This window comes from Tinamus guttatus, unplaced genomic scaffold, assembly GCF_059628265.1.
Source record: "Tinamus guttatus ecotype Peru unplaced genomic scaffold, ASM5962826v1 Tinamus_guttatus_pri_ptg000210l, whole genome shotgun sequence".
Classification (NCBI taxonomy): Eukaryota; Metazoa; Chordata; class Aves; order Tinamiformes; family Tinamidae; genus Tinamus; species Tinamus guttatus.
In genome coordinates this window covers 1,744,074-1,816,162 of record NW_028288744.1, presented here as the reverse complement: position 1 = coordinate 1,816,162, position 72,089 = coordinate 1,744,074, and positions in this window count along the sequence as shown.

Sequence of the window (72,089 nt, the reverse complement as noted above, 5' to 3'; positions counted from 1 at the left end):
TGATAATCAATGGCTGTTTATATTTGTTTTGTTGTAAAGAATTCTCTATTCAGAAGGTTAATTCATATAAATTTTTCCTGATAATAGGCTACTACAGAGTTAGGTGCAGTCAGTACTGACTAAAATAACCTAAATATTTCCAAGTTGAACTTTATTTTTGCATAGTTGCATATTAAAACAGTTTCCTACATGCTTTACTCCTTAGCTACTTATTAAGAAAAGAATTAAAGTCTCAATTGTCATTTTCTTTTTAATTTTCTGAAAGTTTTATGGTCTCTTATGTTGTTAAAATTCTCTCCCTGGCCTAGAGTGATGCATATTGATACTCTCCATGTCTTTTTCAAGTTTCATCAGTGTTGGTCTGTGTCCTAGGCAAACACAAATAATACTCTTTCTCCTGTGTTTATGAAACTCTTATAGAAATATAAAAGCTATGTCATCATTAGGAAGTCTTTTCTCAGACTTTCTTTTAGTCTCACGTTAAATATTACTTTTAACAAATTTTTCTTGTAATGGCTATTTACATAAATGGATTAAATTTTCATATTTTAGTCAGCTAGATTCACCTATTCACCTATTTTGCAATATAACTGTAAATGAGTTCCAAGAATCTTTGTTGAAAGAATGTTTGTTGTAGTAAGAGTTTCACAGAGATCTGTCTCATATCCACATCTGGAGTTGTAAAGTAGCCAGTATAATGCCTGAAATCTTGGCTGAAAGCTAAATCAATTCATATATGAAAAAAAGAAAAAAAAAAAAGTTGTTGCTTTACAAACAAAATAAGGAGTGCATCTGCTTCCTAACCATAACAAATTACCCTGGGTAGGGAAGGCACCTCTAGGAAACCAACAAGCATGCCATGCATACTAATGCTCACTGCTGGTGGTGCTTGCAACAGTCTTGCTTGCAATATTCTATTATTCAAATTCTTGGTTAATACAACTCTGTTAATAGAGCTACCCATATAGTGAAATTCATCTTATTTATTAAATGACCCAAAATAAAGCTTATACCACATATTATAAACCACAAAAATTTCTCTTCCAGAAATGTAGACTCTTCTTCCCTATGTCCTCCTACATTGTGAACTTTACTGACATTTCAGAAAAAAATAGTTTGTCCACATAATAAAATCTCCTTAATTAGTAACTTCCTTTTTTTTTTCAGTTTCCTTCTCTGGTGGTTGAACAAATCAAAGGAGACTGGAATGTCACACATACTGTGTGTGAGTCATGGACATTGAATAACAATTATCAAATGATGCTCTAAGGGGTTTTTTCTTTCAGGAAAGTCATAAATTTAGGTATTATATTAAAGGGGAGAAAAAGAGAAAGACTGTAAAAGAAAAACACATTCAAATTCCATTTAAGTCCTGAAATGGGGCATTTTATATAACAATCAGGCTAGATTTATACTGTCCAAAGCTTCTCTTGCTATTTCCCAAAAGTTTCCTTTTATATTGCAAACATTTTTTTCCTCTTGAAAAGGAGTAACATGTCTAAGACGTGTCTATCTAAACTGTGCAGTACTAACTGTTGATCATGTCAATTTGAAACTATTGAATATTGTAGAGGGATGGCTAGAGAGCTGCGTACATGGCTGCCCAGCAGGCCTGCTCAATTCCAGCCTTCAGGTTTCAGTGAAAGAACAAAGGGAGTGCTAACTAGGAGATAAGAAAGTAGACCAAGGTCAGAGGGAATAAAAGAGCTGTTGAACTAAAAGGATGAGCTAAACAAGTAAGGGGGGCTGTAAGGGTCTGAGTTAGATCATTGTCTACCAATTAGGAGCCTGTGTAATTACATCACTAATTGTTAAGAATCATATAAATGTACTGCATGAAAAGCTAATAAACGAAGTCAGTTCCAGCTTCTATGAAGTTGCTGTCTGGCATTCCTGACCCGCTCCAAGCTGCTACAAGTGGCGCCCGAACAGGGACAAGATTCCGAACAGGGACCAGATTCCGAACAGGGACAAGATTCCGAACAGGGACAAGATTCCGAACAGGGACCAGTACAGGGACCTGGCACAACGGTGCGGGATTCCGGAGGACGACGTACGGGTGCAGACGAGTGATCCAACCAAGACGGGGACCGGAGCGGGTAAGCCGGCCGTGATTGCGCACACGGAGAAGACGGCGTTGGGGGGCAAGAAGCTGGGGCCCGTGACGGAAAGACGTCGTCAGGGAAGGGCTAGAAGCAGAGACCCCGGTGTACGTACAAAATGGAGCGAGAAGCTGCTGTACAATTGCTGCGGGACTTATTAGCAAAGAGGGAGGCAGCAGTGAGCATGAAGAAGCTGTATGAGCTGTATAAATGGGCTAGAGACAAGGGACACTTGCAAAGACCCAAGCTGAAGCGAGGGGGTTCTGAGCCCCACCATCGCCCAAAGGACATCACAGGGCCACCGCCGGATCGTGAGCCTCCCGAAGCTGCGAGCAGTGTACCTGTAAAAGCCTTTGCGAGCACTTCAGGAACGGGACCGCCACGCCACCGAAAACCGCTGGTGTCTGGAGATCCATTGCCAACCCCCCCCGCCCGCGTCCTCATCTGTGCCTGTGGCGCCTGCACTGTCTGTGCCCCCACTCCCGGACCACCCCAACGTGCCTAAGAACGGCCCGGCTGGGTCCAGGACTTGTTAGATCACCTTGAAAAAAGGAGAAGGAGGGCCGGGGAAGAGAAGGCGAATGAGATCAAGGAGACTTATGTTGCTGAGGGCTTGACAACAGCCAGGAGGGAGGTGCAGGGGGATTTGATCTGTCTTTTAAAGTGGGGGTTGGAGAATTGTAATGCTTTAAGTGAGGACAGAAACTGTTATTAGGGCTATTGTTTCTGTTTGCTATGTTCATCTTTATTATGTGTTGTATCCTTTGTATATTGATGTTGACACGAGGTATGGTTGAAAGGTGGAAATTTGTACGATCCGTAGAGTCATAAAACTATTGTACAAAACAGAACCCAAGACCTTGAGAAAGAAGATGTTTGCCTGCCCAGGCTGAGAGATAAGGAGCACGGAGGCGGCTGCTCAGCCAGGCTCACAGCCGACCTCTTCCGAAAGCAGTTGAAGGGGGCTGCGCGACCAGGCTTGTAGCCAACTTAACTGCAAACATCCTCTGAACTAGTTTGAAGGTCAAACACCCGAGAGGGAGGAGATGAGAAAGGCAAGACCCTCAGACTGACGGTTGCGACCACTTACTGGTATGCGCACCTGCACGACCAGGAGGGAAGGTTATGTGACTGAAGGTGGAGTTTGTCCACCTGCCCCGGTCTGCCTGCTGGCACGTACTGGCCCTACGTGACAGGATGCACCGGGCTTAAGCAGATAAAGCAGAGCGTAAAAGGGGGGGGCGGTGAGACTCCTAACACTGAGACCCACGTTGTCTCTGCGGGGACGCCTGCCGAGTTGGGAGTCTGTCAGCAACCCTCTAATCTGCTAACTCAAGAGAATACTCAGTCTCAGTATCCTGCCGACGAGTGTTACCTCAAGAGTAATTATCTATGCTTGGTTTCTGAAATCGGATGGGTGACAGAGAAAGTGGGAGAGGCCTTAGCTGGAAGCAACCTCACATACATCAGATGTAGCAGGCAAACAGCTGGTACCCTAGCGGTGGGAAGTGTGAGCCTGCAGAACATCATGAGAGGAAGAAGTGTCCTGTACTACTAAGCAGGCCTTGCTGGTACAAAAGAAAAAGGGGGAATTGTAGAGGGATGGCTAGAGAGCCGCGTACATGGCTGCCCAGCAGGCCTGCTCAATTCCAGCCTTCAGGTTTCAGTGAAAGAACAAAGGGAGTGCTAACTAGGAGATAAGAAAGTAGACCAAGGTCAGAGGGAATAAAAGAGCTGTTGAACTAAAAGGATGAGCTAAACAAGTAAGGGGGGCTGTAAGGGTCTGAGTTAGATCATTGTCTACCAATTAGGAGCCTGTGTAATTACATCACTAATTGTTAAGAATCATATAAATGTACTGCATGAAAAGCTAATAAACGAAGTCAGTTCCAGCTTCTATGAAGTTGCTGTCTGGCATTCCTGACCCGCTCCAAGCTGCAACAGAATATCATTGCATTTTACCAATAGCAATAGGCATGGATACTTTCAGATGTTATTTAAACAGTTATATAGATTGTACCTGTAAAAACCTCCTTATTTTTGAATTCTTATGCTCTGTGATTAATAGGTTATACTTCTGATCAAATATATATCATATACTCCTGAATAAACATTAAGACATCTTTTTTTTTTTTTTTTTCCTCATAAACTTTCATGCAGTTTGGTCATCTTCTGCATGATATGCATGAGTTTTGCATTGTGTCTTTTGGTACACAACAAGATCTCAAATAGTTTATAATACAGACTTTGAATCCCTACTAAATCCTTGTCTTACATTTTTAATAGTATCTGCTATGCTTCTGGAAATGAATTTCACAAAGTTATTAAAAAACAACAACTGATAGACTAGTTTTGGATCATTTGTTTTTATTGAAGCACACTTCACTCAGCAGACAAGTATATTGCTAACTCTCATTTTTTTTGGACATGTTCCCTTTCAGGAAATCTCATGCAGCTGTTACAAATATCTGAGCATTATCTGTTTCTCTCCCACTGAATATATTGGTGGTAGGAAAAAATCTTTACCCCTGACCTCTTGTTAGGGATGACATGGGTAAAAAGACATTTTCCAGATATGCTCAGGACTCCTTAGCAGTGAAGGCAGAAATGAAATTTGCCTCTCCATGATGACAAACTGGAAAGAGGTCACTCTACCACAAGCAGAAAATGGAGAAAAGGAAAGGATGGTGATGGGAACGATGCCTCATAGAGCCAGTCTTATGGTTTCTGCTTGCTGTGGAACAGATTAGAAATATCCCATGAGCAGTAACCATCAACCCATATGTCTCAGTATCATCCTTGACTGGAAAGGTAACACCAGTTCTGCCTTAGTGCTTTGAAACAGGCAAAAGAAGCAAAACTATGGCTACTTTGTAGATTTTTGCAACACGAGCTATACATTTCTCTAGACTTGCAAAGATTGCTAAGCAGGTCCTGGCCAGTGCTGGGGCCCCTGTCAAATGGCACTGCCAAGGTGCTGCTGGGGAATTGTGGAGGTGCTAGCTGGGAGCGAGCCAGGCCTCCAGATGCAGCCTAGCTGCCACATCACGGAGCTCTGCAGGGTTTTTTCCTTCTGGAGGAGCAAAGTAACATGCTTAAAGCAGAGAGCTGCAGCAGCTGGGCTGTATGCTTTATCCAGGTGTATGGACATAGCCCATGGTTTGCCACATTAGATTATAACTGGAGGCATGCTCACACTATGTTTAATACTCCACGTATGAAGAGAAACTAAAACAGTTTAAAAACAAAATACTTTAGATTTGTCTCTGAAACGTTGTCTAACTTCCCACAGAGGTTCAGAGCATATAAGTCAGTAACTTTAATGAACTGTAATAGACATAATGACATCCTGTAAAATTAAGATGTGTGGGAGTTCATGTCCTTTTCACACAGAGTGAAAAAAAAAAAAAAAAAAAAAGTCAATTTTTAATCAAATCCTAGCCAAAGAACTTTGAATTGCCACCAATATCATGCAGACACTATTTTATGCCAGCCTGGTGGCTTTTTATCAGGAGAAGGGACAGTCTGGGTACATATGAAGGTTAAAATCTATACTTTTGTCTTCATGATCCAGAAAGTATTTCCAGACATACCTTTCTTCGCCTTTCACTCAGCGTCCTTTGTGTTCTGCTGACAGGCATAGGTGACTCCAAATTCTCCTATTTCAGAAAGATACCTATCTGACTGGATTTGGTATGTTTCGCTTGCAAATTACTGAACACTTCAGAATTATAAAATAGACAGATATTAGCTGTGTTCAAAATTATTGAATTATTCCTCAGAGATGTTTTAAAAAAGAAAAAAAATGGAAGAAATCCTCAATAATTTGCATTTATTCCATTCATATTTTTGCTCTTAAAACTTGAGGGATGATGAAGCCATTGCTAAGGGTATCTACAGTTGATAATATCTGCTGAATAAGGGCATCTGCTTTTAATAATCATAAGTCATACAATAAATTACAAGAACTATCAGCTGAGTACCTGTGCACAATATTCAGCATATGCTATTGGCTTCATTGCTTAGTTCAGTATAAAGTAATTGAAATGAAAATATTTATGCATCAAAGTGTCCAAAGATATCTGGTTACAAATATGTCCTTTTTGGTAAGAGTGTGTTTAATTAAAGTTTTAGAAGTTATTGTAAGTATCTTATATTTTCTTATAACCACATTTGCAGTTCTCATTTAGGCCAGTACTTATAGTATGCAGTATACGATTTTTACAAATAGCCATAATAACGTTTTTTAATAGGTTTAATTTTACTAGATTCAATTACTGTAAGCTCACAAGAGTTTTAAATGATTTTTATTAACCTATCTTAGGCCAATAACATAGAAATCAAAAGCTACAAATAGGAATATACTTCAGCTTTATATGTCACTGCTTGCTATTTCTGTAGGTTTCACTCCTTATTAACCTTTAAATTCTAGGTGAGAATAACATCAAATATCATACAAACAATTTCTCTATCTGTTCATTACTAAACAATTTGGATTTTTTTTTTCAACTTGACCTTTGTAGTTTAACCCCAAATTTCTCTGAAAGTTTACTACAAAATAAACATTGATGATCAAAAAAAATCAACTCCCTTTTTTTTTCTGCATATGTTTTATATCAATGTAGTATGGAATATAGGACTGAACTTTAGCCCAGAGAGTCATATCTGATTTCATTTTCAGTTCATTTCAAAAGAGCAAAAATGCAATTACAAACTGAACCTGTTAAAAGGAGAATAGTACCTCAACATTAAACCATTAAAAGTATGGGATGGATGACATCTCTCAGAGCAGTCAAACTTCAGATCTAGGTATTATCTGCAAAATATTTCCAATGTCTTGTTTTCCTTTTAACTTGAACCATATTATCTCGGCCAGCAACATGCTGGAATGTCCCTTCAGGCTATAGCTACAGGGAGTCAAAACTGGTTTCAGCACAAGCATTCCAAAGGTATAGTGAGAAAGTTGTTTAAATTGTCTACTTCCATTGTGAAAGGTAGAGCATTAACCTTAGAATCATCTCTGTAGCATGAACTATCCCTCCTTTTCTGGAAGACCTAGGCTGCTCTGTCCCCCGATATTCCAGATCATGAGTTCGTGAGACATTTATTTGTACGAATTGCTTTTTTTTAAAAAAGGGCCCCGAGGACCAGCCCTGCTTAATGGACTATGAGTGAGGAGCCTCACTGGGATGAGGAGCCCCTACCCACACCCCTGCCTGGTCCCAGTGACCCTCTTTTGGCTCAAGCTCGGTAGCTCTCTGTCTGTTTAGCTCCTGAACTGGCTCACCACAGGCCAAGGTGTCATTGCTTAGAAAATTAGTGACAGGGACCTCTCCAGCAGTTGTTATGTGTGCATTGTGAAAAAACAACCAGCCAAACAACCGTCCCCCTGCCCAAGAGCCTAAACCCATAACTGTATATATTTCTTTAATAGCTTGTTTTTCCTTCACTATATGCCACAGCATGTCATAGTTGACTCCATGACACCTAGTGCAGTTATAACAGTATAAGTATACCACAGATTGCACTTACACTTACAGACACACAATATGGCAATACTGGCAAACACACTTCGTTCTCTCTTTTGACTTTGTACAAAGTTATTTCTAAAAGCTTTAGAAAGCAGAGGTTCCCTGCTGGAGACTATAGAGCACAAGTGACCAGGTTGATGCCCTCTCTACATTTTCCACTGTCCACTCTTGACTGCAAGTTGTTTGATCAGGGCAGTTGCAGGCTCGCTTCAATTCTCATGTGCTGGCTTCAGTGATGACACAGCCTGGCTAAGCATGCACACATCTCTCAGAGCACTGGCAAACATTTAGATTCAGGAGCTTGCATGCTCAAAAACGAATAGGAGATGAGTATCGTGGGATTATCCAATTACTTTTACATCATTACCTAACTGTTGCCAGATATGTGGAAAATCACTAAAGACTGCCTTTTCAGTGAAAATATTTTTCTTCCTCTGATTTTTTTTTTTAACCCTGTGATTCCTTTGGAAAAAAAAAAAAAAAAAAGTTAATGTGACAAAACTGGACATTTCCAAGGATTTTTTCTGCTTGTACTCACATTTCCTCAGATTACTGTGACCCGGTTGTGCAATGACAAGGTGCACCACAAATCTGCAAGAGAAGTGAGAGAAAATAGAACATACGGAAATGGCATGGGAACTAGCTGAGAATGTGTTCACTCATACAACTGAACTTTACATTTGGCTTCTCTTTCATTTGCTCTGAACCACAATATTCAGCTCAAAGTTTCTTTGGCACCAAGACAGTGTTTTTAGCTCCTTGTTTGTACAATGCTTAGCACAGTGGGGTGTTGGTTTGTGACACAGGCTCTTAGGCAGCCCAATGCACAATAAAAAATAATGAAGATATAGATAATTTAGCATTGCATCTAATACAGTGTGTAGACAGAAAGGAATGTTCTTTGCATTTAATTATGGATATTAGGAGGAAATAATCTTTGCTTCTCTAAAATAAAACCTATTGTGCTCAAGATTATTAGCAGAAGAGCTTTAGAAGGAGCCAAGATCTAAGGACAAACAAAAACTATTCCCCATCTAGCAGCCCTGTGCTACTGTGCAGGACTATAAAAGTAGTGTTCTCCATTTTCTTTCATGCTCTGTGGTGTTAACATAGAGAACAGCAGGCAGAGTCAGAGTTGCCTCTAATACGGGTCACTAGCCCAAGTAACTAATCCAAGTCTACTGGAATTTTCAGGATGTTCTCACTCGAAGCACGAAAAAGTGTTGATCGCTCGAAATGTAGTATTTCTTCATTATACATAGAAGAGGCACATTCCACAAAAATTCAGAAGTTTATAGAAATTCTGTTACATCTAGTGTACATGAGCTTGTGATGAAAAAGCAGTAGCTGCAGAATAGCTATGAGGGGTGGTGATGCAGACCGTAGAAGTGCATCACCTAATGAGAGCTTCAGCACACAGTTATAATCATCCCTAATGGCTTGGGTCTGCTGTGGGGGTGGAAGGCTGCATAATTAGTTGCAAGGCACTTTACTGTAGGGACATAGTGTGAGAGCCAAGGATTAACATCACTACAGAGGCATTTGGCTCTGTTTTTTTTATTGACTGTTTGGAAGTATTGCTTCTAACAACTAGTTCATCAGAGAAAAGAGCTTTTCTGATTAAGCAATTGCTGCAACAGGATTTAAACAATTTTCAGAGCTAATGTATTTTCATCTCACAGAAAGGAAAACAAAAAGAGTCAAACTAATCTGCACTCTTATCCTTTCCATAACCTCTTAAATGTGCAATGGCATAGACTGTAGTTCAGAATTTGCTGCTAACAAAGCCTTCCACAAGGATGGAGGTAAGTGTTTCCACAAAAACGTATTTTTGACGTCACTGTTGCAGGTAATATTTATTTATATCTTATGCTCTCCCTGCAATTTCAGTATCACAGTAGAGTACATGGTGTTCTACAAATATTTCCTCATCTGATGAATTACTAGTAGCTTCACATTAATCAACTTTGTCTAAGCTGATATTTTTTTCTATTATTCAGTCCTTTAACATAGGATAATTTAGCATATGCTTTTTCATGACCTTGGCTGATATGTCACTTCCACTTCCCTTCTTTATGCAATTTGTTGTTGTTGTTGTTGTTAGAATATAATGCTACAGCCTAAAGTTCTGCAAATTACGTATTAATATCATCAACATTCTACAGTGTCTGGATTAACTAAAACCTGGAAGACTAGATAATAAGGACACCTCCCTTTAATTTAAGAGAGCATTTTGTATAATGTGTGTCCCTGCATGTGATCTGAGAGCCCTTAGGTGTGGGGTGAAGCAAGCAGAAATAAAAAGCCCTACTCTTTGCAGACACTGCAATAGGCTTTTGACGCCTTAAAGGCATAAGGTCAGAACCTAAGGGTGTGGAGTGCTTCTTAAGTGTTCCTTTATAATTTGAAAAGGCATTTCAAGGCTTCAGTATCTTTTGGAAGGCAGTAGCACCTTTCAAGATTGCTCATGTTCATTGAGTTGTTTTAAACTGAAATAGCCTATCCCAAAATTATAGCTCTTTGCACTTACTCTTCATGGTCCAATACAACCAGTCTTTGCTTGTGCATGTCTTGCACAATTCCAATGTGTTCCTTCAGAATGATTATATATCTGACAAGGCAGTTCACAAAAATTTTAGGGTACTAAAAACAGGACCAAAAGAGAAGTCCTGCTCTTCTATCTTCACTTGATGACTGCTCCTTCTTTGTCCTTTTCCTTATGCCTAGACAAGCATTGATTGAGATTACATGAGGTACAGTTCTAAATGAAACTACATAGAGGAAAAATGTTATTTCTAATCAGTATCTTGCACTGCTGAAAGACAGAATGAATAAGGGTATGAGGGAGGGAACAGAGAAATGCTCCATTTAGAGGCAGGGATGGCTTAAAGTGTTTGTGGAACTATGATTTCAGATCAAAGGTCAGATTTGTACAGTGGGCTAGACAGAACAGTTAGCAGAAAAAATTTTACATTCTCATGAGCATACAGTAGATAACAGAACTATTTTTCCCTCATATCTATCTCTAACATCTAAGATTGTATTTTTTTATTTTAAAATACATTAGCATATTAATCATTTTCGATGGGAAACTGTGAACATCTTTTATGCCTGAGCAAATAAATAGCATTGGTTTATAGCTGTATAAATTAAACTATGAATGTCTCTGTAATTATGCATTTCATCTGCTAAATACTTCTGTGGTTTGAATTTGGAAAAGGATTCTTAGAAGAGTAAGAAGTCTCTCCCACGTGAGCAGATTAACACACAGAAATATCCCTTTGCAGATCTCACACAGAAACAAGGTCTTAGATGTAGATAAAATAAAAAGGCTGATTTAGTTTTCTCAAAGCATTTGAAAAGTCATGCTGTTAGGAAACATATTCTGGCTTCAGCTCACCACTAGATTCAGTGTTAAAATTGCATAAAACAAGAGACTTTTTGGTAGAACCAGGTGAGAGAGAGGATTTCACAAACTCCTTAAGTTCTCCTGATTTAGTCCTTTTAGTTCTTTTAGTCAGTGTGGAATTAGAGTTCCACAAATTTTGCATCAGGAAATACACAATAAGAAGCAGACTTAGTACTATTGTGGAAGTAGTACAGTGACTTAAAGGTTTGAAAAAACAGAGAAACACCCTTCTCCCCCTCTTTAATGTGCCTGTGTCCCTCAAAGGGCAGAAACTCTAGTGACTTTAAAACACTGCTGCCAATATTCTCAATTCATGTCACTGTCCTTTCCTTCACCTCTGGTTAAGCAGGGAATACTGAGACAGCAACATGACAGCAGATATTATGTTATCTCCAAATAATCAGTGCCACTGGTTTATTTCTCTTCTGCATCCTATTCCTCCCTGCTCAGAATATTTTTATTGACATTTTCCTAACATCTTATTGGGATTCAATATACCAGATTTTTGAGAAAGCTAAACAGCCGGTTTTATATATGTATATATATGTAAAGTATAAACATATATGTATATATAAAGTATACTTGAAATTCAGTATCTGAATTGTTCCCTTCATATAGCTGTGTACTTTGAGCACTAGTCCTGTAGTATATATATTGACATGTATGTTATTTAGTGTGATATCATTCTGAAAAATGCCATAATTCACCACAGTAGCCTACAGAGTTTGTCTTTTCTATGGTAACATTGGCCTATATAGGGCTGGGTATTTTCCTTTGGGAGGTAGCGTTGCTTTTTGCTGTGGATGGGTGAATTGCCTTTTGTTTATTTATTTTCTCTGTTTCCTAAGTAATAGCTGTAGAGATCCATAAAGAAGATATTTTCAAAAGGCACTAGCTGTGACTCCAGATCAAACCCAGGCATTATTTACATCAAAGCTGAAAGATGAATCTGTACTTTACAATGTTTTGGGTGTGTGGATCACAAAACTGAAGTTACTGTGAATGAAAAGGAAACCATCTCTCATATCATTGCAATTCTAGAGATCTGGTCTTCCATTGTACTAGTTGTATGGATAAATCCTCTTGTACTGGGGCTGAATATTCGCTTTTCACATTTATGTGATGATCAGTAGACCATTTACAGGTTCCTTTTATTTGAATAAATAGCCTATCGTTTATCTTATCCTGTGTAAGACTTGCATTTCCTGGGACAATTTTCATTTAAGTGTTTATTTTGCACTTCTCTTTTTGACTTTCCACAAACCAGTCTGGAGATATAATTTCTTCCTTTAGACATACTTTTCCCTTTTGTATAGATTCCATTCTTCTGCATGACTGAATTTATCCTGTTTATATAAAACTTAATCCTGGCAGGTTAACTCCTTGAGTGCTTACAGCTGTAGGCACCCAAAACCTGCAAGCATGTTATCATTTTCCATACATTTTTATTGGACATGTGAAAAAAAGGCAATAAAGGTATTTTTATTCTGGACAGGTACAGCTCACATTCACGGAGCAGTAAAACAGATGACCCTCCTTGTCAATTTTAGAAACAAAATGACTGTTTGACAGTGTCTTTTCTTGTGAGATGCAGCACTATCTCTCTTCCTTTCATACTTGTGCAGTGCATCTAAATCACTCAGACACACATAGCTTTTTCAGCTCTTGTTTTTATAAGTAGCTAGGCAGTAGTATATTTATACCATACACTTCTGAAATAAGAGAAATCACTGCCTTTTACATCCAACTCTTATTTTAATATTTAAAAAATAATTTAAAAAAGCATTAGACTTAGTATTGTTTCCATAACCTGAAGTAAACTGTTTTGTTTTGTTTTGCTTTGTTTTCTTGCAAAACCACTAGTAAGCCTTCCTCTCTCATTGAATTAACTTGCTGTTATGTGCAGCCTTTTTGAAAAGCTGTTGTTATCCTTATTTTCCTTGAGTGAATTCATCAATGTGGTAGGAACACAGACCAGGCTCCCCACAAGCTAGAAGCCCCTTACCCTTATTTGACCTGCAAATTAAAATGTGAATAGGTACAGAAACAGTGGAAATGGTCTGAAAAGAGACTGGACGGATCAGTGAATGGCCAGTGGATACTGCGGACATGCAGAAGCATGGGATTGATTTTCCTCCATGTTTTCTATTGTTATTTTACAAAATCACTCTTTCCTTACCTCACTCCCATTTATCTCTGTGCAACAATTCATTCATTGGACTTTATTAACATTTCTATCTTTTCATACCAATCAAATCTTGTGTCCTTTCCACTGTATTTTAGCTTTTTAGAGTCTCGCTCACTTGGTAGTTACATAGTTGTTTTTTGTCCTTTTCCTGAGGATTTTTGGCCTGATCACTAGGTGTCTGGGGAGGATCAGGACCTAAATCTTCCCTTCAGTCTACTACATCTCCCTCTTCTGCTTTCTCACATTTGTGGGATGAAATAAGGCATGAAGTGCTTCACTAAAAAAGCTCTTCTATTCTCCCGAGTACTTGTATTCCATTCCCTGGTTCTCTCATCTGGCATACAAATTTCTTAGCTCTTGCACATTTAGCACTTCTACATTTGTTCCCAGATGTCCAGATGTTATTAATTAGATCTGAAAAATATGATGCAAACTCTTTCTCTTAAAATTAGCTGGAATTGAAATATGAATCCCTGCTTGACCTTACTGAGGCAGAGTGTCAGTAGTCCTGGAGGACTTGCTTATAAGTCACTATTCTGAGGCACCTTCTACTAATTTCTAGATTTGTGCTAATCTTCTTAATTAAAGTTGGCTGATACACAAAATTTTAAGAAGTCCAGAAAATGTCATCTTTTCATGAAGGCATGATAACATCTTGGTTGAAAAATTCAGTTAAACAAGCCCTTTTGATTTGAGAATGCTACCTCAAGACTTTATGAAGGTTTAATTTGTTCACTTTGGGACTAGTTACCATATGTTTTTTGCTTTTTTGGGTTTTTTTTTTTTTGGTTAGGCAGAAGTCTGAGAAAAAGGAGGTAAATGCATAATTGCTCTATTCCCTGTGTCAAAAAGAAGTATTGATATTCCAGTGCTAGATAGGGAGCTGAATCACAGGGACTGAAAAGTGTCATGTACTTCTTGTACAGTCTGTGATGAGGCAAAATTTCATGAAGGTCTCCAAAGTTAAAAATTAGTTATCTCTGATCTGTTTTTCTTTCCTCCACACCTTTTCCTTCACCAAAAAAGATGGTGTTGTGTTTGTTACCTACTAAACTAGGCACAGCTTAAAGCTCTTTGTAAATAAACGTTGCATCAGAGAGGCTTTGAAAGTTCTGCTCATGGAAGTAAAAATTCCCTGTTTCATCTAAAGTGCTCTCTAGGAGATGCATTATGTCATAAACAGGAGGAAACATTTTTATTCTACTGTTAATAGACACAGAGATATAAAACGGGATTTGTGAGATAATTACTTTCAATATGAGTGTCCTTGGGGTCACTCAGCTCTTATAAGCAGAGTACTCATTGTCGTGTTTATCATAAAGAACAGCGCTCTTTTCAGCACTGCTATCAAAAGAGTTAGTCCTTCTTTTTTCTGCTTTCAAGGATAATCTATTGGGGATAATCTGTTACAGACTAACATGCAGGTGTGCAAGAGTATAAACTGTTCTGTTTGCAGATGGACTTTTAGTAATTTAATAAAAAAAATGCATGGGACAATGTAGAGAAAGTTAGGTTCCTTTTCATAACACAAGGGGTTTTGTCAATAAAATTTCAGTATGATATACAGGAATCATTTCTGGTACAAATGAAAATACATGTATGGAAGATGTAGATGAGATTTTCACTAGTGGACTTATCCATCCAAACACTGAGGAATAACTTTCTTTTTCTTAATGTTGGTTTGGTGGGGAAGCTAATTTGGTGACTCACATCTTTCTGGTGTACAAACTGGTCATTCTCTAACCTTGCTTACAACTACAAACTCAGAAATTGCTGACAGAAATTTGTGCAGTTTATTGGTTGCATATCAGTTTGGGTGCAGTTTTGCAAACCTTAACAGTTATGTCAGTTATCACTTTGTGTTGTATCTTATTTTTTCATAACTCAGAACAGCTCAGCAGTAGACTCATTTTGCCACCTTTTATTATCTTCACTCTCTGTGAGCTCAAAAGCTGAAAATGAATGCTCAAATGCTCATAATTAGCAGGAAAAAAAAAAAGTTAAAGTGGCATTAATACTCTGTTACTTATTTAGCACTGGGACACATTTCTTGTAAGCAACACCTTTTGTGTGTCACCTCTGTTATTTCAGGCAGTGATGCTAGAGCAAGCAACTCTGCTGGTGCATAGTCATTTGGGAGGTTTTTCACAGTCTAGGCTAATATATTAGTATTGCAGCATGGGCACTTTCATCTGAGGAATTGATTCATTTTATGATCATTTGATTAGCTTAACAATACATGGGTAGGCTCAGAAATATGTTAATCTAGCCAATGATCAAAAGAAACTCCCTTAAAACACAGAAAAGAGGTGAAAATAGATTCTTCTTTTATCCTATGATACCTTACTTTTTTGCTATTTTACTATTTAACCAGTTACAAGTCAGCTCTTCTCTTGAACATAATATTGGTGTCCTGATGACTGTTATTTGTCCTTGGTATTTACATTCCATTACTTCACATTTTTCATATTTTTTGCTCTCAGTTTTAGAACTTTGCCCTTCTCTCTTCTTAATATTCTTCAATTGTCTTTTTTCCCTAATTTCTTTCTTAAATACATTTCAGCAGAGGTGCCAGGTGATCCTTAGACTGGCTGAAGCTTTGGACATAATGAGTTGTTTACACTGCTTTCAACAATCACAGAAGCCATCTGTGAATGGTACAGGGCAATTTGTGACCTGGTACTGTAGGTGTTATAAAGGTATGATGGATGACGCAGAAGGACAACTGTAATTGTGTCATTCTGGTGTACACAGCAGGATAGAAGAGCAGAATAGAGACTTGAGTCTTGGGTAAGAGATTTTAGATGGTATGTAAGAAAGATAAACAAGGGTTCAGTTATGTGTTCATAAGGCAGCATAGGTTATTTTTTTTGAAATAATGTAACTTCAGGAAAAAAAGGTCTCTTATGATGAAAAAGTGCTAAGCTGTATTATCTAAAAGTAGGAGGAAATGTTACTCTTAATTGTTATGGCCAAACAGAAAAATTGGAATGAGTTTATTTTTTAATGAAACAAGAAGATATCTTAGATTGCTTTTCTACAGGAAAATTAGTCTACACTGATATAACTTCTCTTACTCAAATTCATTTTTTCATCAGCCATCTTTTTAACATATCAGTTTTTAATGTGCCTCTCTCCAGCTCTATCTCTGCTTCCTGCATTGCCTTTAGATCTATATAGTAGGTATATTTTCTCCTGGATGGCCTCCTCAAACTTGGCTGGTTTCCAGTCCTGTCTTTGACAAGTCCTGTCTTGCCCTACCTGGGCTGTTGGACCTCGTTCATTGTTTTGTCCCACTGAGAACTGGCAATGGACCTCATTGATGCTGCTGGCTGTGGTCAGACCCTGTGGGGCTGCACCTAGTGCATGAACTGGGGTCACCCTCAGCTCCTGATCTTTTTTTTTTTTTTTTTTTGACAGACTTTAATGTTAATCGATCTCCTTTATTTTTATTTTTAAAATCTTTTTTCTGTAAACATAATTAGTGTTTCTCCTATTATTGTAGGAATATACTGGCTGATCAAAAGCAGAACATGGTACTAGTAGTTTAAACATGATGAAGCTGATTCCTCTCAAGAATTCTGCTTCAGCCAGTATGTACAGTCTCTTTTCTTTTTTTTTCCCCATAAGTCTTCAGTGATTATATTTTAAAGAAAGTATGAATAAAAATAAATTTTAATTATTTCATAGTTTCATATTCTTTTTTTTCTGCACTGAGAGTACATGGATCTTGATCTTAACATAGAAGAGAGGTAGGCTCCTTACTGTTGTCAGCTGTGCCAGAAGTGAATGAGTGTAAAGTAAGTGCAAAATGACACTTCTGATTTGGTAGCATTTTAGTCTTTGCATATATTTTTGTACTGGTAGAGGAAAACATAAAGGAAAAGCAAGGATGTATTGAGCCTAGTGTATCTAAACAACTGTAGCTGAAGCTTAGAGAAAACTTCATCTGTGGTTCTTAGAAGTCTTTTTTAAAAAGTTTAAATCCCTATTCCCCGATCTTTTATGCACTGCACTTGAAAGACAGATTGATTTGTATTATGAAGACTGTTTGAAAGCAATACTGCAATTTCTTCCTTTCCTTATCTGAAATAGGAGAATTCTTAGTTTCTTTCCCCATGCACAATATAAAGAACATAGCAGAACAAGAAGTGAATCCATTTTACCCATTTTACGCAATCTGTTCCTATTTCACTTTACATTGAAAGTTATGAAAGAGTTAGGGAATAGACCTATTTTTGAGAAGTAAACTCTAACTAGGTCAACAATGAAGAGTGACTTTGTCCTCTGAAGCAGCCCCTCTCACCCCAGTCACCTTGCTGTAATCTCAAAGGACTTGTTATCTTTTCCCAAGCTAGCAGATGGCAACGGCGGAATTCGCAGGGGGATTTCAAATCCATTTTGTTACATATATTTGCCGATGGTTCTATAACATACTGTGGGGATATTTATTGTAACATTTTATTTACAGATCTTGTAGTAATAATAATGTTAAACCTTTTACCTTTTTTGTTTTTTCTTATATTTAAATTTTGAAATTTCCCTTTGACCTATAGGCAGTGCTTGCTGTCTGAAAAGCTACATTCCCTGATGACTACCCTAACAATTATGGGCTTGTTCACATGTCTAGTGCAGTTGCTGTATTGTCTCTTTGGAGGATATTTAGGTTTTACATTGTTGTTTAGGCCAACTAATATAAAATATTTAAACATGAATATTGTGTAAGATCACTAGAAATTGCATAGAAACATTTGAAAACAAATATATAGAGATAATACAAGTATATATAGACAAAACAATATAGAAATTATAATATAAACACAAATGTATTGAACCCCATGTTTGTTTTGGTTTTTCTTCCTACCATAAAAATATAATCAGAATTAGTGTGTATTTATGGAATATTCTTCATTATCTTAAAGATCTTTGGAATGTGATTAAGATGTTAATTTTAATTCATGCCTTTCCTCTGTCTCAGTTAGGCTGAGTAAGTTAGAGAATTGGTCCTTATGGCTTTTCTGCTAACTGAAGTTACCTAGAAGTTACATTATTAATAATGCAGTAATGGAGTATATGGCGGGGAGACAGGGGGGAGGAGGGAATTAGCTCTTTGCTGTTGCAAGTTTTCTTGCATTTGGCATGATACTTGTCAATCAAATTATGAAAATTTTGTGCCTCCTGGACTGTGTTTTCAGTTACAAAAGGATGATATAAAAAGCTGTGTATTAGATTCTTAATAGACACTATGTTTACTCTGTAGGACTAACATATATTTTTACCTTCAGTGTAAGCAATTACCAGTCATTCCACATTGCTTTTTACTCTGGGTGAATAATGGTCAGGATCTAGCTGCAAATGACAGCGAATCACCAGCTCAGAGAGTAGCTCTGGAGAGGTAGGGCTTGGGGGAAGAGTGGGGGTGCTTATGTGACAAAGGTGAGGCTGCTAGTAACTGAGAAGTAGGTTGTCCTTGTTTTTTGAAAGGTTGTGAAGATACGAAACTTGGTTCCTGTCATATTATGTCTGATTCTTCTGGTTCACATTTGCTCACGGTTGTCCCATACAACACTTGTAAAACCTAAGAGGAAAGATCTGAAGTGGCTGGGAGAACGATGCCTCAATGGTAACACCAGTGCTTAAAAAACAATGCAACTTTTCTGCTTTCCAGGGAGCAGACTAATTTTATAAGCCTGAAAAAATACTTGCTGTTTAAAGGAAAATAATAAAAGCAAATGATACAGTTGTGTTTTTTGTTCCAGGCTTCTGTTTTCACTGTATTCCATTTATCCCAATTCTTCTCAGCCAAAGTTTTGCAGGGTCTGAAACCTTTAAAATCCTGACTCAGAAGTTCTTTTTACTCTACAGTGCTGCCCTGTCAGCCCAGGCCTTGTAGACTATTTTTTGGCCACCGACAGAACTAGAGGTAATGGCTACAAACTGAAACACCAAAAGTTCCACAGGAATTTAAGGAAAAAATTCTTAACAGTGAGGGTGACAGAGCACTGGAACAGGCTGCCCAGAGAGGTTGTGGAGTCTCCTTCTCTGGAGATCTTCAAAACCCGCTTGAATGCCACCCTGTGCCACGTGCTCTAGGTGACCCTGCATGTGCAGGGGGGTTGGACTAGATGATCTCTAGAGGTCCCTTCCAACCTTAAGCATTCTATGATTCTATATCATAGCTTTTCAAGCTGTGGTGATCTGAGCTCTTTGGCCCTTTTTATTGTTGGTGTAGATACCTTGGCAGCTAAATTTCCTGCATGCTTTAAGATCACAGACACAGAAATAAGCTTCAACTTACTCAGTATAAAAACAAATGAAAAAATTATTGAAAGCAAAGTGTTGAGGAGGGACAGAAGGACTAGTAATAGAGGAGAGAGACCTAGAGTTGTTGCTTCATTTGTTATGTTGGATTAGGTCCCAGCAGAAGCCAGAAACTCTTTTTACTTCTTGCTCAGGGTGGTAGGTGCCAGCTAGGAGTAAAAGGAGGAGGAGGAAGAATGAAAAGCCTGTTTCCCAAGACTTTATAAGTCAAAGAGTAGGAAACTGCCAATGTAGAGACAAGGAAAGAGATGAAGGGTGCTTGACCTGGGTTTGGTGTCCCAGGATGTCCCAAGTGGAGAAGCATTTCTGAACTCCTTTCCCAGGCATCAAGGGCTGACTGAACTACAGCAGGATGCAGTGGAGATAGGGTCTGTGCAAGTCAGTGTAAGGAAAAGTTTCTTTTGGTGATGCATTTGAGTTTTCTCAAACAACTCTTGCTCTAGGTGATGCAATCTATAACTGGATTAAATGGTTTTACTTCGCAAAATGAATGTTAGTCATATTAAGTGTGCAGTAGGAAAGAATTAGGCATAGAATCTTTAGTGTTTTGTAAGCAAATGTAGAAAACATATTTTTATTAAAAAATCCCTATTAAAAATAGGATTTTCTTAAATAGATTGTTATCAAACTGATTATGGTGAACTGATTATGAGTCTGCGTGCCAACAAGGAGCAAGAATCATGTGGACTGAGGAATAACATTCACCCACCCACACAAAAATTGAGCAGTGAGTACGGTTTAGCCATTTCCCCCTCCCAGTTATAAATGTGATCTTTCATGCCGTTAGTAACTAGAGAAAAAGAGGAAGAAGAAAAGTCTGACATACAGCTTATATTTGCTTAAGCACAGGCACTGTCATGACATGTAAAAACCTATCTTTTTATTACTATATCACTAGCTGATTTCGATTACTGAAATTTTAAGTGACACTAAATATAAAGGAAGTGTTGAGTAATTAGCATATTGACTGAGTCTGAGATGGTTGAGATTCATTTCTTAAGAATATTCTTTCTAGAAAAATATTTATGTGTAGCAATTTGTATAGTAATGAAACCCATACTAAATGTTGTACTAATTGTGGTACTTCTTAATTTTGCAATATTAACTTCAAAGTACTGCTGTCCTTCCGTTTTACGCTATATATTCTATATTTACAAGTGTAAAGGCATCCTTAGAAGAAAGCTAAAAAATACATTGGTTGCACATGTTAATGGTATAAATTATTACCCAAGAGGAAGCTACATTAACTGCTTATAATTAATGGTGAATACATTTGAGGAGTTAGAGCTAAGTTGCCGTATTCTTATGAGACTTGTTTATGTTCTTTATGGTTTTCCTTATAGTTAGACACCTACTACCACAAAGAATAAATTTCATTACATGATTTCAGTAACTCTAAGTCAGAACAAAAAGGAACATTGAGCAGTTCAGACCTGATTTTTTTTTAAGCTTTGAATCAATTTTTTCTTTATGTATTTATTGAAACTTGATTGGAAACAGAGACCCTACTCTTTTGCTACCTGTGCATCTGTGTAAACCAGAAAATGTAGGTGCCTTCACAAAGCATTCTCACAACAGAAAGAATAACGCAGCTCAGAAAACTACCTCCAAGTTATTTTCTCTGAATGAGTTTGACCACCAATCTCGTCTTATATTTGTTGCTGATATTAAGTGAAAATGTGTGGGTGAAATGTGCAGAGCTTGAAACAAAACCATTTTATGTTTTCAGTGTGGAAAGTGGTGGTAAGCTCTCCAGACCACTGACTAATCAATCATGTATTTTATATTTCATTTCTTCCTCCTTATTTGTGACTTTGATGGATACCATTCATTTTCATTATTCTCCCTGCAAACTGAGTGATTGTTCATGAGAACACCTATAAAAAAAGAGTCTAAAGCAGTCCACCCAAAATCTCAAAAGAAAATGCGATTTGACTATCAAAAAGAAATAAGGAATAGTTTAATAATAAAACAAGATTAAACATCTTTAACCAAGATTTGGAATTTCAAATGTTGTTTTAGTTGTTTATTATTGCTTTTTTTGAAATTTAATTGCTTTAAATATTTTAAAAGGTAATATGTTTTGAAAATATACGTTACTGCTGCTATATTCTTTTCTTTTTGCTTTTGAATGAGAAAATCACATTCTGGAAGTAGAAAACACTTGCATTTATTTTAAAAGTGTATATATTCCTCCAGCTACCTAGTGACATTTAAAAAAAAAAAAAAAAAAAAAAAAAAAGGATATGCTTTTTACCTAATGACTGGCTTTCTTCTATTTCTCCATGTATTATTTTATGTTTTTTCAAAAAATCTCTCTGCATAGGAAAGTGGTTAACAATTTGAAACAAGTTTCCTCACCTCAGAGTTAGATTCCTAAGTTTAGCGCAATACCTAAAGCAGTAGAACTGAGCCTTCAGTGAGATCTTAAAATAACAGTTTCTTTCTCGCTGCTCTTTAGCACTGTCGTATGCAACCTGACCTATGCCTACCTGCTTCAATTTTAAGTTCTCTGGCCAGCTGCTGTTGTGCCTGTGCAGAGGTCCAGAATTCTCAGCTCAATTACCACTGTCTAGCTTGCCTGGAGACGTTGCAGGAGTACAAAAGCTCTTCATTCCTTTGCCAAGATATCCTGAAAGAGCAGACCTCAGACATTTCCGAATTTTCTGTTAAAAGAATCCAACTTTGATAAACTATTCTTGAAGGTGTAAATGGTGTTACTGTGTAAGCTTTCCAGTCAATCAGCAGAGCTCATGAGTCAGTGGGCAGGTCATCTAGCCATTAGAATTTTATATTAAGTATTTTAACAGTGAGCTCTTTTTCACACGTACACTAAGATGAAGAGTGCACAGTAGTGAGAGGATCATGGTGACTCTCTCAAAATCTTATAGGTGGTCACCTACCTCCAGCATACAATAATAATCTGAGGCTGTGGGGTTCACTAGCAAAACTGCTGTTTGGTTTTAACTTTAGCTTCATTGGGAAGGACATTTGCTGATAAACTATTAAGCCATATTTAGGTATTTGCCCAAATTGGTATTTGCCCAGTTACTGTGCTTTGAATCTCCAGCACATTAGGTGTGGGATATTTGAAAATGAGACTGGTAGTGAAGCAAGCACTATAATTATTATTGGTTTCTCTTGTAGTAAGGATATAATACCTTTTAATTTACATAAATACATTGCTTCTATTTTTTGTTTTTTTTTGTTTTTTTTTTAACTTTTTTTTTTCTGAAGCCTTTCCTGTTGAGAATAAAAAGGCACATTAAATGACTAATGAAGCACACACATGCAGAGCTGTGCATAATTTAGAGAGAGATAATAACACTCCTACCACTGATAAAGGTGATGAAAAAATAAAATATCTTTGGTGGTTGTTTTCTGCCTTAAGTTTTTCACAGACACATCACAGCAGTTCTCATGAGAAAACAGATAGGAAAAAAAGAGCTCTGGTGTTTGATTATGAAAATGTAAATTGCACCTTTATTTCTCTGAAGAACATTGGACATGAATGATGAAATGTCTAAAGACAGCTATCAAGAAACATTGGATATAGGGACTGAAATGGTATAAATCTCTCTGACCCTCTGTGTATTTTTGGCTCTCTGCTTGGAGTTGCAAGATGGCACTCAATGCAGCTTTGTCCCAGGAAAAAATATCACTGTTGTCCTTAGAAAAGCTCCTGGCAGATGAAAGCTTTACTCTGAATTAAATTTGTAAATGTACATGCCCACTCACAGGTGATTTTGTCAGTTTTCCTTGGATCATGTCAAAGGGTAGAACTATGAATACTTTAATGCTGTCAATAAACTATTGCTCTTGGGAACAGTCCAGCGGAGATCAACAGATGATCAGCAGCTCAGTAATAGAAAATATTTTGTGGCATAAGAGCTCAGAGTTTACACACAAATAGAAAGGGATAACTTTACCTACTTTTGTCACTCTATAATAACAACAGGCTTGTAACTATGCTTCACATGAGCCCTTACAGCACGCTTTTTGTCACCAGTGCCTGTTTGTCTCCTGACAAAACCATGTTGGCTTTTAAAAATAAGCCAATTTTTGAGCTTATACAACTTTTTTAAAGGGCATACTCTACATTCAAGAACAGGATTTCAGAGCTTTACACAGATCTGATCAATATCTTGATCTACTCTTTTAAGGCCTCTTAATTTTTCTTGCCTTACTGTGACGAGAATGATAAATGTCAGTTGTGAATGACACTAGAAATGCAACACTCGATCCCTCTTCCCACTCACAGTTACTCTAAGTTCTTCAGACTTCAGATTTTTTCAAACTACTGTTCTTTAACATGTTCTCTCTCTTTTTCATTTTTTTTAAGGTTAAAAAAAAAAAGTCAGATGACCAATACCCAGTGGTGTTTAGTTGGAATACAGGATAAAATAGAATGATCTGTTAGATTAAAAGATAAATTATCTTGATTTGTTTTAAAAACAGAGGTTATAGTTCCTATTCAAATTCTTTCTTAACTAGAACAGTTGTTTAAAATTCACCCTCTTTCCTATATGTGGAACAAAGTCTGCAACTGTAAACATTATGGCATTGACATCACTAAATTTCTTAAAAATAAAATTAAAATTTAATTTATCTTTCTTTCTAAGTATCTTTACATTACAATTGTTTGCACATTTTAGTTATTTATTTCTATTTTTGGAATGATGGCAAAATGAGGAGAGGAGAGAAAGAAGGAAAGAAAAACTTAATAAAAATTATTAGGAGAGAGAGGTCTTTTTCTCATTCTGAGGATATCATCGTAAGATTTTGAGGAAAATCAATGAACACAATGAGAATGAAAGTGCCTACAGAGGCTTTTAATGTGTGTGTCTAACACAACAGTGATGCTGCATGCATGAATGCTGAGCTGGATCCTGAGTGAGCACATTTCCAAACAAGTTTTCAGCATCCTTCTCCTCACTTGTCCAGGTTTGTTTCTAGTTAAAGCAATTCAATCTCTCCCTCTTTGCACTATCAAATGTGTTAAGTTTCAAACATTGCTTTTTATTCTAAGTCTAATAGCTGAGCAGCAGTCAGTGTGTGGTCTGCCCTCCAAAAAGCTAGGGAGAGATTTATATTAACTTTAGCTTTGCTGCACAATAAACAAATTACTATAGCTCCTATTTTTATAGTAGACCTGGTAATTTTGGTTCATGATACATTTATTTTGAGTTGTTGAACATAGTTAGAAAAATAAAGTTGTAAAATTTAATAAGAAGCAGGTAGGATCGGTTTTAAATTTTAAAAACTTGAATTATTGAATATCTTTGACTTTACAAGTGATGAGGCTATATTTTATTATAGATGTAAACATAATTAACTAATATCCTACCCCTTTTTCAATGAATAAAAAAATTAACATTTATTATAACATGATAAAATATTCTATCCAAAATCAGAAAAAGACAAATATAAGAAGTATAATTTGTGTCTTCTTGAAAATGAAAGATAAATAGAATCAATAAATGAGTCACTGCAATGAGCTCTTTGTTTATTAAACTTAAAACAGAAGGTGACTTTTTTTTTTTCACTAAAGCAGAATGATATGCCTCTTCAAATGAGTGTTTGTGAAATCAAAAGAACAAATAGAAAATATTTCTTTTATTTGTGCTTGATTCTTTGCGGACACAGAGCAAAATCTATGTTCTTTACTTACTGCAGTCAAATGTATAAAGTATAGTTTCAATTTCATTTTTTTAAATTATGGTTATTTTAAAAAGTCAGTTGCAACAGCTTTTTAAGTCTATGTTCATCTCTAAAATTTGTTTAATAAAAGTGAACTGGTTTAGAGGTGATTTAATCAGATCATATAGGAACCATATTTTATTATTTTCATCTGTTGATCTTGAGAATAATACACACAAATGAGATACTGTTAGTTTCTTAAGTTATTGAAATACATATAAGGTGAGGACAATTACGATTTCATCTGCTTATATATTTGGTATTGACAGACCTTACTGACTTCATATATACTCAAAATACAAGCAGGCTGAAAAGTAATAATATATATGGAGTACATGTGGGAATACTTGGAAGAAATGGAAATCTGTTATTTATTATTCTATTATGAAAGATTTCCACTTTAAACAGGATCTTTTGCTTGTCAGGCTGAAATGTAAATCACTAGAGCTCCTCTGTGGCTCTCATACTGTTAGGAATGAGAACAACTCAAAACCTCTGTATTTTTGTGTCTTGCAGCAAAGCCTTACTGCATGCCTAGCAACAGGCCAAGGAAAAGGTTAATGCTGAATTCTTCTTTTACCGCTTGTGGTATCTTGTATCCCAGGTTATACATGCAGGGATGTGCACTTAGGAGCACGTAAGTTACACAGCATCAGCAAAAAGCCTGTTCTACTGGAGTTAAAAAAACATTAATTACATTTTTGGGTGTAGTTTAAAGAATCTCCTGATTAAGTTAGTCCATCATATTGTGGGTTGCATGCAGTACTGAAGGGTGTGACCAAACAATAAATTGCTTTTTTTTAACTTTTTATGATTTTTTCAGAAATATTTTAAAACTCACTATTACTTTTTTTTGCCTCGGATAAGTAATGTGTTTCTTTAGCACTAAGATACAGATAAATTCAGAGCAGTATGTTGTAAATTCAAGGACACTTGTTTCCCAGAGTAACAATCAATAGTCATACGAAAAACAAGGCAGATCTTGTAAGCCTACTAGTTGATATTAATATGATCTTACCCCTGGAGAAACGATGGTGTGGAAATCTTTTATATTTATAAGATATTTATGTTACAGAACAGTCTTGACTTGAAATGCAAATAAGAGCCCCTGTTCAGGATACTTCAAAGAGGAGGCTGCATAAGAGATTATCAGAATCCATAAAGAAGTGTTGTAGAAGTAGGCTTCTTCCTTCTTTTTCAGAAATGAAGTATCAGTTCAAATCATTAAAAAATTCATAATGGCATTAATTTATATTACTTTTAGCAGAACTTTAAGACCTTCAGACTTTAAGTGAAACATGGATGACAGGGAAATATTTTATGGAAAATCTTGATTATTTCAGCACAAGTCAGGTTTCCTTGATTGTTTTGTAATTCATTGAGCTATGCAGAAATCTTCTGATTAAATGAATTTTGTCATAAAGAGTTTTCGAGTTTTCTTGATTGAATATTTTATTCAAAATATCTTTTTTTTCTTTTTTTTTCTTTTTTTTTTTTTTTTTTTTTCTCGAATATCAGGCAGAATTATCTCAGTCTACTTAGGCTTTTTGGCTTTTTGTCCCTGAGAATCTTGCTACAGAGCTGAGAACATAAGATATTATGATAGATTTGATGAGGAGTTGACAAGTCAAGCTGTGATATTTAGGGCCAAGAATCCTAACTCCTAATGTTTCATGCTAATAGGGGCTTGAACACAAATAATCCCTTGTTGTATCTGTAATAGGAATCTCTGAGAAAATCAGGGGATTGTGTTCTGCACAGTATAGCAGTTTATTGCAATTGCTTATTTAGTATATGAATATAGCTTTTGCTAGTATCTGACAATTAAAGCATGACTATGAAGGGAAGTTTATTTTTAAAGAACTATTAATTTTAAAGTTTTATGTTGAAAAGTGAAATAAAAAGGTTGTTTAGTAGAATACTGAAGCTTGGACTTATTCAAAAGAGAATCTCATAATCTGTTGGCCTTTGATAAAGGTGAGGAAATTTCTTAAAAAGTCAAGAAGAGTTCATACTTTCAAATATTCCAGGAATTTCTGGGCATGAAGACAAAAGTGGTACAACTCTTAATTTGAGGAAAATATCCTGGTACACACAGATTATTCATGCACTGAAACTGTTAACAAGACAATGCATGGTGATACTAAGCTAGTAAGAAGATGACAGAAGCACATCTAAAGCCGAGACAAGACTTCAGATGCAGACTTTTGATGATGTTGGGAGAGAGTGATTTAAAACTTCCTGGAACATAAATGTAATTTTCTTTGCTCTCCTTCTCAACTTTTTAGCAATCAGACCATTAGTTTCTCATCTTTGTTTCAGCCTACCAGGGCTGTGCAGAAGTGTCTTGAACCATGTGCCCCTCACCACCAAGTATTTTTGTTTCCTGCAACTGGTGCTGCTGTTGGTTACTCAGGGCCTTTCCCTTAGTCCATCCTGTGGCTCTTTCCTCTGACTGCTGGTGCTGTAGCTGCCCCTACAGAATAGGCTCCTTCCCTCTAGTTCCTGACCCGACCTAAGTGATGCTGAAGGGACAGCACTCCTTTTTGTAGCCTATGAAAGCATCAGTATGTTCTACACAATTAACTGCTTTGTTTGCATATGAAAGACAAAGATAAGGCTCACTTTTTATGTGTGTGTGAATAAGATATTTTAGGCCTTACTAAGTTTAGAGCAACTCTCAAAGATGTGATGTTTCTCAAAAGCTCTCCACAGAGAGACATAAAGAAAAGATTGTAATTCAAGGAATAATTGTTTATTAAATGTGTTCTGTTCTGCATTGTCTTTGATTTGTCTCCTTGTTTTAATAATCAAATAATCATTGCTAATAGCTCTGATTTTTTTATGTTGCTTTGAACTGTGGCATCCTGTGAGGCATGGCAAGTAAGTGTCTGAGGAAAGAGAATTTGTAAGGATGGGGGGGACTCATCTCAAGCCAAACTCTCTCAGACTTGCTCAAGAGGATACTAGAGCTGCAAGAGCCATTACTATGACTAGAGGGGATATCAGGGACAAGTAGTTCCTCTTGCCTCTCCCCTCAGTGCCTGCAGTGAAAGTGACCTTTAATACTTTCCACTCCCATGAAGAAAAGGATTGCTCCTGTGTAAACAGCCTGACCACAGCCTTATGACTGCTGCAGCCAAATTTGCTTTATTTACTCGGTGTCAGTTGTCAATTGTTTTCTATCCTCACTTCAATCTCTTAACACCTCTAACCCTCTCTCTGTAGTGCGTGCAGATGGCAGGGTTGGAAATACCTTGCAGACACTAACTGTACAGCTGAGTTGTAAACAGAATCATCAAGAAGAACTCAGGTGGACTGATGTTGTACCGCTACACCTCGCTACACATTTTATCCTCCAGTTCCTTGGTTTCACAGCAAATCTGTGCTTTTAAACCAGAAACAGGCATTCAAATCTTTTCAAGGTTTAGTGCAAAAAGTTTCAAATACAAAAATATTTGGGTGAATGTTCTATAACATCATCCATTTCCTAGTTGCAGTAGCAGTGTTTACCATATCACTTTAGATGCATTGCAGTTATGTTGCATTTCTGCCTCCTATTACATTATTTAAAAAGGAAACTTCATGTTTCTTCAAGTTCCTTGAATACCAGAAGGAATCCTGCATATTTTTTAAAAAATCTGAAAATCTCTTCTAAAGGATTCTATAAGTTAAAACAAAGCCAATGACAAGAAAAACTCGTAAGGCAAGTCAGATATTTATAACTGGCACACCTCAAGTTCATTGCTTAAGTCAACTTCAGCTAGAATCTAGGTCTCTATATATTTTTCATGAACGCTTTGCCCAGTCTTGAGGCAATAAATCATTCATTCTCTTTGAACTTCCCGTGGAAAGGGTGCTAAGAGGCAGTCATTGGCTACAAAATGGCACTACTTTACCTTTGACAGAGCTGCCCTAAACCTAAGTTCAAAACATTTTAAGGTCTTTGAGATTTTGTAGAATACTCAAAAGAGGGGAAAAGAGCAGATGGTTATGCTACTAAATATGGTGTGCAATGGCACGACCCGATGACAGAAAAAACAGAAACACCCACCCACCCAGATTTCAGTTTACTTTCTAAGTCCAACAACAATTAAATTAAGAAAAAAAAAAAAAGATTTCTTGGTCTAAGGAGTGCAGAAGTCCAATCAACATGGAATTTTTTAGTTATGGAGGAATAAATAGTAAGAAACAGTGACGGTATGGAAGCAAAGCATAGAGGAATGTAAAAACAGTGTCAGAAGAAATGAGGACAGATATGTGCTCATGAAAGACACGTAGTGAAAGTGCTCTGATCAAAGTGTTTTCAGCATCTGCTCTAGCACACTTCATGTTCCACAGCAATCCACATTGTGGATGATAGGAGAAGACAGATTAAAGATCAGTGAGACATCACAGAAAATTTTTATTTGTTCTGTATTTTTTCTATGGAAAAAAACAGGACACTGACAAACAGTTCAAAAACATATTCAAAAATAGTAGGAAGATAACTGTTAAGTAGAGAAGCGAATGCAAATAGTCAAAAGAGGACAAAATTATATCCTTATGGTGTCTTCTCAGATAGATATTTTTTCCTTGTGTTTTTTGAAATGTATCTCCCTGTGGAAATCTTTCACTTTCTGATCATGTGGCACTTCTCATAGACTGTGAAGTCCTCCCTCCTCGTTCTATGGTTCTATTTCAATCACACCTTGTAGCATTATGGCCAAAGAGAGTCTTTTCAAGCTCTTGTAGCTGAGGTGTACGGACTGACAATGAGCCACGTACAATCTGTACAATCTAAGAGATTTTTGAATCTGGAAAAGGTAAGTATGCATGATACTGCACAGACAATATGTACACATTTATCATTCTTTTTCTGTGTTGAAAGCTGTGATGTTTTACAGTGGAGAGCCAGTTAACACCCAGCTGGCATGAATACCAAACTAGAGGAAAAATACGGGGGAAAAAAATCTAATTTAAGTATTTAGTGTCATACTGATCTTTTAACACGGGATTGTCATTGCTTGTAACAGGTTTAGTACCAAGTTTGCAAGGCCTCAGGACTAAAGTTTGTTGAGTTTACCTTGTCTTAACTTTTTTGTTACCTGCTTGCAGCTTTAAGTGCTTTAGCTGTAACAGTATTTTTTTTTTCCTTTTGAGCAGGTGGTTTTGACTAATCTGTTACAGTTTTGTTTATCTTTGTATGATATCACCACAGTTGGATGACTCTAACATAACAGAGGAGTGTAGAGGAATGCAGGCCTGGTCTGATAACAGAAATGTAGCAAAGAGGAGGTACAGGATGCAGCGTAGAGGAGCTCAGGCTGGGAATGATAAGAGATGGAGCACAGGCTGGCACTGGAGACCCCAGGGCTACAAACAACTCGCCCATGGCCAGTTAAAGAAATGCAGGTGATAAATCTGGTTTGAGGGGTAAAAAAAAAAGAACAAAATATTTAACATCACTATCTATTTGGCTGTAATGTGGATCTATAACTCACGAAGAAACAAAATTTGAAAACATGGTAGTAATCATATAGAAATGCCCCCAAATGGACTGCAGAGTGACAAAGAAGAAACTTTCAACATGAACATAATTTTCCTCACAGTGAAGGACTGTAGATGCTGATGACTTCATTTAATGACCCTAACAACACCAGAATGAAATCACTTTAGGACATAAGGACCCAGCAGAACAGAGAGCTAACAAATGGAGTTAAATCTGTGAGTCAAGTGAAGTTAGAGGAATAGTGAAAGATATATCTTTTAAATAAAGAAAAGCAGATACCAAACACACTTTGATGAAAATGAATGCAGATGAATAGTTTGCACAGCAAAGAGAGGAAGAGTATTACAGGAAAAAATATTATATACTGACCAGGAAAATGATTTGGGAATTGTTATACAAAAATCCCTAAAGCTTCATGCCTAATGTTGAGCCATAAAAAAGAAACAGACATGATACTGAATCAGAAGAGACTATAAATAAAACATTATTATTATTACTAGGTAACGCTGAATAAGCATTGCACATAGCACTCTACCACAGAGAAGGATCAGCCTTTCAGTCCTTGATTCACGCTCGGAGATTGTATCACCTCCTGTGCGTTGTGTCTGGGGTATCCTGCTTCTGGTTACCATCATCTCACAGCTTGCTGCTTGATTGAGGTAATCTTCTGAATCTGATCCTGTGAGGAAATGCTGTCCTGCAAGGCATGAGCTTGCAGCTCAGTACTTATCAACATGGTAGTGACTGAGCCTTATTTGTGTAAAGTCTCAGATCTCATTATGTGTATTATTATAATTAAGGCAGACCTACATTCACCAGAACTGTTAGTAGAAGACTGTTATGTGCAAACTTTGTAGGAAAAAAATGTATTCTTGAATGAATATCGAGTCCCTTAAAGTGTTGAGAGAAAGAGACAAACTATGCTAGGAGAAGGGACTGATGAACAGAATCAGGAGGAAAAAAAGGATCAAAAGCTCAATACACTCAACTGTAGGCTTTGGAAATATAAAGAGTGGACAAAAAGGAAGACAAGGGTGAAAGGTGAAAAAAGGTATTATATTTTTCCTATGCAGTAGGAAGGGTCACGCTTATTATTCTAAAATGACACACTATGAGACTCTTGACTGGGCAATGTATATAAATGTTTCCACGATTTTTTTCACTTTCCCAACTTTGACATCTAATTCTGCAGAGTGAAAATATAGAGTTTGGCCTATCCTGACAGACAGCAAAGATAGAATATAAAGATGCTTTGTAAAGAGTCATACACCAGAATCTTTCAGCAGAGTAGCTCAAAACTGTGCTAACACCTAGCAAGCATCAGGCACAGTAGGGAGGGAAGAAGAGAAGAGATGCTGCAACCGCAGCCTGGTACACCACTAACTTTGGAGGAAGGGAAACAGGAGAATAAAGAAGATGAGTGGGCATGTGAAGGACACACAGAGGATAACAGATAACATAGCTTTGGATACAGCTTGCAAACAGAAACGGTGGCAGGCTTCAGAATCTGGGAATGGCTCATAGTGTAGATAATTCTGAAATGATTAAATTATCAGGAGCTCTCTCAGCTTGCCATTTAACTCATAAGATGGAAATGTGAATAAAGCTGTCACAAATGGGACTCTCTGGATACCAAAGTTTAGCACAGAATTGACCAGCTGGCTCTTGTATATTGTGAGGTCTAATGTCTTTGTAAAAGGTTCCTTTATACAAGGATTGCAGGGTGTCTTATAGCTAGTTGGAACGGCCTCCTTTCAGTAACAATGAAAAACTGTGACATGATAGCAGCATGGAAACTCAAAGGAAAATAAAAAAAACCCCTTAAAACTAAACTGGACAGTGGATGTTTTGTATTAGGATTGAATGCTTCTCTTTTGCAAGCATTTATAGATATAAAAGTGTCAATAATTTCAATTTGTATTTTCATCTAACTGGATATTATTGTAAGGGAAATCTGCTGGATTTAGTTATGCAATAGCTGCAATATATCTATACTTACATATACTGCATACATTTATATGCATAGGTATACAACGGCTATATATACATGCTTGATTTCTATGTATTTTTGTTGGTTTCTGTGTTCATTCTCTTCAGACGCCTATTTGAAAGCCAAGAGACTGATATGTGCAATGGAGACCTGCAGGAGAGCAGAGAGTCAGAATACTGTCAGAAATAATGTTGTGCTCCATATCTATATAATATTCTTTATTCAATTTTCCAAATTTTTCTCATTTCAATATTTTGCTGTCGCTAGGTTACTCCAATATAAATAAAAAATAACAAAATCATCAAAGATTACATAGAGCAATATATATCTGAAGAACATCTTCATTTTATTGAAACAGGCAGTAAAATATGTGTAAGGACATTAAATTATGCTATAGAAATATTTCTATGTCATTTCTTTTTACTTAAACTGGAGAAAGAATAGCTACTACATCTTTCAGTTAAGTTTTATAAGCACTTCCTGCAGATGAAGCCTTAGTTTATTTGTAGAGTGACTCTGTTGAAAAGAGTTGAGAGATTTTGTGAGTAAATATATATATAATAAATTAAGCATGCCCCAAAGCACTTGGAACTGCCATACAATGGCCCACATCTGTGCTAGTGAACTATTTTTACTTTCAGAATATCATGGCTGTAACAGTCTGCGACTCAGCCAGGGTTTTGTGTGCAAATCCACTTCATAATTTGATAAAAAAAACATGGATGACATTTCCTGAAGTCAGTGGTTTGCAAAAATATTTCCACTGTAGGTTGATTAAAATGTGCTATCTCCTGTATGGCCTGAAAATAAGCAAGCATATGCCTGCTGTTATTTTCTTTCAGAAATTCTCTCTCTGAGAAGCTATAATCTTGGCCCTGTTTCTCATGTTGTTTTTGATAGTTTTCCATCATTCTATAAAATCTGCAATAACTTCATTACTGTTTTTCAGTATTCTATTAAGAAAAGAGTTCTTTGAACATTTATGAAAACAAATTTTAGCAGTGGTGTAGCAAAAACTAATTAAATAGTTCAAAAAAGTACATGATACTGTACTATAAGAAAGAATACTGTGTGTGTAATAAAAAGTAAATTATAAAAATAATCCAGGAGTGAGGCATTGATAGCTAATAAAAATTATCAGACTTTTGATAAGCACGGTGGAATGATACTGTCTGTATAGTTAATATTGCATAGCATATTTAAGCAATGTGAAAGAAATATTAACAAAACATTATCTATCCTTCTTATTTATCCTTCATATCTGTGATATGAATATTTTGTCCCTGTACATACACTGGGATATCAGTGGAGTGTGTTTATAGATGTTGCTGTCAAATATTTTACTCATAAATTGTTGTACAACTGAACATCGGAAAGTAAGCTCTACCATCATCTTGGGAATTACAGCAATTGTTTATTTGAAAAGAAAATCATGGTTTCATTGGTAATTCTAGAACTTAGCTTTTAGGCACACTGTTACTTTTAAATATGTGATTTAGGTTACTTTAAAACTCGAGGGTTCATAATGAAGTTGATATTAAGCTTCATGGCTGCTTTGTTATACAAAAAGATGAATACACTCAGTTTATTGTATAGAATTTGTATATCCTGCTGGATTTAATTAAGCACCAAGGAAGGATAGGAAGTGGCAAAGAATGTGCAAAATATAGTGCCATCAGAACATCCAGTATGATTAATTGCTTGTACATAGAATGGAATTATTAGAGGTATTCCATCCCTTTTACACTTCTAATGAACTTAATTTGAAAAACACCTAATTAAATCATAGCAGTTATGTCTTCCCCAAATCCTGACTTAGATGATAGGATAAGGCAAGTGAAGACAAGAAAGAAAGACTATGTTAGTGTTATGATGCAGAACTAAAAACATATAGAAAATGTAGGTTGGAAGGGAACTCTGGACAATATGCAGTTCTGTCAATTCAAGTCTTGAATATCACCACTTCTCTGGGAAATCTATTCTGATGTCTATCAATCATGGTGTTTTTTTCTTTCTTTTTTTTTTTTTTTTTTGTACATGCAGGTGAAGTTTCTGCTGAAGTAACCTGTTCCCATTGCCTCTTATCTTGTGCAGCCTTGTAAAGAGAAGGCCATGGACTATCTTTCAGATGCTGGGGAAACAAAATTTGATCAGACTAATAAGTATTCATGATTTTGCTAGCATCTAAACAAACAGAAAACAAGAAAAAAAAATAAAATGGAGGCAGACTTCACACAAGACCTATGGACTGCAAGTCTCTTGGCAGAATTTATGTTATCCAACCTTAAATAAGTGCCGACATTGCTATCAAAATATTACACTCAGAACATAAAAGAAAATTCAAAAAGCAGACACTAAAGTGATTGATTAGGGAATCAGAGTTGTATTGCACATAATGTTATTAATATCACAGTTCTATGCAGTCAGAATTTTTAAGCAACATATTAAAATGTGTAGGGGGTGACAGATGTAAATAATACTAAGGATCACATGTAATTCCATTTCAGGAAGCTTGGCAAGTATTAATTTGATGACTTTGAGTAAAAGAAAATTTGCTCAAAGAGCTCAGTGATGTATTGTTTTGTAATACTCACTTTTCCCTTACATCATGAAAAGTGTCATGGACAAAACAAATGATGATTTATAGTAGAAAGGAGACTATGTAGGAGAGCATAGTACAAATAGCAGAAGAGCTATTTTGATTCCTTTTTGTATCCTACAACATATTAGACACATGAGTTTAGGCGCTGCCTATTTTCTAGTCCAAACGAAAGCAGTAAAGATTATTTTTATCTGAGATTTGCAGCTGAGTTTCAGATTGTGAGCTTCAGATTATCACTAAAACTGTAATTACTTATAAAGGATATTGGCAGGGCAAGGTTGTTCTATTCTTATTGATTATGAAAAAAATAAACATTCACTAGCTCTAATGGTCTATGTATTCCTATTGCTGTAATAGCATTATAACAACAAAAACAGATTTTCTTTAAAATATGAAAAGTCAGCCTTGTAAATATAATCTCTTTTCTTTTTTAGAAGATGTTTAACACCTATATCTACGCAGATACATAGAAAATGAGGATACAGATATGTATGTATACTCACATATATCTATAGACCAAACCAAATGATTTTAACATTCATTAGTAAGACTTTGAAAACCTGAGAAAAACCTGCAGATCAAATAAGGATCACAAATAAGAACTGTGATTTTTGTAAGTATTATTCGTGTTTCCGCTTCAGGTAGTTATTTGTGGCTTGGTCAAAGTGTATTCAAAAGAGCAACTCATTTTACATCTGGTTATATAACCAATAAGCAAAAGATCAAACACTTAAATCTGAGTTAATTTCAATAAATCTATTCTCTTGCCTTGCTTTCCCTTTCCTTTTCTGTTTTCTTCTTCCTTTCATTTTCCTATCTCTTTCCTTTTCCCATTTGCTCTTATTTTCTCTGCTCTTGTCCATGTTCCTTTTGTATCCTTATCCACCCCCTCCTGCTAGTTATGACAGAACATTTCCTCAATTTATAATGAATCTAAACCCATGATTTTTTCCCTGTGATTTTGTATTTCATACATCTGTAACTAGCCATATTCCAGTTTTGCAGGAAAACAAGTTCAAGGTAAATTATTCATAAGTGAAGAAGTCACATAAAAGCTAAGGAGAAAGGTTATTGTAATGGGCTTTTTGCTCAACAGGAGGGTCAGATTCTGTCTCCCTGCTTATTAGATCATTTTGGAGAATTTGTTAGATATTATTGATTCCTGTCTTCCCTTTATCATAGGAACAGATGCAATAAAAAGGCTATTGAAATCTCCTACGTCAAAGTTCCCTTTGGAAATGCAAACAACCTAGAGGAAATATTTTTGACCATCTTGGTATCATAGTAACAAGTATACTACATTGTTATAAATCTCAGAATATTCTTATATTTAAGCAAGCCTTTTTTTTTTTTTTTAACTTTTTACCTATCCACAATGCTGTGAATCATCCATCAATAATAACAATTAATGTTATTATTATTAATCAGATAATATTCTATGATATTATATTATTTGTATAGCTCACCAATATGCAATATTGCAAAACAAGAAATAGTTGAGCAAAAAACAAAACAACAGAGAGCAAGAATTTTTGTGTATTGTAATAAGAGCTAATTTTGCATGCTGACATGAATTGGATTATATGACACTGTTCAGTTCACAAAATATATTTGTTTTCAGGTATTGAATATATTTATATCTTTGCCATATTTTTCATGATTTGGATTATGTGTGTTTGTTCTACCCATCTCTTGATATTTCAGTCATTGAAATGCCAAGAGCCATTTGTCCAATACGTAGAAGTTATTAATGAAGTAGCCAATTTGATTTATTTCACTGTAAAACGTTTTATCCCCTATACACAAGTGTCTTAGCAGCTTTAAATGCTAGTATCCACTTTATAGACAATTAATTTTTTTGGTATTGTTCAGAAGTAGCTCATTTGTTTGAGTTAATTACCTCTTTATCTTGTACCTGATTGTCTAAAACCACACTGTGATTGACAGAGCAGTTTAGCTTCTGGGCTCCAGAAACTGAAAGGAAATCTTTCAGGTTTGGCTTGATCCAACACTTGCCAATTTTTTTTTTCGCAGGCAAGTTTAAGACCATGATAGACATTCTCGTAGGACCATCAAAACCCTAATCATTTCCTGCTGAAAGCATAAGACATTACAATTTTCCTGTGAGGATAATCTGAGAAAGTATACGTATTAAAAAAATGCTTGATGCAATTGCTTGATATATAGTAGAACTCTGAGATGACTCATTTACCTTGAAGTAACATTTACCTTCAAGATTTATCTGTTAATGGAGAAAAGTCATGCCAGTTAAAAAGGAAATTTGCCTAGAATTGGTATATGATGGCTCTAGATAGACAGCTGACTCAGAGTCAGCAAATTGTTTCTTAGAAGAAAATACAGGACCATGATCACTCTATATTTGCAATGCTTCTTATAGCTTTCTTTATGTATATGTTTCTGGACTCTTGCATTAAAGCATATTGGGCTAGATGGACTATTTGATCTGGCTTAGTTTTGCAGATCTTATGACAGAGAAAGCTCCTTGCTTTGGAACTCAAAACAGATAGATTTTTTGGGGGTCTAATGGAGTTAGTAAAGCAAATATAAGAATGCCACTCTTCCTATCAATTTGCCAAATAGTAATTTAATCATCTATCCTGCCCAGATGCTGATATTTGCTATAATATTTACTATTTTTATTAGTGCTCAAAACATCCTGAACTTGGTTTTAGCTAGTTGAAACAAAATACAGTGTTGTTAATGGTAGACTTATCTTAGGTCACCAGTGGATTTCTTGGAATGAAAATACCCTTTTTAGTAGAAATGGAAGAATTAGGACTATAAGAAAGCAATAGTTTTATATGGAAGTTGAATCACGCAAAGAAAATTTGTCCACCTAATTTAAGTCCGTAGTAATTCATACAAAACACTTCACAGGTTTATAGATATATCTAAAATAATCTGTATTACAAGCAGTATTATTCCTACTCTGTAATAAGTTACTGTGCTGAACGGTACTTAAATTTACTTTAACATGGCTATTTTAATAAAATATATTTGCTTTTCTTGGAATATGTATATCTGAGAATAACCTAGTAATTTCATGCTGTAAACAACACTTTATATGATTCACACCTCCTACAGAAAGAAAACAGACCAGACTTCTTGAAGACTCTCAGACTGGTGTATCTCAGACTTGAATTTGGGCCCACAAAAGCTGTGTTAGGCAAAACACTGTGTTTCCAACCACTTCTGTGTAGGATTATGCCTGTATGACTAATTGGATGAACATAACTGGCCTGGCATCAGGTCCAAGAAAGAAAGTGACTGACTCTTTCCTCTTGAACTTCTTAGTAATTTCACACAGGCAGCTTTTGGATTCTTTTTATTACCATAAAGTTCAATAAGCTTTCACTGAGAATATTAAGAGTCCTTGGTGTATTTATACAGTTTTATGCCTCATAACTTGCTGGAAAATTGTATTTGTTATGCTGAGATGTTGTCTAGTACAAAATGAGAAGACACTCACATTTAAGTTCTATATATACATTTTTTTCTCAAGCTGTGCTTTTGATGATTCACTTCTTTATGATACTTTCTCTACACGGAAGACTTCTGGAGTGCATTGATGGTAACTTCCAGGCACAGGTGGTAAGGGAGGTGATGAGGACAGATGCTCTGTCAGAGCTGATATTTGTCAATAAGGAAAAACTGGCTGAGAATGTGAAGATAGGAGCAACTTTGGCTGTAGCAACCATGAGAGTGGATACTCAGGATCCTGAGAAGAGAGAACAAGAGAAAAAGAAGGATCTAAACCCTGGACTTAATCAGTCTTTGGCTTGGTCAGGGATTTGCTCAGAAGCATCCCAGGGGCACACGGTCCTAGAGATAAGAGGTTAACTTTCAAGGATCACATCCTCAAGGATCACAAGCTCGAGAACAGTCTACCTGTGTATGGAGTAAGCAAAGGTGGCAGGAGAGCTTCATGGATGAAGCTCCTGAAAAAAGAAGACCGACATAAAAAAGAAGCATATGGAAGGTGAAGGAAAGCCCTTTTTATCCATGCCACTGCTATTTCTGTGGTTTCTTGGCAGTGCAGTTCTATGGTTTTGAGATCAGCATGTCTCATTTCCATTCAACTGAAAGCAGATGCAGAGCAAGATTCCTGTTAAAAAGGTCATATATGTATGTCCAGGACATAAGCTTTAATATAGAATTTATAATTATGTTCACTGTCTTTTTGTATAGTTCATCTATGGATATCTTTATTGCAGGAAATTGTTTTATATGTAAAGAAATATACATGCTTTTTTGAGACTGTAACTATTTATGTTATTTTTATAAAAATGAATTATTTTTAATTTTCAGCAAAACTCTAAGGCAAATAAATATCTACTACATAATTCATATTACAACAGAATTTCATTACAGCTTAATTTTCCTAAATTTGTTTTCCATTATCATGACATCAATTGATTCTTTTAATTAAATTTCATACTTATTCTAAACTGCTAACAAAGAATTATCAGTTTTTATTTGTGATAATGAATTAAATTTTATTGCCATGATGGAATAACCTGATGCCATTCAGTTAGACAAAATTAATAAATGTAATGCAGATCTAAAGCAGGAGCTAGGTTTTGGTGGTAGAACAAAAATAAAGTACCATTTTTTTTCTTTCTAGATAAATAACAATGGACATGGATGAAATTTATGAAGGCCGAAAGATAAACACTAGAATAATTACAGTTTGATTTCTGTGTGCAGGGTGTTCCTGAGACAAATTTCTGAACATCAAAATCTATAGTATAAAGAATAAATTTATTGTACAGGATACCTACACTTCCTTAGGCAAAAAAGTTGGAAACTTATTGAAAGGGTATCTTAAGGGTTGTTCTTGAATACAGAATATCTTTAAGACTAGCAGGAACATCTAGTTATGTATGTCTTACTGTTATTGCCAGTGGCATTATAATGAACAGCTTGTCTTATCATAGATCTGTTCTTTCTTACAAGCATAAATGGTACCGTGCAAGACATCATTCTTCTCTGAAATAAGCATTAGGATAATATATTCTATTTGTTCACAATCTTCAGGGAAAATGAATTCTTTTCTTTTTTTTTTTTTATTTTGCAATCTATGGCTGTTGACTATGCATAGAGGGCTGTAATAGCATTTAACGAAAGCTTCCCTAGAAAAAAGAAAGAATCCCATAAATTCTAAAGCAGAGATATGCTAGCAGCAGAACACCTGCCGCTGACTTCTTTCCATGGATAACAGTAAAAGACTCACTGCTTGTAGGTAATAACCCACTAGCAGTGAGTGTTCAAAAATAGCTTTTGAATTTGATAGCTTTGTACAACATGACCTGATGCAGCTAGCTGAATGCACTACATGGTATCAGAAATTTTAAAAAAATCTGTGCTTTGGGGGTTTATTGTTGTTTCTGTTGTTATTTTATATAAGCAAGGATACTGTTCCCTTAATAACAAAGTACATTTGTTCCACTACCTGCATGTTGAATAAGTATTTTGGCATATCAATGCGTGATGAACAGCAGATTTAAAGATCCGATCATATTATACAGATGTCTCAAATCAACTCCAAATGAAAAATATTTGACAAACATTGAGCACTTTGTTGCAATACTTTCTTGAATTATTTTAATTCCCAGGTGCTAACCATGTACTTCCTGATTTATTCAATCATCCAAGATTCTCAAAAGAACCTTTCTTATGAATCTCTCCATTTCACAGAAGTATTTTCCAGTGCAGTTCTCTAATATACCTAATGTGTGAAAGATAAGCACTAAAATGTAAAAGATACATATCCACTGCTTCCACATCCTTAGTGAGGCTTTTCAATTTGCTTTTTAAAGTGTATCGTGTGCTTTCAAACCTGGCCCCATAAATTATTGCCAATATAAATATATCCATACACACACACATAAATGTATGTCTTTTTAAAAATGAAGAAAGGAATAATCAGCACAAAGCTGAGAAATGTGTCAAGTATTTATGGTTTTCTTCTGCTAATTAGAACTACTTGCTTGGATGAGAGTCGTTAACATAAATACATATGAAAGAAATTCTGAGGAACTGAATTATGAGGCAATGTTGAGTTGACAGTGTTTAGTGATATGAACCGTGAAAGAGAAACCAGAGAGCTTGCAGTCCTAGGGATCTCTACAAGAATAAATCACTAGGCAATGCATTTTTTTTTTTATCAGTTGCATAAATGTGTGAGACTTACGGTTGGAGCCGTATTGTATGACCGGCGCATGGCTCTTTCTTGGCTCCAATGTTTGATGACACTCAGTTACTGTCTTTACTGTCAGATATGAATATTCACTCCATATTTTTTCCCTTCCGATCCTGCTGCATTTTGTCTGCCTTTTCATGAATGCTGGGCTTCAACTTTTCAAGCAAATTTCTATGGTTACACTTGTTCCATTTAATTATTTCTTTCTTAACTTCTCTCCTTTACTGCTGCTTAGTTCAAGTCACTACTAACCACTTTAGTGACCCTTCTTTCTCTTAAAAACAATTTAGACATTCATTTCACTGTGAATGCTTCCTAGAGGGAGTATAGAAATTTTGCTGCAGATCTTATCATCTCTAGATATACTGAATCTTTGCTTCTGTGTCTTTATATAATTCATCTCCCTCAAACATCTCTGTTTGTAATTTATCTAAACGATGTCACAACTATGAATTGTCAAACATGTCAGTGGCAGTCTGAGGGCATTATTCTGGGGAGGCAAAACCATCCTGTATATCAACTTTAGCTATGAACCACAAGGCTGACATTTTATTCAGTTGTTACCTGATGTAATACATACTGAAAGTAAAATTGAATATGAGCTGGTTTTGAATATCCAATATATACGGCTTTGTCTTCTTTCATGGTTTTAACTTGCAAGAACATAAGATACCATAAGAGATGAACAGATTACAAATGTGACTAAAAGTCTAGTTTTCAGTCCTTGTTGCCTGAAGAAGGCACAAATAAGAAAAATGTCCAACTGAAGTAGTGGAAATACCCATGTAAACTCTTATGAGTTTACTGTGATAATCACATTGTTTGCCTTGTGTTAACAGTTGCTTTCGACCCCCTTCCATCCCCATTACACTAATGGTGTCTTTTTCCCCTAGTTGAAAGTAATCTGAGCTGGCCCTTGCACAAAGGGAGAATATGAGCACGCATAAGGATATGTTGAAAAGACCTAATATACATGACTGTCAAACATGCAAACATGGATTACACAGATGATAGTCCTCGTTACTGGAAACTTAATAGAGTTTGGAGTCAGAGAGCATGACCTGAATAAAGTTACAGAAGTTGATGTTCAGTGTGACAGCACCTCAGAGGCAAAGCAAGCAGAGAGTCATAGAGGATGACACAGCCTAAATAACTTGCTTATTATTTCTCCCAGGTGTCAGGTGAGCAGAGAGAACATCAGAAGTACATTGAGTTGATTGTTAGTGACATCAGGATAATTAGCATAATACAGTTCAATTAGTGTAAGTTTAAACAACAGCATCAGAAATCATTGGGAAAAGACGTAATATTTGTCATACCACAGTTCTGTCAGCGTAGTTAATAATCCGTGTACAAAATCTTAAATGCCAGTTTCATTTTGCATATTTGCTCTAATCTGTTCATTCTATGAGCCTTGTGTGGTGATTCTGTCATCTTCCTCGATACAAGTATTGGTTGTTAATGTGATTTTTAAAATGGTTGGTTATGTGGCATTGTGTGGGAGCTATGCTATGTTTCCCTGCTAAATTTCAGCATTCTCGTGATTTGTCATGTTTTCCAAAGTTCCCTCATGTTGCTATCAGACTTCTAAGAAAATTAGCTTACAACTGGATGCACGATGGATATAGAAGGTGGGTTTTTTTCATAACAGTGATTCAAGACAGAAACTGAAATAGCTTCCACAGAAATTTTGGTACAGATTTTTTTTTCCATATGGCTCATTTTAATTTTATTCACTTAGGGAACCTTACCAAAGTAGATATTTTCAGAATACTCATATGCACTCTCTGTTTGGTTTTCATCACTGTGGCACCCCTATGCTGAGGCTTTGTTGTATATACAGCAATCTCCTCCACTTTCTCTGCTGTTCCCATGCTGCAAAAGTTACTGCTTCCTATGTATAGTTCTTACTATGGCTATTCCTTACTATAGCTAGTAAGGATCCAGGTTCTGAGACATTCCTCTGCTATGTGGCATAGCCACAAAAACAATTAATTAACAAGCCAACAAAACAGAACTAGTCTCAGAATTTCCTTGCAAAAACACTTAATGTTTTCAAAATCACAAATATAAAGGCCCTTTTATATATTTTCATTTCTTACAAAAATCTGGAAGATTTAAATCATAGGCAGTTATTTATGAAAGGGGAATGATTAATGAGAACAGTTATACATGAATTAGATGTACTAGTCACATTTGAAAGGTGCCTCAATGGCTCTGAAATGTTCTTCTTGGAATCCTCCAAAAAATAATAGGAACATGTCTGGTTTAAGAATTTAATGATGTAAGCATTTGTTCTGTCCAGGCAATTTATGTGCATATTTTGAGAATAGAATGTCATCTAGAAGAATCAGAGATACAACCAAACAATAGTTTACTCTCAGAGTAAGCACATAAATAACTCTGAGTATGGAAATCTGAAGATTAGACAGAAAATATCTCTGCAGAAGAAGTCAAATTAACTGCATATACTGGAAACAAACATTTCAGCTTTAACAGACTCAAAGGGCAATTGTTTCTGATACAAGCGAACAAATAGTCCAAATGTCAGTATCTTTGTTCCTGGAACTGAATGGTAATTTTACTGAAAAATTTCCAGCTATTTTGGGCTATAATTTTCTGAGAATTTTGAGCTCTAGATAGGAAATATAACCAATAGTCTTCTGCATATGCAGTCAGGCATACAGTGAATTAAGGAATGGGAATATTTTGGAAACACGCAGGAATAACTGTGTGTCTAAAATACATTTACTGTTTGCTTTAAAAGCTGGCAGATAAATCTTTTCCTATTTTATTACAGAATAATCAAAAATAACCACAATATATAGATGCATTTCATTTTCGTGTCTTTTTACATTATCTTGAAATAAGAGAATTAAAGTCAACAATTTGGCTGCAAATAATGACATCTGCTTCAGTCATTAAAGGCCAGGGACTCTACATGGAAGGAAAGGTCATACAATATAATCCAAATAATAATGCCTAGAGCTATTATATCTTTAGAAGGTATAATATCAAAGCATAAAGAGAATGCACTGGACAGCCTCTGCTGATGAATCAGTACAGCTCAGGGTATCTTTGTCAGTGCATGGAGGTGAGCTGGGTCATAGCAATCTGTTTTTCTGGATAGTCCTATTGCTGGCACTGGCTGCTGCTTTTTTACTATTGTCAGAGGAGTCATAGTGTTTTTCCTTATTCTAAGACAGGGTCAGCTTTTTAGCCTGTTAGTGCATGTTCCATGGCTAATCATAAATTGACCTCAAATTTGGAAAAAAAGAGTTTGCAAATTCACTACAGCAAATCAATTAATCAAGTCAAATGGAATTAATGAAAGGCATATGGGAATATGTTGCAAGTTGCTTTTTGTTGAAGATTATATGCTGTGTATGAAATAACACATCTTGATGATGTTCCTGAGAGCTGTTGCAGATGACTTCAATCTAAGAAATGGGATTTAAGGCAACTCATCAGTAAGAGAGCAACAGAAAAGAAGGCTGGTGGATCCATCCCTGAAACTGCCATCTGATACTGCTTTAAAAGAAGCTGAGTACAGATTAGAAATTCAAGAACCTGAGCAGGAACAAATGGGGTTTAAACAAAGGGAAGCAGTAAATGATATTAACATTCATTGAATATTAGGATATTAGTATTCAAGGATGGAAGAAGTTGCATTAACAAGCAAATTCCAAAATTACAATGGGAAAGTTTTTTTTTTTTTTTTTTTTTTTTTTCCTCACAAAGAGATGCAATATTTCTGTACTACTTTCCTGCAAAGTTTTCCTTGTTTCATGCACAGTAGTTTTATTTCAGGCTCAGTACTTGCAAGTGACAATGAATTGCCTACTAAAGACATTCAAAGAGGGCACTTATTTTTAGAGATCCCAAGAAGGCTAAGGCTAAGGGGCTAAGGCTAAGGGCGTACTTTAATTTCAAGAGGGACTCAGAGCTTTTGAACTTTGCTTTTATTACTGCAGATAATATATAGCAAATAGGTTGATTAATAACAAGGAAACCTCTTTTCAGCTACTGCTGTAGCTAAAATTCCTCTAGAGGTTTGGATAAGAAGCAAATGGAGGAGTATCCTTTACAATTCAACACCACATAATCCAAAATCTATAAAATAGCTATTCCCTTATGACTACCAACATGAACAGTATTTAGACAGCAACATGATAACAAGCTATTTGGAGATTTTAAAAATAGATTCTCAAGATGAATCCCTTATATGTAATTATTTTTAAACAAAAAGAGACATCAGTAATGACTTCAAACATTTTATTAGAAAGTTTTGAGTAATTGTGACTGTAATTATATATATATATATATAAATCTCAAACAGTAACATAACTAAAATGCTTTAATTCTATAAAAAAACCCACTTCTTTTCTTATGATAACTTGGTGACTAACTAATGGAGTCCCAACTGAAGGGGGAAATGGTTGAAATAAGGAAATAGCTTGAATAGATAAAAGAGGCCCTTTAGGATACACAAATGGAGTCCCCCTTGGGCATCTGACTTGACCAGAGCTACACATTCAGCAATGAGTTCTCTGCACATGCCATTCCCAGGGCTCCCCATGCTGTTTGGAGTATAAGTCCTTCATAGACCTGCTTTATTTAACCCTCTAAACACCTCTCTGCCCTGGTATCCTTTTCCTTCTTTGTGGTCACACTGGTCTGGCACAATGCACAATAAAATTTTCATTTCATTGAAATTCATAAAGAAAGATAAGCACATTTCTTGAATCCAGTTCAAGAATCCTTCAGTCAAGACAGAATTTCAGAATTCCCAAGAAAGTGCTTTTCAGCAAGAGGCCAGCACACAATGCCTACATCTGGAAACAGCTCAAAAGGCTCTATCAGTTCTGTTTAGCAAATGTGATTTTCTTTGATTTATAGAAAACAGAATGTTCAAAGTTCCATCAAATAGAAATAAAAAATTATTTTAATAGTATATACTTAATATAGATCAACATAATTATAATAAGTGGTCATAATGAATGAACACATACTCAAATCTTTAATATAATCCCTTTCAGAATTTTCCTTGGGATTGGAATCCCACCTAGCTTTAGTGGCAAGAATATGCCTGTTAGCGAGATATGCTCGTTCCTTCTCTGTTTTGGCTGCTGAAGCTTTTAACTGTATCTTATTTGACTGCACTTCACAGTGAAAATTATGTAAGATAGAATGAAAAAAAAAGATCAGTGGGTAATTTTATGCAGGGTAGGCTGAACTGGCCCAGAACAATTTTCTGTTATATGCATGTATTTCTGAAGGATTGCTACTCTCTCAGCATGGCTATTTTTCATGCTCAGTTAAGCTGTTTTCACTCACTTTTATAGCACATCTTCTTGCTCACATTGCTTGGGACATTCTGCAATAGCCTAAATCTAACCTATATCACTGTATCTATTGTTCCTTCTCAGTAAATTCTAGCTTTCCATGTATGCTTAGCTAATAAGAAAGTTAGATTCAAGGAGATGTGGAAGTAAGAAAGATACTAAAGGACAGACATATGATTTCTACCCCTTTACACCCATAGCCTTTATTATTCAATATCCTTATTTTCAGTGTTCCTCTTGATCTTCCAGAGGTAGAGGTATATGGCTTGGCGATGTTTGTGTGATAAATAACTTTCTTCTGGGAAATTTGAACTCCAAAGGACATCTTGGGTCATCCTGTGTATGTAAGTGTAACGCCATACTTGAAGTATGGGAAGCAAATGAGCAAAGTTGTCTTTGATAGGATGTCTTGTCTTAAGAATCACTCTCCCAACAGAAGATCGATCATATTGTTAATACAAACCTCTGCACAAGGTGCTGGTCTTGTGGAGCACTGACATGAAAATAAGATTTCTTCTTTTCACTTCAGGGGATCTTAAATTACAGAAAAGCAACCAATCCCACCTTTTCAGAAATTTATGCCATAAATATATGAAAGAGTGTTTAATTGTTGAAAATACAGCAACTACTGTGAAAAAACCACCAACAGAACCAGTAAACTTTCAGTAACAGCATGTTATTCTTCCCAGGGAACCATGTGAAAGGCAAGTTGCTAAAACACCCACAGTAGTGTGAGCTCATTATTGTACCTGCACAATGTGTTATCACTGACCCAAAAGTGTACTTGACCTGAACTATTTGCTGAGAGATGTAAACATGCAATAAATGACCTGAAGATCTTAACAAAAAGTAATTTCTGAAGACTATTTGTTCCCAGTTTCTAAACCAAGATGTGTCTACATGCTGGAATACATCTAGTCGCTGCTATGATGAAACATATAATTCAGAGGTCTACTAACATGAGTCAATAGTCATTAATAAAATTATAAAAGTATACTTACTTTACATTCAATAATGATTGATACCAGAGACAGTTTTCAGGAAATAGTAGACAAATACATGCAAGTCCTATGTACTCCATAATTTCACCTGCAGAGTCCATTTACTCCATCATACTGTTATGCTTTATAGAAGATTGAAAGTTGACTTGATTACAGGGTATAAGTACTTTCTCAGAAAAGAAATACGGAGAACAATTTTTTAAAATTTATTAGAAAAAATGTACCAGTGGAAACAGACGAAACCTGACAAATCCAAATTAGAATAAATAATATCACATAATTGTTTGCAGACATTTGGGTGATTAGTTCAGTTTGTAAGAAAAAAGAATACAGAATACAATTGGGATATGCATTTTTTTTTTTCTCCTTAAATCAGGGTAGCTGGTCCTTTGGAACCAGTTCAATTTTGAAAGAGTGCCACAGGCAATCGGTTTCCACTAATTTTCTTTTTTTTTTCTTTCTCTCTCTTTTTGCCCCAGGAGGCTTCTCAATGGCACAGAATTAAGAGTACCTCTAGTTTCTGAGTCTCATGCACAGATTACTTCAATGAGGTCATGTTCAGAAGTGTCATTCTGCTGAATCAGGATTATCATCTCCAGTATGATCTGACATGCTATCCATTGCTTTCTCTGTGTAACAATAACAACAGTTTTTCAACTTTCAGGTATATACTACAGCTGTAGGTATGATTATTGCTAACTATCATCTTTAGGCAGAAGCTACCGGATTAATTCAAGACAGTATATAGATATGAATACAGCTGAGGACGGACTTCCTTGGACTCATAAAGAAACAATAGATCAACCTACACATTGAAAGAAACTCAGTATGGTTCTGTCTTGTACCTATGACCTTCATGATGTACTTAGTAAATACTTCCATGGCAAAACTTACCTTAAAGATTGAGAGACTCTATGTCTCTTTTCTTACCTGGGGAAAAGAACACCACAGAAAATTATACGCCCTGGCTGCTTCTCTTGTTTTCCAGATAGGTGGTGATGCTAAGCTCTAAAATTCAACCTTGCAAGAAACAAGTGCTTTCCTTGGACCCATCTAAGGATGTTAAATATGTCCTCATGGATTACACAGGAAGAAAAAATCAGGAACAAAGGAAAAACAGAAAAACTATATTGTTTCATATATTCTTGCTTATTGGTGGGGTTTATTGGGAATATATTGGTTTAGAATAATGCAAAGAGCCTACAAAGAAGTGAAGACAGAGTGATTGATTTCTTTGCCTTTGGAATTCCTGTTGATACCAAGATATAACCAAATAATTGGTACAGTTGTCCAACAACTGCAGGTTTCCTTTTTCATCTTTTATTCCCCGCAGAAGCTTACAGTTTATAACTCATTACTCTACTTTCCTATAGCTAATATTTATTCCTATGCTCTATCTTCCTACTTTTTATGGCAATTATGCCACCAGATACATCATTTTATTATGGAATCCTTGTTTTTATTACATGCCCCTCAGGACATGATAGACTTTCAGATGAAAATGGCAGCTCTTTTCAGTTATGCTAAGGAAATAAAACAATGGCAGAAGAGATCATGTCCTTCATTTCCAGACATCCTGTCTTTTTCAACTGGAGTCTTTTGAAAGGAGAAAAGTTGAATGGTGTCATTTAAGTCGTAAGTCTACAACAGTGAAACCACGCAGCAAATTTTCATGCTTGGAATTATTTCTCCTATTTGAATTACATCCACTTCTTCAGGTCATCTATGCATGCACAGATGAATTTGTAAAGGCAATTCTGAGAAAGGTGTACTTAAAAAAGATAATTTATTTAAAACTTTGTTACATCACAAAATAATGTTAGACATACATGGTAGTTACATCTAACAGTGTAGTAGATTTAGTGTGGTTCTAGTTTCCTAACAGAAAGAGAGGTGAAATTTTCTGTACAGATACATAATAAGGATACACCAACTAACCTCGGTTCATGAAAAGAGTTACCACAGCCTCCAGTGATTTCAGTAGCTTTTAACAGTTGGTCCAAATTATCATAAGAATTTACTTTGCTGGAAAAAAATAACTCTTTACAGTCTTTGGAAAACAACCTGAGAAAAAAACGCAATTTTTGAAAGTCAGTTTTGTTTGTTTTATTTAGAAAAAAAAAACAGATAGACTTTGTATTTTATTTGATATGTTGGGAAAAGAAAAATGGCTGAACGGTTGATACTTGAGCCTTCTGTTTTCTGTAGTGACCTAGAATTTGAAATCTCCCTTTATCTCAGAAAATCTTTCAGGAAACTGTCTACATATTCTTCTATCAGGTATAGTCATTTTAGTGAAACATTTTTTTCTGACAGAAAAGTATTTTGTTGAGAATGTTGTATCTCATTGTACTCATCAAGAAGACACAAAAGAAGCTTTTCTCTACATTTTAAAACCTTGTATTTTCATAACAGATATCTACTATCTTACTCTTTACTGTTGAATAGGTAATGGAGATTTTATAATTTTTAGAGAAATTCTCAAGAGCTGAAATTCTTACCTTGTCTTGAAATACCTGTGTTTTTAGTCTGAACAGTGGCATAGTTTTTGACAAGTGGAAATTCCATTCTCCTGAATGAAATAGAACCTCGAATACAAAGTTACACTTTTATAAATGAATTTATATATTTTTTTCTGAGAAAAATTTATTTTCTCCAAAAATCTACATGGTTGTTAATAATGGTATGAATAGTCAGTGACTATAGCTTATGATGAAAGATATTTATTGAGTTACATGGAATACAACTCTGCACAAGATAACTTAAATATTTAGCCTTTCAAGTTTAGTATTACTTAGAATAAGTTGTTTGAGGATATAAGCTGTCACTGGAATCAAAATCTGAGGTATCTATTATTCTGTGTCTGTACTGACCTTTATATATCTTGACTTGACATCTTTGGGTTGGTGCTTAGTCTTCATTCTTATAATCATGAAACATTTCAGGAAGCTTTTTCAGGGACTCCAAAATAGAAAGAAACACAAATTTTAATTAATCAATTGAGTAATTAAAAAATAAAAAAGAGTAATTAGAATAATCAATTTTAAATAAATCTATTTAAGATAGATTGTATGTCCTCTCACAGAATTGGCATTGTTGTTTGAGACTGAGTTTTCAGATGCAGGATTCTCTGTAACAATGGCTTTTCTGCCCAAAAAGTTCATGACAATTTCTAAAAGTTTCTAAGGAGGTGTCTGTTATAAGGGAGACAAAATATTATCAAATGGTAAGAGTAACTTAAGATATTCACATTATAATATTTAAAAAAAACATCCATTAAGACAAAAGCCATTGAAATTGGCTTATATAACCCATATGTGGAAGTCTGAAGATATGAGAATTCTTCTGAAAATATAACTTTTGGAATTATTGTTAATTCTGTTTTTAGCTCACCTCAGTGCCCTCATGTATAATTGCATAAACCATTGCATTCTTAGTGCAGCTACTTTAATTGCATCAAAAGCTGTAGCAGCCATATCATGTGCAGAAATGATTATGTGTACAGTTGTTTAATTTAAGACATTACAGCACCGGCATGTAAAAACTGCCCTAAGAAAAATTCTGAAAGATTTGGAAGGAACTAATCTAGTGCCTCTTTGGAAATTCCGTAGTGTGAAAATAGGAAAATATTCAAAATTTAATATAAAATGATACCTTCCTTTGAAAGGATTATGCAGAATCTGATTTCAAAATGAATTCTGTCTGATGATTAAATATATGAAGGAGGTATCAACGTCTGTTTGAGTTCAAATGAGCTTCCAGTTAAGAAAGACAAGAAAGTATTCAGAGATTTTGCCGATACTAACTTTACTTATTCTGCCTCATGTTTTTACATTGATTACATTGAGCCTGATTGATTATTATAGATGTTTAAGATAAATTAATGATTCATTAATGCATGATGAATTAATGTTGAAAGCAATAAAGGGTTGGAATGTAATTATTATGATATTATTACTGTTAAGCATTATGACTTGAATAGGTCATAAGGTACTCAGTGTTGCTAAAACACTACACTGTAGGAACAGGAATTAATTCCATTTGACTGTGAATGTGTGAATATATATATATATATTTGTATAAGTATGTGTATGTGTGTGTGTATATATATATGTATATATATATGAGTGTTTAGTGAAATTTACACAATGCAATTTGAAATTTTACTCCAGTTCAAAGATAGAGCAGCAAGGAAACATTGCCTGAACAATAGATGCATAAGCAGAGAAAGGACAGGCATTTCAGTGTGCTCAGCTGGGACTGTGGCTTTAAAAAACATATTACATCCATATAAATGTTTTTTTGGCTGCCTGACTTTAGGACCATCTGTTTGAATGGCTGGGTGCCCATTCAGAAGTTGGTAGAGCCCTTACCATTAGGCAGAGATGCCAGGTATCAATGGGATTAAGATAGGCAGGCCTGCCGAGCACTGCAAGGACATCTGGTCTGCAGGAAAAGAGGAGGGAAGTCCATCTTCTATGACAGCACCACTACACCAACAACACATGCCTTCCTGCACCTAATGACACCTGTTCGCAGATACGTGCCAAAGCAATAAGAAAAAAATAAGCCATTCCTAAACAACAGGAAATGAGTAGTATAGACACTTAAAAGTGTTTGTGGCTGTCAGGAAAATAGGTTTCGCTGTGGTGGTCATTTGGGAAACCAAGGCAGACCATATGGGATATCAGAATGAAAGTCCAGGCATTTTGTATACCAACAGACCCTTGGCAAATGATGTTTCTGGGGCAGCAAGCAAAATGACAAAAAGAGTAAACCAGAAAGACACACAACTTGTCTGCATTTGCCATTAAAAGTATACAACCAATTAAAGAGAATAACTAATCATTAGATGGATGCGTTATTCCTTTGAATGCATTAAAATAAGATAGTATAACTTGTAATAGCTTTGTGTTCATGAAAATTTTGCATTATATGCTGCAGGGTAAGTAAATACAAGGTAAACCTTCTGTTTTATTTGCCTAATCTTGTTGTCACACAACACTATTTCTGTAACATTGTGGTAGCAAGATATATGGCCAAATTAATCATTCTTCCAGACAAAATGGCTGTATGAAACATATAAATAAATAGAGACACTGGAGTTGTTGTATAGACGTGTAAATTTTCACTTTAGTATAAGATTTGCATATACAAGTCAAACAGGAGTTTTATAGTACTTGTAGCTTTAAATGTTTACTTTCAGGTTTGTTTGCAATTTTAACTCAAAACCTGGGAAGTCTATTTGAGTAAAAGTTGTGGGCACATAGATATTTTTACATATATGATTTCCCCTTCTACTTCATGACAAAGATGATTCTAGTCCAGGGTGCTAACCCTGACATTTGCCACTTAAAAATGTTTAAATATAAGAAATAATCATCCTCTATAAAGTGTATAAAGGATAAAGCAAATAGACATATTTGGTTTACAGATATTTCTATCCATACACAGATAGCCGATAATCATTACCAACCTCATAACTAGGCATTATTTAGTTAAGTCTGGTTTGGAAGTTGTAGAATCAGCTCCATTCCCTCTGCCTGAAGTAGTGCTCTATGTTTAGGATGTGCTTCTGCATCATAGGCAGTCATTAATATAAAGTTATCAGTTGAAGACAACAGTATCATTTATTTTTGTTGGTTCAAGATTTAAATTTGCATTTTGTTGCCTTTTTGTGAATGAGATAAAAAGTTAAGAGAGGCATTACTCAGAAACCAGCAATCATGAGAGTTGCACTCCATAATTTTTATGTATTTTCCAATTTCTGAAATGCTTGATAGATTACTTTAAGGCTATCTGAATGGTTCCATGCTTTTAATTTTGGCTATTCATTAGGCATAATCATGGTTTGTATTGAGACATTTAAGTCATGCAATATTTTCTTCTATCAGTATGAAGAACAGAGATTTTTGATTAGATGACTGAAACATCTTAATAAGAAAACTATTAAAAGGCAAATAATATTCTAGTACAGATTCCCAGGTGAAATTTGTTTTGCATTAGTGTTTCAGAAATGTGAAATGTGGGAAAACATTATGAATTCTCCCATTTATTATTCCCAATAAATAATGTAGTTCTCTTTAGAATACAGAAAATGATTTTTTTCCATAAGAAAATAATATTATTTAGCAATACATAAATTGTTACCATGTATTATAATGGGTATTAATTTTTTATATTTTGTAATATGTGTAAGATGAAAATAGCTATTTTTTAAGTATATGGAAATGGGTTTCTAACAGAAGTGGAAAGTTTATTTGGATGCAGAAATCACTACTAAATTTGTAGTAATGAAGTTGTCAAGCAGAGTTTAAATCTTCTGTGCATGTGGTTATTATGCTCCAGTGAGTCTCTCTGACTTTATCAGAGTAGACAAACTTCCACATCTGAGCAAAACATGGCTTCTTGTTTTGTGAACATCCTATCAGTAGGAGTGGTGTTAAGTTCTTCAGCTAATTACTAGTATTTTCCTCACTTTGTGTTCCAAACTGACAAAGGTGCTTTTGTGAACTGTACATATTTATTCTTATTTATTACATGTAAATGAGTTTAAAGAGCAGTTGTTCATTTGTCTGTCCAAATAAAAAAGGCTATACTAATAGCCTTTGTGAGTTTTAATGGTCTCTCTTGATTCCAGTTTCTTCTCCCAAAAGCCAGTAGGCTAAAGGACTCTAGTAGAAGATTCAAGATGACAAGAAAAACATTTTTAACTGGCTGAAACACAAGGGATATTCTCATTTCAGAGAGTTTACTGATAGAAGTTGCATCTTGCAACTGCAAAGCTATATTTGCTGCACAGTGCATTTTAAGCACCTCAATGAAGTTTTTATATTCTCTTTCATACACTACTTTTTCTTTCTTTTTCCTTTTTCTTTTTTTCTTTTTCTTTTTCTGTTTCTTCCATAGTACACTATTTACTAGAATGGGTCAGAAAATACTAATTGTTCAGAATCTGCATTTTGTTCTGCAATGAAAATTAGATTTTCTTTGGGAAAAAAAATACACCCATCTGAAATATAATGCTGCACCATTTAGGGCATTGAACTGTTTCTCTCAATAGAGCATAATCCATTTGTTATTTAGGTTTTATCTCTCTCTCTTTTTTTTTTTTTTTCACTAGAAATTCTACCCCGGACTTCAGAAATTCTCCCAGTGAAAGTTATGTCATGACTACTAAGAATAAGCAAATAACTCATATTTTGACAAAACAGACCCTTGCATGGAAAAATAATTTCTAGAAAGAACAAACTTTCCAGAGAAAACCCCCTGTTCACTGCTATTTTATTGAATCTTTATTTTTATTTTAGTTTAGTGAAGATTTTTTTAAAAATAATTATTAAACTTTCACAAGTGAAGACAAACAGAAATACTCAAAATCTGAATTACTATTATTTTATTATAAAGAAAACATAAAGGAAGGAAAATAACATGTAAGCAAACACATTTCCAAGTGTAAATAGACTAAGCAAAAAAAAATTCCTCATTCTTAGACAGCAGATATGAAGGTCAAATAAATAAAAAGGCCATAATTATTAAAGGATAAAGCACTTTTAGAGAAAAAAGGGAGTAGGTTTGAACGTGACAAACTGTTACCAGAGTAACGGTAAATCATGTTTCGTAATTTTGCCATAGCGTATTCATAATAAAATTCTACTTCACTTCAAAATTTTATTTTCTGTCTATTTTGTCTTACCTTAGTAAAAGACTTCTGACTGATAGGATGCATGGGTAAGGTTATGCCCAGCTGGTGATCCACCACGCTAAAAATCTGAGGTATAGACCAGAGAGCAGGAAATAGTCACTTAGTGACTAATTACATGTTTAAAAAATTATAAAGAATCCATTTATTCAGCTGATTTAATTCAAAGACTGTGTCTTAAGTGTTTGTTAAGTATCACATATACAAATAATGAGTATGGCAGCAGAGCACAACGCTATTAGAAAATTTTAGTAACTTACAGATTAACCCTGTCCCATGTGTGTGAACTGAGTTTCCCTGTATGATTACATTCTGCCTTACTTATGACTTCTTTGTGACTTTGGATTCAGAGAGCACCTGGAACATTGAAAATAACTCTACTTTAAGATACGCCTCTGTGCAGTTAAATTTCTATCTTTAGAGAGTAGTGGGTTAGAAATGGGAACTTTGAAATGTGACCTCTGCGGCTGATTCTTCACATATTCCTGCCTTGAAATTCTATCTTATAGGAGAAGGAGTCAGGTGTCATCAGTAATTTAGCTGACATCCTTCTGAATAATACCCATCAAATTTTCTCCTACTTGGACTTAAATATAGATATCTTTCTTGATATGTGTGCTATAAGTATATATATATACACGCTTGTCTTCATATGCATGTGCTAACCCTTTTTCCTTAAGACTTTTTCATCATAATAACAACAACAACAAAATCATCCTTCACTGCAGGACATTACTAATTTATTTAGAATGGTACAGTATCTGCTCATTTTTGCTCAGATGCTCATTTTTTCCTTATGTTTTCTCTCAGGCTCAGCAGCATCACTGGAAAATATATGTATTTTTAAAGTATGAGGTTTTTTTAGATATCAGTGGGTGAACTGTACGTTGTGCATAATGCTGAGTAAATTTGATATGCAGCATGAAGATATTACTAAGTTATTTTGTTATTATTGTTAAGCATTAAGTATTAAGACATTACTTACAATTACCACAAGTACACTTGAGACCTTAGGTACCTTAATTAATATATAGAATCCTTAAGATAAAACATATTTTTAAATAATATATTTTTAAAACAAAGTATCTGAATAATCACTCCTTAAAATACCCTTTCTTAAAATGAAAATATGAACAACACAAGACTAAAAACAATGTAACCTCATGACTGGCATATTAAATGTTAGTTTACTAACACTAGCTACCTTCAGTAGCTAAATTTCTATTGAGCTTTATTTGGCTATTTATAGTCAGCGAATAATGCATACACTTGCGCTAGAACGTGAGAAAAGGACTTTCTCAATATTACTTACTTGACTAAAATCTAGAGGACAAAAAACATAATTCTTCTGTTTTCCCCTGGAAATATTCAATAATAAATATAAAAACGAAATATTTCTTAGTAAACAAAATATATTGTTCTTAAACATTCCAGAATAAAGTCATCTTTTCGACTTAAACTTCTGCTTGTTCAAGTTAGGATTACAGATTGAACAGTTCTTGGAGAAAGATAAGTAGGTTGAATCATGCAACCTACTTGCCAACCATGAAATACCTTCTTTTGACTATTTAGGAAATTTAGGATAGCTTTTCTATTAATTTAGATATAACAGGAGCCAAAAATTTGTTAAAGAGGCTCAGGTATCAGTGTATTTGTATCTTTGTTGGAAGTTGCAATTTCTCTCTCCAGGAAGGAAATTGGATTTTGCTCCATGGGAGGACACACCATCTTAGAAAAAAACGGAGTAAGAAGGTGATATAATTAGTAGAATAAGGCAGTAGTTTTATCATTTGCAAAATGAGCAATGATTATCGCATTTACCCACACATTTCTAAACAATTCTGCCATAATTTATTACAGAAAAACAGAGACTGCTCTGGAAAAAAAAAAAGGAATTCAGTGGCTTGGGTTAAATCTTTATCTCTGCTGACAAGCACTTGTCGGTAATGTAAATGATGGAGAAGATAATATAGTACAAAAAAGAGGACAGATACATCTGATGAAGTAGAGAGGAGTAAAGCCCTGAAATCAAAGTCTTACCAAAACAGTTTCAAGGAACCTCCATTCTGAGAAAATCATTAACATTCTGTATAAAAGCAGTAGTGCCAATTAATAGAATAAATGTTTCCCTCATTATGTCTCCAAACATAGTGAGAAAATGCTAGATTGTGCCTTGGGGAACAAAATTTATTATGAGCATGAAAAATGTTACAGTTCTGATGCAGTTTTTAAATGACAGCATAATATGTTATGGATCATTTGATTTTTTGTATGAAAACACTATTCAGCGCCCAAAAAAGGCATATGCTGCTAACGGCATGTGTTGCAGTCCTTTCCCTCTGACAGCTGGCAACTAGCAAATGCCAGTCAAAACACAAAATGTCAAGCAGAAATTTTTCCCAATGAACATATTACTTTAGATAATAGCACTTAAATAAACTTTAGTAAAACGTTTTCATTAATCTATGAATGCTGTGTGCAAATGACTTATATCTTCTACTCTTTAATATTACATAAAAAACCTGTAATTCAAAACCTGGTATATATATTTCTTCCCTTGTATTAATTCCTATCCTTTATATTAATGTTATTTTAAAGCGAATGCACCCAAATTTATCCGACCCAAGGTGGACTGCACAACAAAAACCTTTCTTTCTTTGCCCAATTAGCAGAATAAACTACTTGTATTTAATAAAAGAATATGACTTATTAACTTATTGGTATCAATATATGTTGCTTGCTTTGAATACTGTGAAAAATGGGATATTTGTTTTACGTACATTTTGTATAGCAACTGCATTTTTTTCTCATCAGCCTTGATAAATTACTCATTCCAGTTTCCTTCACACAAGGTAATTGTCACAGAAAAACATATGTCCTTCCCCCCCTTCTCAAAAAAAAGGTTTAGATATTTTTTTCCTAACCAGAAAAGTTTCAGTATTGTCTTGTTTTGTGCTGCACTTCATTATTTCATTATCATTCATGATGATTCTGTAACCTCATAATTTACTAGGGCTGGGAGAAAACAGTAATGCATTCAATAAGAAAAGCATTCATCTTTTTAGGAAAAGCTTCTTATTAACTCACTTTAATATAGTATCAGGTGATTTTCAGAACAGTTGGAGGAAGGTTGACTTTTACAAAGAGTGAATGATGTTGGAGGCTGCTGACAATTTAAATATGGTTTGGTTTTATGTTCATATAATTTTCACTGTATGCTTGGTGACTCATGCAGGTTAAAATTTTCAGAACCGATCAGTGTTTTCAGAACTGAGCAAGTATCTGTGATGTTTTTGATCTATTTTGAATTGAAACTGATTAGCGTGTTTTGAAAGTCTGTAGGAAATTTCTCTGTCAATCAAAGATATCTAAATTAAACTATGCAAAAACTAAAAGACGAAACTTAAATGAATGGTTAGGCTTCAAAGCTCATCAACAGAATTTTTTTCCAAGAAGCATAAGAAAATAATAATTGCATTGAATAAGCCATCTTTATATTTAAAAAAATCATACATTTAAATAATAGAAAAATATTGGAACTCACAATCATCACATAGATAAAGTAGTCTGGAACACTATTTATGAGCAACTTTCATGCATGATTATGTCTTACTAATACATTCAAGAAACAAAGCGACAATGCATCTTCTGCATGAAAGTCGCAAGATCTATAGAAAAATGCATGAGCAGATAGAAGTTGGAAGAGCCCTGGTCATTTTTCAGCAAGTATCAGTTGACATAGTTCCACTGACTCACCACTAAAACAGAGCACATCATGAAGTTACGGCATTAAATATTTGAGTTAATGAATAGGAAAATATCTAAGGGGCTTTATGTGACCTAATGGATGATTCACAAGGTGAAAATACACGTTAACTTATATCAACATGTCCAAAAACATATTTTTACACCCTCCAAGTAATACATTTTCTATCAGGAGAAAATCAACAGTTCCAAAATAGGGATAATGTTCTGAGTCTGACAGTTGTCAATATGTTCACTACAGACGTTTTTCAGAACCTTTTATATCAAAATATGTAAAACAAAGCAAAATAGATAATTATCATGAGCAGCAGCAGAAAGTCCAGCTGAAGACCAGGTGTCCAGTGACCAATACTGGAGCCAATACTGTTTAAAGTTTTCATTAATGAGCTGGGGATGATCTTTCAGGAAATTTGCAGATGATACAGGCAGGGTTGTGCTGCCATTCAGGGGGACCTCAACAGGCTGGAGAGATGGACAGAGAGGAACCTCATGAGCTTCAAAAAGGAAGTAAAAAGTCCTGCACTGGGAACCCCACGAACCAGCACAGGCTGGGGGCCATCTGGTTAGAAAGCTGAGAAGAACCTGGGGTCTTGATGAACAACAATTTGACCATCATTTGACCAATTTGCAAAGGCAAACAACATTCTAGCTATGTTAGACAAAGCACTGCGAGTTTGAAGGAGGTACTGCTTCCCCTCTACTCAGCTCTGGCAAGGCCATATCTGCAGTGCTGTGTCCCGTTCTGTGCTCCCCAGTACAAGTATGGACAGATTGGAGCAAGTCCACAGATGGACCACAAAGATGACTAGAATATCTCTCATAGGAGCTATCCAGTTGGTCCAGGAATCCAACAATATGAGATGGTTCCACTAAAAAGGAATTGTTTTTAATTCTCTTTAAAGACAACTATTCATCTGTATTTGAATAGCATAAATACTACAGGTAATAAAAATAGTTTAATTATTAATGACACAGTTATTAAAAGTGATGTTCAGAAAGTCATTTTTAGTGCTTTAATTAGGTGACAGAAATGATCCAAGCAGTACAAAAATGGTCTAGAAAACTCTCCTCTCTACTCTCATCTGTAAAGACATTATACACTTACATTCACTTGATGCTCATACATTGGTATTTAGAGATCTTGGAGCCCCAGAGATGTATGAAAACAGAAAAGTACAAGCAGTTAAGCTTTTACTGGTCCAAATGGAATACTGACTAATAAAAAACATCTGAGTGTACATGTGAATAGATCCCTGCTGATATTTTGAAGTGAAATTGCTTGTCTCTTTTCCATAAAAAGTAAACATTAAAAAGTAGGCATGAGTCTTTAGCATTAGGTTCCATTAAGACACAAGTGAGATGGCTTTTGAAAATGCAGTTCTGCTGGGTGAGACAAATCAAAATAAAGGGCTTTTAAGTCTTTCCAATGGGATGGATGTTTCCCTCTAGCTTGATCAGCATCCAGCAGTGACTTTTGGTCATAAGTTACTCTACGGAATTCCCACCAGATCACAGGAGAAGTCTTACACAATGGTGTAAGGAAAAGACTGAAGATTGACAACAGTGAAAGGTACAGACTGATGAACAACTGTGTCCCGTGAATGGGACCTCAGTGGACAGTGTCCTCATATGTCCACCTAAAATAACTTCCATGGATTGTCAATGCAAATTTAGTCATCAGTGAGCTAAAATGACCACCTTATGAGCAAACAAACCCATCCACTCCCATATTCAGCCTATGTCTGTCCATATTGTTTGCTACAATGACAGTTGTGAGATTTAGACTTTCTAAAGAAATGCATCAGTGGAGCATTTCTGTCTCTGCACATGTTGCAGCTTCACTGCCTACTGTGTCTTTTATCTGTCTGCCCTTGCTTCTCACACTCCAGAAGTTTTCACTAGCTGAATATGCTCAGTTATTTTCAGGGAAAATCCTTTTCTCCTGTGTTATGATTAATATGATCCAGTGCACAGCTGCTAAGACAAGACAAACAGTTATCCTTCATTCCTTCTGTCCAGAAACTCCATTTCAAATGAAGTATGCACTGTCCTCACAGTAAACTACTACCACACAAAACAGATAACATCTGTCACAGCATATTGGAGCATGTCTTAGACACATCACCTTCCTTCATACAGAGCACAGCAGCCATAGCCATTTTCATTTAGAAAACATAGGTGAAAAATGGTAAACATCTTACTGAAACCTACTGAATCCTAGTAATTAGACCACAAAGTCCAATAGGCAGTAGGGAACAAACAGTGTAGGACACTTTAGCGCAGCCTAAGAATAATAAACCTGGCATTCCTGCTTTGCAGGATGGTGCCTTAGGCTTCAGAATTATTAGACTGACACCGGTTCTTATGAACTTGTGCCATAGTTCCGTGGACTATGCAAGGAGAGCAAGTAAGAGGCAATTTGACTTGTAGCATAGTGGTTGGTTACACAGTAAAGGTAGTAGAAATGTACTCTACCAAAGCAGAAATTATAGAAGTGGTTGTAACTAATCTCAAGCATCAATTTTGCAACATTACAGGACCAGATCCCCGAAACGAGCAGCTGACATGGAACATAAAATTCAGAAAGAGATCACAGAAATTCTCCTCTGACCAATTCCTTAAAATTTGGCAGAGATCACCAAGTCCAAACAGAATCTGATAGAAAGTAGAATGTAATTTAACACAGAGAACAAGACCAAGGATGAAGACTTGAGGGGTAAAGGAAAATGAACTAAATATCAGTCTGATTGTATACAAAAAGCATCACACATTTTGTTAGCTGTTGGACTACATTCAATGCATAAAAAAAAAAAAAAGAAAATGTGGGAATGTATATAAGTAGTTTCAAAAAGAAACAGAATGTGATGGTGTTCTTCCTACTCGTTCGAAAGATGACAATCCCAAATTCAAGGAAACTTAGTCAAGCTTGATCGCTGAGTTAATCTGTCTCTTTAGATGGTTTCCATGCAGTAAGTTCTGTACCTTCAATCTCATGTACTTTCAACACATAACCTGGCAGTGTGATGAGCTAGTCTGCGGCCATCTTCTCCCTCTATATTGAATGAATTTAGTGCTCCATTCAAACAGCATCCGCAGGGATGCTATTTAAAACCCCTTGTTATTATAGTATTGCAGTCTTGCTTGTTTGAACCTAGGACATCAAAAGTTTGGCACTAAACCAAGCGTGATTGAAAGTCTCCTCAAAGTGTCCTTATGGGCAGATGTGCTGTATTTTTCTATATCCTATTTCACCATATAAGAATTGCTTGGACACTTATCTATTACCTATGTTAACTATGTATCCAGCCCATCACAGCTGAGCATTCATTATTAATGCCTTGGTGGGCATGCAATCAACAGATTTTTAAGACTTGGTCAGCTTGCCACTTCATCTCACACAGAGAGGAGCACATCAGAATGCATATAACATTTCCAAAGATGAACTCTTTGCTGGAGAAATAGACAATGCTGCAGCACAAGACGAATGTAATATCTTCATAAAAACAAATGGAGCAAAAGCAATTACTTTTAACTAGGACTCCATTGCACAAACCTGTGTATTGCCAACAAAACTGAAATGCCACAGATTACAGAAGGTAAATGCGCAAATCTTGGGCATTACAATGATTAACTTTTATTCCTGCTAATGAAATATAAGAAATTGATGGTCTGAAAACATGTTTTGTCTAGTTGTTTGAGAAAAAAATATCTGACAGTGTTACCACGCAAAATTTCACAATGGGCAGCCGTGCATGTTTGAGAAAATAGAGTTGAAAAGCCAAGCCCACCTGAGGTAATTGCTCCCAATGCTTTCAAGGACTGTATTCTTCCTAAAGAATGTTCATATCTGGGGAGCAATAGTTTATGTGTTTATTCAGAAAAACTGAATGCCGATATGTTAAAGAGGAAAGGAAGGAAAAAAAGATGTACTTAATGTTTTATGAAACTGACTCAAACATCTATCATCAAAGAGGGAAGTAGAAAAAATCATTCTCCTTTGGAAAATTCTTCCTCCTGAAAATGAGTTTTGCTCATTTTATTTTGTGGTTTGATTATCTGAAGTGATATATTATGCATATTGTAGTAGGAAAGTAGCTTTATAGGTTGTTTTGGAATGGAAATGTGGAAAAGTGCCTATTTTTATAGTTCTTGTATATAACAGAACCTACTGATATGTGGACATTAACTGAACCAAATCTCTGATCAGTTCCTTAATCTAGAGTAAATAGTGAAAAGACTGGTTTACACCCTTTAAAATAAGCATATTTGCATTGATTCAGACTACAGAGGGGATAGTCAACATTAGGATATTTAAATAATGCCATATTTGTTAAAGATCATAGTTTTACTGGTTAACTTTATCTAAGTCTTATTTTTGATTCATGAACCTGAACAAATACTTAAGACTGACAAAATCAAATCTATGGTATCAAGTCAATAGATGCCTACAATGGAGGAAGACTCACAGGAGATGGGCAAATGTGGTGTGATGAATTTCAGAGAAAAATAGAGACAGTGCCTTGTCTTTCCTTCTTTGCCTGCTGCAAAGAACACTGATTTGGCTCAACACAGGGATCCAGACTGTATATGGTAAACTTTGTTTTCGATAAACAACTGATGGATTACTGGTGGTAATCTGTTTGGTGGATCAGAGGACTATGTCATAGTGGATTGGATCAGTTGGTTGTATTAATCCTTTGTCATGAATTAATCAAAAGAGTGTGAATGTCACTCTGAGTTAGCCAGACCTGTATGGGACAAGGGTGTTTGTGGATCACCTAAACAACAAAAAGAACATCAGAGAGCAACAGGTTTGGGCTGGTTTCAACCCACATATACTTTCCCGGTGACTAGAGATTCAGTTTTGGTCTTAAATTTACATGCATCTTGTGTTGAAATTACTGTTATTCCTCTACTTTGTGGAGGAACTTGTGTGGCCAGCACATCTGAATCAGCATCAAGATCAGGAAAAGTTATCAGGCTTAGCCACAGTCCAGTGGTCGCACAGCAAGTCTGCAGTGATGAGCAGGTTTGAGGTCAGTCTTTGAAGTCACATCAGCAGGGCAGAGTTGGCAAGGTAGGAAACCAGGTAGAGACTTAGCTGCACCACAGCTGCAGCGCAGCTCAGCTGGAGACCAAGAACAAGAGATCGAGCCAAAGGAGAGGTAAATCGCTGCTGTGAGGTTCTTTCCAGCTCTTTTTACACAACAGCTCCCGCAGGAAGCAAACTGATCTTGAACATAGCCAGCCAAGTTCTCAGAAATGATGGGAAGCTGACTCAGAGCACTGGCAGACAGAAATCTGGAGTTGTATTTCTTTAGCTGGAAAAGACAGTGATGATAAACTGTCAATCCAGCTGAAACATGGTCATATGAAAGATACGGACTTCCAGAATGGTCTTTGGGGGTGCTGTTTATTACTTGAACTCTAGTATGAATATAAAATGTATGGAAATGGAACATATTAATGACAAATTGGGAATTTTTGTCAATGCAGAAAAGGAAAATAAATAGAAATGGGAACATTTTTGACACTACTTAGTGACAGGAACAGAGTGACAAGTAATGAACATCTTATCAGTTTATGTTACAAATGAAAGAATAGGAGAAAAGTCATGATATATTAACCACCAAACTGTAGGAATGGAGATGAGAAATTAGTTTAATCATGTGCCATAAGACCTATAGATGTTAGAAGGAGGTAAGTATATATGCTGTAAGTATTCAGCCCTGATGAAACCTCATGTGGAATATTGTGTTTTGTTTATCCATGAAGACAGCTGGCTTCTTTAAGACTGCAAAATGAAGTCTAGGAGCTTCTGTAAAAACTTACTAAGGGCAAAAGGAGGGGATCATAAACGAGAGAACTATTTGTGTTGAAGGATGATAGTGGTACAGCTATAAATAAGCGAAATGAGCCACATGGAAATTTACCCTGGAAATAAAAAGAGAATTCCTGAATGTCAGAGGAGGAAAGGCTAATAAAAGTAGCAAAGGAAGAAAACCTAAATAGTTTCAAGATAAATTTTGAACACTTAAATCTGCACACATGCAAGACCAAGGGTTCCATGAAGTCCTATGCCTCTACATGGTTTTTATTTAAGTACAAATAAGTATAAATAATAAGCAAGCTACAGATACAAATATATCCTTTGTACTCACATTAAATATCTATTTGTTGGCAAATTGTCATTTAATGGTTTACCGCATTTTAATTATTTTATACTTATTGTCACACAGTTCACACTCAAAGTCTTAGTTGATAGCTTACCAGCTGTGAATATTTTCAGTTTTCCTATGCGTGATAGATCTTGGAAAAAAAAATGACTTTTCTAATGACTTAAGGTTTGGCTCTTATTGCAGTGTTGATTTATGACATTCATAATTGGATAAATTGTTTGTTACTTCCAAATACAGATATCAAATTATGTATACATATAGTAAAATCGAAATGTGCCATTCACAATGCAAAATACTGTTTTTGATGGTTTTATAATGCAAACAATTCTTGGCAATCATGTTATCAGTCCAGAGAAAAGGAAAAGTACTTTTTGAGCATCTACCTAGTTACTCTCCATAGTTTCACAGAACCCTATAATGATTTTATTTCATGCTGAAGCCAAATTTGGTCTTAGCTTCCCCACACAAAGGAAATCACGGCAGTAAATCAATTTTGGTCATTAGCCAGGGCAGACTATTGGAATCTTCTGCTATTAATTCATAAGCTTGAGTGACTCCAAAACTAGTTTTTCCATTTTAATTGAAATCAGTTACACAAAAGGTGTACTAATTCCCGGAAAAAAACACCCCTTGCAACTGAAGAAAAAACCATTCAGTATATCTGAATCCTATTGAATTGTGTGTGGTCATGTACCATCTCTTTAATTTTCTTTAATAAATGGTAATTCTGTAAGACATGGGAGGAAAGCAAAAAAGGTTTACAGATCTTTGTCATTTCTGCATCAATATTGTTCTGTCTTTTGTGTTATTTATCCACTTCTTAACTGTGTTCAGCTCCCAGGACAACTAGATCATATGATAAAAAAGGCAAAATGGCTGGAATATATCATCCCCCCACCTTGCTCTTTCTTGCCTATTAGTAGTTTAGAAGATTTATAGGTAAAGTATCTGTCCGAATGCAGCCAATGTTCAAGTTCTTGCATGAGTCAAAATTTGCATTTTTTTCATTGTGAGGCTGATATCATATGACTGCATGCCTTTAAAGATACTAAAATAAGGTAACTACTTGAATAAATTAAATGATGCAGTGTAATACTTCTGCAAGCTATTTTAACATCTGGAAGCTTTATCTTGGAGACATTGCTATTAAAGAGACAGATATCTTATTCCATATTACTTTTTCCATTTGAAAAATATTTAGGCTTTTCTGCCTTTCCTTGACACCCTCCTCCCCACGTTTTCTAAGTTAAAATATGTAATTATATTGCCTGGTCTATAGATATTTCCAGGTTTAAAATCTGGAAAAAAATCTTACACTATGTTCAAGCACAGATTACCCTCTAAGTAGCATTATCCTATTGAATTACATCATGTCAATTTTTTTCACTTGGTTTCCCCCATCCTTACTCCTCTACTGTTGGCATTTTTTACTGGTATACATAGCAGTTCTTAAAATTATGTGCCAAATTCCTAGTTGAATATGTAGATGAGCTGTACATCTGCCATTGCATTTTCCTCTAGGGTATCTCTGAATAAAACAAGCCAGAAATATCTTATTCAATTTGGCTCAAAAAAAAAATGGACAAAATGAAGAGTTAAAGTCTGACTTTAGACTATAGAAAGGAAATGGGAAAACTACACCCTGACCCTTACATTTGGGGTATGCATCTTGGAAATATTCCTTAAAACACTGTAAAAGGTCTATTTTATCTATTTTTTTTTCAATGTAAGCTTACTATGATGTATGATATTCTTTCTGCATTAATGTTAAATTTAGTTGGAAGCCATAATCAGTCTTTGGTAAGTTAGTTATGATATCTCCTTCCAATATCTTTTCTCTAGAGTTATGGTGTTATGACAGAGCAACATTTAGCAATTGTTGACAAAACAAATCATTGTAAATATTAAATTTTTGCCTTTGGTGAATCAAATTCCCAACTACATCAAACAAAACCTAGAAACACTCATTTGATATAATTATTGAGCATACTGCCAGAACATAGGCTTCAATGCCCTATAGTATTTCTTGTTGCATGTTTTCCATATTTATTCCCCCCTAAAATATACTGGTAATTACTTCTTAAACAGAAAAATTAGTTGATCCCTTCATTTGCCCAGTATTGCCTAGAGACCAACAGAGAGCAGATATGCAGGAACCGCAACGAGAGAGAGACTGGTGAGTAGCTAAGAGTAAAAGGTGCAGCAGGCTGCAGAGAAGGAGGGAAAATACTTAATTTTGGAAAAGAAACTATTTTTAAAAGATAAGAAAATAAAGTATAGTAAGGGAATGAAACCTCAAAGGTTACAGCGCTATATTTTGACAGAGACAGTATAATAAAGTCCAATACAAAGTAAATCACTTGGATATGTTTCATAGGTTTTTCCTGCACCAAGTACTACTCAGTCTCTCAGCACAAACCAGTAAAGCAGTCTGCATGATAAACAGTGCCAGAGGTAAGTTTAAATTTAAATTTTTTTTTAATTTTTTTTTTTTTTTTTTTTTGGTGAAACACTGGATATGAACACTATTTATCTTCATGAATAGAGGCCAGGTGAAAAACGTCGTGTGGGGATATATGTCCTCTGAGCAGTCCTGGCTGTCAAAGAATATGTGAGGAGGGTTTGCAAACTAATTAATACTCTGAATTCTTCATTATAGCATGGGGAAACAAAATCACTTTCAAACACATGAGCCTTAAAAGATGAAACAGCTGAAAATGTTGAAATGAATGTTCAATGAAAAAAAGTAATGGAATGAAAAGATGGATAGTTAACTTGTCACTGCACTGCACTGCATGTACGACATTTTGGTAGGTCTAAAAAGTCTTCTGTATGCAGTTATTATTTCCCTCTTCCCACACTCCGGCTTGACCTAAGTTCCCAGCAGAATCGAATAACTGCAATGCTATCACAATACAGAGTGCAAGCTAATGTTCTTGACTCTCATAAGGGATTATCAGGTCACATATGATAACATGCTGAAGAGAGTTATATAGTTCCCAGTTCAGCGAGAGCAAGGCAGAACAAGCTTTTATTTGCCTCCAGAAAACCATGCGGACATAGCAAGTTTACTAAAATGTTGGTAAATCCCAACGATATCTGAGGAGATCTGAGTACTGCTTGCAATTTCCAAGTTAAATGAGACACACAGACTTTTCTTTTTAATCAGTGACAGTGATCTACTATTAAATTTTGTTATAGATCACTGCTTTAATCCACGAATCAAGCCTGATACCAAATATATCAGCCTAATAGCTTTAAAGGGAGCTGTACATATATGTTTATTGACTTAAAAATTTGCTAGGAACTTTGAGGGTTTCTGTCTCCATCTCTCTTGATTATCATTAATAGTAGTATTAGTGTGGCTCTTTCTTATATTCTTAAGATTTTAGAATATATTAAACAGCTTTTGTTTATTTTCTATGCATGTACAAAAGGTTTTTAAAGGTTATAAAGGCTGAATTATATCCTTCAGTGATAGTTAATTGGATTATTCTTAGTTCTTCCTTGATATTGTTGCCAGGAAATACCATGGAAGTGTCTTTTTGGTTCCATTAATATTAAATAGGATCTAAACAGTTACACAATTGATGAACTAATGGATGCAGAAACTAAGAGTAGAGGATTTATATTTTGCTGAGACAGAGGCTTAAACCCAAAGACTTATCAACAAACAGCAAAAGGAAAAATGCTATGGGGTGGTTGCACTGGTAGAAAGAAAAGTGCATTTTGTTATCACTAAATCAAAAATTAACTGAAGGCAACCAAGAGAAAAATGAAAGTTCAGGGAAGGTCTTAAACAATTATAAACTTAAAGAAGAAATGTTCACTCCCTATAAAAGACTTGCTCCAGTTGTCCTGGCCTATCCCTGTTTTCATGCGAGAGTTCTACTATCAGTGAAACAACTAATTCTGCTATACAAAGGACAGTAAGTATTTATTTCTTTCACTCCCTCTTATGCATATCCATGCATGGCACACACAGCTGAGCAGGGTCACCCACATCCTACCTTTAATCAAGACGCTAACAATCTCAGTCTCATCCAAAGCTGATAAAATAAAACTCCATGGACTAATGAACAGAGATGCTGAGATGGCTGCAGTTGGCACATGTCCCCTAAGTAGCTTTATGTGCTCCAGTGCCAGTGGCCTGAGGAATGCTCTTCAGTCATACAGATCACCTCCTGCATAGCAAACTACATCAATATGCAGCAGCTGTGCCAAAGGGTTGGCCTTTCTCCTTTATTAATTTAAACATTTTAATATTCTCTATATGCAAAGCATAATTAGAATTAATGGACTTTCGTGCTAATGCAGTGCCTGAAGCTAGCTAGTGCATCTATCATCTGCATATGATAAATAGGAATTTTGAATCCCCTACCACCAGCAAGACTGGAAGCTCCACTAAGTCAGCTGTTATATTTTGTGTCCAGATAAAGATCATATCGACTGACAGACTGAAAGAATTATTATCCTTTTGATGAGATAAGCAATTGGTCCTCCAGGGAGGAAGTAAAACATGACTGAGTTGCACTTTTCATTAAATAAGATTTCATTATTAATCTATCAAGACAAGGTAGCAGGGCTACAGTAATGTATATCACGCAAAGAACAAATGTTGAATTTTACTCTGCTGTGTCCAAACTGTTCTTGATACTTTCCTTGTGAGGAATAACATTTTGCATGGGACTGAGAAAAAAGAAAAAAAAAAAAAGCAGAATTTGCATGCTGTCTGATATTTCACATTCATCTTAAGAAAGTAGAATGCCAAGCAAAATATGGAATCCAAAAAAATATTCAGTATGAGGGTAAATGTGAAAAAATATGGTAAACAGAAACAGGAAATGAAGATATGCTGGGTAGTACTTTTGGGGAATTACCATAGCCTTTATTTAAAATTCAGAACAATGAATGTACTCTTTCTTTTTTGGATAAGGTATATGATTTTGTGTCCTGTTTGTAGTACAACTGCAGTACGAAACATTCTTGAACCTCTCATTGTTACTGCCTTGGTAATGGTAAAATGGATATTTTAAAATGGATATCATAAAAGGATCAGTAGGAAAAGCCACCAAACAAAGGCCTGAATGTATAGTCCCAGATACTTTATTCCATAATTACCCTCTTCCTTGCATTATCTTTTTCATTGCCTTCCATAAAATACCTTCCTCCTGTTTCTTGCATTGCTACCCTACAGGTTTAAGTGGTGTCTGTTATCATTTGCCATCTGATCCAGTCTTTGGAAGACAACTTTTCAAGATGATTTAGTGTATAAATGCTTTGTTCCTTTCCTCTTAGTAATATCTCAGTTTTTCTGAAAGGTAAGTAACCTCATGCACTGCAGAAACTAGTAATTTACTCAAGTGTTATTTCTAACTCTAGTGCTGGTCAGAAGAGTGTATATTTACAAATGGGTGCTAGCTTAGGCATGTTCTTAATCATATCTGTTTATTCACTTCCTAGGAATACATAAATTCCAAAATCTGAATGATGATTTATTTTTCTACAATGTTTTGAAGCTCTGAGACTTTGGATTGGATTTCTTGTTATTTATTTATTTATTTATTTATTTATTTTATAAGAGGAAGAAGCTTGCTGCTAGTTGTTTTGCTGGAACAAAAAGCATCAAGCAGACAGTCTATTTGGAATCCATGACTTATCCCATATTCTTACCAATGCTACATCATGGTCATTCAGACTTGTGTTTAGCTAAATGTAGTGATGGTCTTCTCTTGTATTGTTTGTATTTTTCAGCTAAGTGGCTCTGACATACTGCCACTAAATAATGTAGGGTGGTTTCACCATAGCCTATCTCTTCTAAATAAGGGATAACAAACCATTGCAATGCCTTTTGGCAGCAGATTTGTAATTATATTAAACATATCCAAGAGATATATTTATATCCATTCTCTTCAGAAGAGAAACTTTCCAGTTCTCAAAATAACAATGGTTTTGCCTAATTTGAACTACCAGTTCAACATACACTAAAGAGGTGGACCTGTTCATAAGAAGTCTGCTTGTGATTTTGTTGTATTACACTGCGGAAGGATTGCTTGAGAAGGTGAAAAGTCTAGGGGCCTAACCTAAAACTAAGGCCTAACAGAAGTTTTCCTGCCACTTCCAGGATGGTTGGTGCGCACAGACTCTGCTCCTCCACGGTTCCCTGGGCAGCACAACCTGCCCTCCTCACAGCTGTAAAGGGGAGTAACGGAGGATGGAGCGGGGTGAAGACACCGCGGCCAAACTCTGTTGCACTCCCTGTGCTGGGCCGCTGAGGGGCCCCTCTCCAAGGGGAGATATACGATGTCTGGTGCTGAGCCAGCAAGGATGGCAAATCACTCCATTCAGATGAATTGTACTAGAACTTTGCTCATTATAGGCTCATTATAATGCCAACACACACCTCCATCCCAAAAGTTACCCTCCTCCGAGGTACAACCACTACTCACTGAGCATGAGCTCTAGATTTTCTACTGACAGTACCTTTAAATGAAAGTGAGGGACTTTTTTACAAATCAAAGCAAAAGTAGGTGGTTGAGA